Genomic DNA, 72,089 nt, shown 5'->3' with positions numbered 1-72,089 from the left:
TCTGCTACTCTGTGCTTTGCTGCTTTCTGTCCCAGAGGAAGAAGGAATGCCCGTACCCGCATCCAGGTACCTCTGTTGTTGGAGAGTATAGGTCACGGCTCAGAATGCACCAAAACAATTTGACTAATAGTAGTAATTTACTCCCAACTGCTTCAGCTACACTTGTTTGCTGCTACTTTCCACAACTGTTTACATTCCTCTGACATCAGGTTATTAATAATAGTTGCTTGTATTTTTTTTTACTGCATATGAGATTTGCCTGATGAAATGTTTATGAGTCATCAGGACAAGCAATTAGATTTTTTTGTGGTGAGATGGAGCTGGAGATGGATTAGACTCCTTCTGTCTTGCATCTCTTTAATTGATATGAATAAGATCATTTATTTGTATAGCAAAGTTAACACTATAAATTAAATATTATATATTACTACGTCTTTTAGTTATGCATTACTTTTTGTCTTGCATTGTCAGTATTTATTCATATTATTTCCTTGCAGGATTCAGGCCAACCGATTCCACTTGTTGTTGAGAGCTGTGTCAGGTACATCAATCTATACGGTAAGTCTCACATGATGTTGTTGCGGCTACTACTTCCGAACGAAGGGGTGGAAAAGAAAGAAAGTCCTTTGAAAACTCTTCCAGCCTTATAAGAAGTGACAGCAACCATTGGACAAGGCAATATATTCCCACAAATAACTGCAGGCACAGAGATTGACCTGCTCCACTCTCTACCTCAGTCTCTGAGGCGCTCAGCTGCATGGCGGTGATTTGACAGGCTCATAACAATAGATCACACACGGAGAGTTTTGAAAGTCCCATTGGTCTTTGTTTAGTCAATTCAGCCCCACCCCCCATCCTCCCTGCCTATAACTCCTCCCTGTATACCTTCACATCTGTCTTCAGCTCGTTGCTGTAGCCTGCAGGCCTTTCCCCTGGATCTGGACCTAATGAAACTCCAGAAAACTGATTAGGAGCCCTCTAACTGAAACCATATGCTACAGCCTCACTGAGGGGCCCTCTCCTGGAAAAATACGCATCTCCATTTATGACTAGATTACATTTCCTGCTCTGTGTTATGTGTTTCCAATAGACTTTCATGAGGCTGGCACTGGGGTTTGGAGATAATGATGGCTAGCATAAGTCTGACTCTATCTGCACACTCTGGGTTGTATTTCTTTCAGGGTTGCAGCAGCAAGGCATATTCCGTGTGCCAGGATCACAGGTGGAGGTCAATGATATTAAAAATTCATTTGAGAGAGGTAAATAACTGCTTGTATGGCACAACAAAATGACAAATGACATAATATCAGGTCATTAATACCATCACATAAAAAGGATAACGCCATTGAACACTTTTTAAAAAGCACTGAGAGCATACTTATTTCTGTTAATCAGGTGAAGATCCCTTGATTGATGACCAGAATGAGCACGATATCAACTCAGTGGCAGGGGTGCTAAAGCTATATTTCAGAGGACTGGAGAACCCAATCTTCCCAAAGGAGCGTTTCCTGGACTTCATCTCTACCATCAGTGAGTCACATGCAACAGAAAGTGTTCAAAGCCATAGCAGTTGTTAGTGAACATAAAAAGAAAAGAGAAAACACACCTTACAGTTTCTCAGAAACTCCTGTTTTACTGAAGAAGAGAAAGGCATGTGGTGCAGCACATGGAAGCAATCTAAACACCAGGGCTCTCTGTCCGATTTTTAACAGAAAGCCAGTAGGAAGAGGAGCATGAGGGCCACATCAGCCTGCAGTGTGCAACTTCACTGCAGAATAATTTCACCGCTGTTTCTAATAGTTTGATCACTCAGTGTGCCTCAAGGCTCTGACAAAAAGCAGCAGGGGGCTTCTATTAAAGTGTCAAATAGCAGCTTTCAGAACAGTTTTCTTCTTTGCCTTTTCGGCACTGTACTCTCACTTGATCAATTTCCACTTCTACAGTCAGGCTTATACTATACTTCAGTGGACAGTGCTGTTATAAGCTAAATGCCCATAGAAGTTTCAAAGCTATATTTGTTTATCACAATGTAAACCATCTATTCTGTATTCTATATTTCAGAGCTGGAATCTGGAGCGGAGAGGGCGCATCATATCCAGCAGATTATTGTGACTCTTCCTCGGACCATCATTATTGTGATGAGATACCTTTTTGCTTTTCTCAATCAGTGAGTTTGCACACATTTACATTACATACCAGGTAATAGGTGCTGGTGTATACAGGAGAGAAGTAGATATGATTATTCTTTTCTCTTTAATGTTAACTTTCATGTAAATCTATTTCTTTTGGGGAAAATCCATGTTGAACAATATATTGGGCAAAGACAGAAAAACAACAGTCATGTGGAAAGGCAAGATCCTGTGGACCCTAGGAAGAATAGGATATACACTATATTGCCAAAAGTATTCACTCACCCATCCAAATAATTGAAATCAAGTGTTCCAATCACTTCCATGGCCACAGGTGTATAAAATCAAGCACCAAGGCATGCAGACTGTTTCCACAAACATTTGTGAAAGAATGGGTCGCTCTCAGGAGCTCAGTGAATTCCAGCGTGGTACTGTGATAGGATGCCACCTGTGCAACAAGTCCAGTCGTGAAATTTCCTCGCTCCTAAATATTCCACAGTCAACTGTGGTAGGCCATGTAAAATGACTGAGCGGGGTCAGTGGATGCTGAGGCGCATAGTGCGCAGAGGTCGCCAACTTTCTGCAGAGTCAATCGCTACAGACCTCCAAACTCTATGTGGCCTTCAGACTAGCTCAAGAATAGTTCGTAGAGAGCCTCATGGAAAGGATTTCCATGGCTGAGCAGCTGCATCCAAGCCATACATCACCAAGTGCAATGCAAAGTGCTGGATGCAGTGGTGTAAAGCATGCCGTCACTGGACTCTAGAGCAGTGGAGACGCGTTCTCTGGAGTGACGAATCGCGATTCACCATCTGGCGATCTGATGGTCAAGTCTGGGTTTGGCGGTTGCGAGGAGAACGGTACTTGTCTGTGTGCATTGTGCCAACTTCAAGTGTAAAGTTTGGTGGAGGGGGGATTATGGTGTGGGGTTGTTTTTCAGGAGCTGGGCTTGGCCCCTTAGTTCCAGTGAAAGGAACTCTGAATGCTTCAGCATACCAAGAGATATTGGACAATTCCATGCTCCCAACTTTGTGGGAACAGTTTGGGGATGGCCTCTTCCTGTTCCAACATGACTGTGCACCAGTGCACAAAGCAAGGTCCATAAAGACATGGATGAGAGAGTTTGATGTGGATGAACTTGACTGGCCTGCACAGAGTCCTGACCTCAACCCGATAGAACACCTTTGGGATGAATTAGAGCGGAGACTGAGAGCCAGGCCTTCTCGTCCAACATCAGTGTGTGACCTCACAAATGCGCTTCTGGAAGAATGGTCAAAAATTCCCATAAACATACTCCTAAACCTTGTGGAAAGCCTTCTCAGAAGAGTTGAAGCTGTTATAGCTGCAAAAGGTGGACCGACGTCATATTAAACCCTATGGATTAAGAATGGGATGTCACTTAAGTTCATATGCGAGTCAAGGCAGGTGAACCAATACTTTTGGCAATATAGTGTACAAAAGCATACAGAAAAAACAACCACCTTCTTATTGCTACATCTATCTGCAGTGTTTTAGAAGTTATTTATGGGCTCGGAAACTCGTGGCTCACTAAAGTAGTATACCTGTCCTCTGATAATGGATGTGAATAATGCTCTGCTCCTTTTACTGGGTTAGCCAGCAGAACAAAGAGTTTGATTTCATGCCCCTCGTTTTACTCCTATACCCACTTCATTGTTGGAGCTGCTCTAGCTGTGGCTTTACTGCTCTGTCGCAGCTTGTTGATTATGTGCATGGACTGATTATGACTTCCTCTTGAAGCACTAGATGATTTGGTTTTCTTAAAGTGGGTTGTGGCATGTGCAGGCTAAGTTGATTTGTTGAAGGGGCTGGCTGATCGGAGTACTTTTCAAACAAATCTCTAACTAAGCTGTACAATTAAGCATGTAATACTGTAAGTCAAATCTGACTTAATTTGAAGCTGGTGACTTTTTAGACATGTCTCTGCTAAAAAACAGTTTGTTTTCAGCTTAGTATAGATTCATATTTCTTAACTTAAAGCAGCTTAAATCAGTTATTAATATATTTATATTAGCAACGGGCCACATGACTACTTGTGTGTAAATAGGGTCACTTATAATGATGTACATGTATCAACAAAATTATCACACAACTTTTTATCACAGTTCCTCTCAGCTCATTCTCAATCTCACCACTCTAATAGAGTGTAGGCAGCTGTTTTTATGTAAAAAAGCACTGATAAACTCACTGTTCACTCACCATCAGCAAATAGCTGACGGAGAGTTAGTGACTAGTTGGTGAACACAGTACAGCATTTAGCAACTGAAGAGGCAAATATTGCAGGACAGGAGTTGGTAGAAACCAAAAACAAGGTTAAAGTTGAGTGAATATTGGACCTAAACTTACCAGGTGACCAGAAATAGGACTCCAAATTAATCCTAATGTTGCTCTGTATCTATTGGATGGGTAAATAAGCACCATATCAACTTAGAAGGTGATAATATGTCAGTGTTCATAGCTTGCTTCTGCTCCCCCCAAGTGGCAAAAAATCAGCCATTGCAGGTTTAATATTTAACTCTTCTAACAGTCTGTGGAATCTTCCATGATGTAAATGTAGACAAAGAGGACCAAAATAGCAACAAAAGCACCATAATACAAAAAGGAATTGTAACATCACTTCAAAACACAAACACTATCTAACAACCTGTGTCCTGGCCCTCAGTCTCTCCCAGTACAGTGATGAGAATATGATGGATCCATACAATTTGGCTATCTGCTTTGGACCAACCCTGATGCCCATCCCAGACAGCCAGGATCCTGTATTATGCCAGGCACATGTTAACGAGGTCATCAAGACTATCATCATCCACAATGAAGTCATCTTTCCCAGTCAACGTGAGCTGGATGGCCCAGTGTATGAAAAGTGCATGACTGGCGGGGAGGAGTACTGGTGAGTATATCAACTCTGACGTACATACTTTAACAGGGAAATGACATTGTCATGCTCCACTATCCACATATCAGTAACAACTTGACAATATTTTATATAGGTTCTAAAAAATTTTAGAAATCACAGTGTTAACAAATTTGGCTACCGTTTCATTAATCCAGTTGATAATATTCAGTAACCATAATCCTTCTCTGTGGTTTCATGTAAATATGACAATACACCAGTATTCTTAACAAGGCAACATCTGATATTGCTTATACTATTAATTAACCCTTTTATTTCACTTCAATGTTGTCCTGCAGTGACAGCCCCCACAGTGAACCAGGAACCATTGATGAGGCTGACAATGGCACTGAACCACACACTAGTGATGAAGGTTAGTACATCATAGCAGTCGTTTCTCATCTCCACTCTATTAAGGGACTTAGTCGTTACCATGTGATATGTGTTTTTTTCAAACCACCAATAAATGCTTCCACCATTTTATCAATAATATATAGATATTACAATTATACTTCCAGTTCATGGTGTGGTAATTCACTTTTTATACACAATATTGACAGCAGTATCACAACATCTAGAGAACATTTTTTAGAGAAAAAAAAAAGAAATTATTATTATTTTTGTTTTATTATTTAAAAAAAAAAGATGCTACACCCTGGCCATTTGATCGTTCAAAGAGAAACCTATCAAGCCAGTTCACATCTTGTCAAATAGTGTTACATGGTTTTCACATGATAAAATGTGTGATGTGATTTTAGAAGTCTTTGTGGATGAAAAAGCTTTGAGTAAGGACTGACCTTTTTTATTAAGTGCTTTTGACTGATAGGTGAATGAGGTTTGTGCTGCAACAGCTTATGAGCGTAGAGGCTTATGTGATGTTTGAAGCTGAAGGCAAGTTGAGTAAACAGTGTTGGCATGCAGCACTGCCTCTTTGATCCGTCTTTCTCTGTGTGTGTGTGTGTGTGTGTGTGTGTGTGTGTGTGTGTGTGTGTGTGTGTGTGTGTGTGTGTGTGTGTGTCTCTTCTCCCTATTACTCCCTCCATCACCCCTCCTCCCCTACTTGCTCTTTGTTCAGCGTTAGTCAGCAATTCTCCTGGGACTTTCTCCTTTGTGCAGTATTTCCCAAATTCTCCTCTGAGCTCTGAATGCATAACTGGGCCAGGCACAAAAGCTAAAATGCAAGTAATGCACAGAATAGTATCTCCTGTGCTGTCAGTGAGAACCTAATGGATAGGTCTATGAAGTATGAAGCATGTTGTGTCAGACTGGGGTAACCCTATCTCTAAGTTTCATCTGTACTGTTGTCTGCATTTGTAATGAGTGATGACCCTTTACTCTTACTTCGAAAAGAGGAACAAAGGCTGTTTGCCTGCTATAGGTTCTGCCTTCATTACTGAGACACTTGTGTGACATTATTGGATCTTGTGTTGCACTGTTTCTGTAGCTGTTATGTGGTTGTTCTCTGACAATAATTAGTGTTCTTGGAGGGGAAAAAAATGATGTTGTTAAATTAAGAATTTATCAACCATGCAGTGATGACAATATCTTTACTCTTTTAAAAAAAAAAACTCAACCCCCTGTTGAGTTTCTAAAATTAAACTTAATAGACTTTGGTGTTCAGAAATTGGTGTTCAGTTAACTGTTACTGACCTCTGATGGCTGGTTTATGGAATTACACTGTCTTCTGAATTGGAAAGCCTAACCGCAACATACATACACACACGCGCACACTCACACGTGCGCAAACACACACACACACACACACACACACACACACACACACACACACACACACACACACACACACACACTCATAACCATGTTTATTTAATTCATTTCACGTTTGTAACTGTGGTCTAGCTGAGTGATTTACAACGTAAAGACATAATGAGTTTAACTTCATGGAAATAACATAATGTACCACAGCAGTGCTACAGATGCAGCAAAGATCGATGGACTAGAAGCACAGATTCCAATCTCTCATAATGTATTATTGTTTGTTTTGGCCACCATTTTACTTTAGATTTGCATTTAAGTTGTTAAACAAGTCAAGGAAAGAAATAGTTTAAACTAGCTTGTCTGTACCTTCAACTGAATTCTGTTAAATTATTAAGTTTTGTGTTGATGTTTCTTTGTCTGTTTGTTTTCAGAGGTTGAACAGATCGAGGCCATTGCTAAGTTTGACTATGTGGGACGTACTCCAAGAGAGCTTTCCTTCAAGAAGGGAGCCTCTCTGCTTCTGTATCACCGAGCATCTGAGGACTGGTGGGAAGGACGGCACAATGGTGTGGATGGTCTCATCCCACATCAATATATTGTAGTGCAAGACCTGTAAGTAACAGCAAAACGTGTTTTAACCATTGCTGTTGGTTACCTTGTATTACGCAATCTCTAAACCTCTAGTCATTTTACAAATGATTATCAGTGTAGCTAGCAACATTACAACATGAAATATTGTGTTGAATAAACGTAACTTAATTTGATGTTTGTAGTTATTACCTCCCAAAATGTGATAAATGACTGTAGGTGTTCACACATGTTGTGCATATCTTATACTCCCTACTATTGCTCTTTCAGGGATGATGCTTTCTCAGATAACCTGAGCCAGAAAGCAGATAGTGAAGCGAGCAGCGGACCATTGCTGGATGATAAAGGTTCATCCAAAAACGATGTCCCATCACCATGTGAACATTCACCTGATTACAACTTTGGAGGAGTCATGGGAAGGTAGATGCAATTAAGAATAAACGCCTTTCCTTTTTAAAAGTTTTGTACTATTAAGGAGTTTTCATGTTTTATTGTTGGTTTGTATGACTCCTCTCTATAGGGTCAGATTACGATCTGATGGAGCTGCAATCCCACGTCGTCGAAGTGGTACAGACACCCACAGCCCAACAGCTGACACTCCTCCCCGGGCTGCAGCCTGTCCCAGCAGCCCCCACAAGGTGTCCATCAGCAAGGGTCGTATAGAGAGCCCAGAAAAGAGGCGCCTTGGCACCTTTGGAAGTGCAGGCAGTATCAACTACCCAGACAGAAAGGCCTATCCTGAGGGTCACCCACTGAGACCAATGACGGGGGCTACTCGTCACAGCAGCCTCGGTGACCACAAATCAATGGAGACTGAAGCTCTGGCTGAGGTAAGACTTTCTTACCTGGATTTTACTCATGGCAGAGCATTTAATAACTTTTCACTGGACAATTTTCTGCTTCACTTTAGACCATGAAGTCCGTGTCATCATTTAAGTGCCATTCTGGAGTTTGAGTTGCTGATAATATAAAATCATTATTTATAATTATGAAATACATATATAATAGAAAATGGAATGTAACGACATTGTTAAAATGGTCCAATAGTTAGGTCTTCTATTATCTCAGTGATGTTTTATCAGCTTGAAATTGCTTATGGAGAAAAGGCTGATCAGAAAAAGTGATATCAAGAAAAATTATTTCTCTACTCTGATATCCTTTGTTTATATCTCTGTTTGGTGACTCTGTGTGGTCACACATGTATCAGATATAATATGAGCTGGGACAAATATAGCATGTAAGCGGATTGGGTAGGTTTGGTAGAACAGAACCAGGTCCCCTGCTGTAGCTCTCAATCTGAGAGCAGCAGCTGGGATTTGGGCTGAATGTCAGAGACAAACTGCAGCAAGGGGATAAGGCCTGGAATTGAATAACAAGCTAAAGAGCACCGAAGGTTCTGCACCAGAGTCTCCTCATCCGCTAATGGTAGAAGCCAATCGGTTTAACTTGACTAAAGCTGTGTGTAAAAAGTTTATTTTCATTTCTGTGTAGAATAATTGAAAGGACTGTAGCAGCGGTTTTGGAAGTGTTAGCCCATTTATACTTGTGGCTAAGCTTTTGGCAGACGTTGGTGCTTTGTTTTATAAATGTGGCTGTTATCCATTCATTTCCAGATACTTTAAAGTTGCCTGAGTGTTGTTGTTTTTTCAAAGCCATATCAAGGCATTTCAAATCAACCTGTGATTAAACTGCATCAACATGCAACAAAAATGTACCATTTACTGAAGTTATCACAGGCTTGATGTTCACTGGTTTACTGTCTGCTAATTGAGTTTAATACCACACAGTTGATTTTGATTGTTCTATACTCTTTACCTCTCCTATATCAGGACATAGAGAAGACTATGACAACAGCGCTCCATGAGCTACGTGAGCTGGAGCGACAGAACACCGTTAAGCAGGCTCCCGATGTGGTCTTAGACACCCTGGAGCCCATGAAGAACCCAGTTAGCTCTGAGCCTGGCAGTCCACTGCACACCATTATGATCCGTGACCCAGATGCAGCCATGCGCCGAAGCAGCAGCTCCACCTCTGAGATGATGACCACCTTCAAGCCTGCTCTCTCCGCCCGGCTGGCCGGGTCTCAGCTACGCCCCCCACCCATGAGGCCGGTGCGCCCTCCCCCAACCCAGCACCGCTCAAGCAGCTCAAGCTCCTCGGGTGTCGGCAGCCCTGCTGTGACTCCCACTGAGAAGATGTTTCCAAGTAACAATACGGCTGCTGGTTCTAATATAAATACATCTGGTGATGCTGGGGATAAATCTGGCACTATGTAGCAAAGGTGGAATCTGCAAAGTGAGAAGGTTATAAAGCTTTCCAAGTGAGTGGAAAGCTTATGGAAATGGGTGCCGATGTGTGACGACGAGATATGGATATTTTTCTCTGTGTTTTCTGCCTGACTTAATTCATATATTCAGGAAGCTCCTGAAGCGAGCCTACAGTATGTAACCATGGTGATAAAGCGGCAGAAGAAGCTGTATAGGTGTGATAGTGTAAAGTTCCACTCTCTTTGAAACTTGATTTGTCTACAGTAAATGTGTATAAGAATACATGTATTTCAGTTTTACCTCAAGTTCAACATAATCTGTGGCCATGTTCTCGTTCAAGAGATACATTGAATGCAAGTGAAGCAATACTTGTGTGAAATTTTGTTATTAGTCTCCACCCAGCGCATGTTGTCCAGCGGATGTGTATGAAACACCTCATCTGGACTGGTATAGACATTCAGGCTAAAATATCATGTCTGTTTACCATTTAGGTCAAAGGCCTCTTGGTTCTACATACATACTTACTTGAAGTTTCCATGCTTTTTGTTTGTACTATAATACAGTGGATGTTCAGCAGAGTAAAAACATAGTGACATTTTATACTTCTGCATGCAGGGTTTGGAGAAAATAAGGGAAACATTAATGACAATGAGGGCTTTTTTCATACAGTCAATGGACAAACTTGTTAAGCAGAGGAAGCATAAAATATTAGTTTTATTTATAATAATGAAAACATATATTATAATCAAGTTTCAGATGTCCATATACTGTATTTAATGTAATACATTGGGATCAAGTATTATATTTTAAATTTGCCATGTGTGTGACTAATGGTATTCTAAATGTCTTACCTTAGGTCCTCAACTCAAATGGTGAAGATAAAGCATCCTGGCATGAAAATGATCACAAGTTTTAGACAGAGCTTTACAAAGCCAGTCCTCCACCACTACAAATGGTTGGACAGTGAGAAGACTTAACATTGCTGTTTCCTTTTTTTCCCCTGATGCCCTGTTTATTACATGCAGAAAACTAATGCACCAACTAACTTGTAGGAATCCTGTGGTAAACTTGTACATAATATATAGCTAGTAATTTTTGTAAGTGTTAATCTTGTACAGGCTGATATAGAAAAGGCAAAGGGATGATGTGAACGGCACTTCAAAAGACAGAAAAACAACCACAAAACACATTTTTAATCTGAAGTGATCAAGCATATTCTTTGGCTGTGTAGAGTTCAAATCATTTACCTTGCCTACTGTGTGCTTTGAATGCATTTGGTAACCGTACAGTAGAAAACTGATTGCTATTGAACTGACTATAAGTGAAGTTGTTCATCTTGAAATAGTTTGCAGTTTCCTCTTCAAGTCTGATTAGAATGATTTCATTATTGCATAAGAAATATGCAAAAGTACTCAGTGACAGATGCTCTTTCAAATTTAGAGAGGAAGAGGAACTTGACAAGTAGATGTTGTGACATAATGTTATCACAGCAGTTTCCTTCCTTTCTGCTTTTTTCTTATCTTTGTTGATAAATACAACTAAGCAGAGAACATTTCAGTGTTTATACCTATATCTACTGTACCCTTTGTCATTCTGACAACTCTAATCCAGAACCTTATAATCTGCATCCCAAAGAGCCTGCTCTATTGTGCATGTTTTTGCGCTGTAATGTCCGACTCATATTATGTAAGAGGATCAATGGCTGTGTGTGGTGCCTTGCATTGATAAAACGCACAAATTACTTAAACATCGGACTTTTTAAAAAAAACTTTAACATTTACAGGGGTTGGGAATGATAAATTTACCGGTTGTGGCAGTTGTTGAAACAGAAGTGAAAGAGAAATAAAAAGTTTGATGGATTGATTGAGCATGTAAAACAGGCACTAATCCTACCGTCATTCTGTATATTCTACAGTGTTACGATATGAGGCTGTAAATTGAAAGTATTTGCTTGTTATCTGTGTTATATCCAGACAGACAGACATATACATGTGCATACAGTAGGTGGAAGGATTCTTAAGAGCAGAAAACTCATACAGCCAGAAAAAGACAATATAAAGATGGGTGACAAATAAAGGAAAAACCAACAAGAGGTATCTTAGTATGGAGTCAGGCCACCACGAGCCTCAAGAACAAACTCTATCAGGGATGGACACCATCCCTCCACAAGATATTCCCTCATTTATATTTAATCAGATCAAAATCTCTTTTAAATGCCTGAGATGCTTGAGTACAACAGATAAAAAAAAAAAAAAAAAAGATAGCCAGACCTAACAAAAGGAGATAATCACAAACATCACTAAATAGATGAAAGATAAAAGTTTATATTATATAATGTGGTGTTATGGACATAATGGGGGAGAGCATTGTCTTACACATTGGCCCAAAATCTTAGGTGTTCAACAGGGTTGAGATCTGGTGACTGTATAGGCATTTTATTCACATCGTTTTCATATTCACCAAACTATTCCGTGAGCCCTGGTAAACGGAAGCATTTGCATTTGATACGTTTTTCCACTCTATTATTTAAGTTTTTTCTTTAATTTGTCCCCGTCTGTACAGCAGTTAGGGTCATATGGTGCACTGGCATCCTCTGCTGGTTCCTGCTGGTATTGCTTCTTGTAACAACAGTGGATGCCATCACCTTATGTGGGCATTATGAGTATGAGCTGGAAATGCTTTTGGAGCTACTATTACAATTGTTAAGGTCATCCATATAAATAGTTATTTTTTGTCTGTTTTGGTTACACTTTTGCACCAAATCTATGAAGATAATGTTACAAAAAAGCGCATATGTTATGGAAATACGAAGAAAGCACACAATTTCAAAAGGTGAAATTATCATCATTGTATTTAACTAGACTGTTTTATTTATAGACACTTTGTGTAAGTGGAGCAGACAATTTGAGTGCCTTTTGTGCACAACATCAGTTTTTATTGGACTTTTATATTTACTTTTTTTAACTGTAATATTTTGTGTATTAGTTGTCATGTTTATTAAAAACTGAAGTTACTTTTTTAGTGTTACTTTCTATTGCTACTCAGTCATCCAACCAACATAAATACACAAATACTCCTAGGAGTATATTGTGTTGAAATATTCCTCTTGAATTGCAGAAGAATCATCATGAACTGCTCGTCTGTGCTTGGGTGATCCTTGAGGAATAGGAGTTATAAAAAAAACTACTGTACACACAATCTACTGATATGCCGTTCAGTAGAATCATCTCAGAATATTTCTTTCATATTTTTTGTTTTCCCCTGTGAACTGCCTGTGCTGTGGTTGAGCCGTAAACTCTTGTTGTTCATTTTCCTTTCCTTTCAATGCAAAAACATTGCAGTATTGTTGGCAACAGCAGGACTGATATGGACCCTCTTCTTTTAGAGGCTATGAGGCACTTGGTTCACTCTTATTTCCCCTACATGTGATGTACGTGGACATTTTATTTCCTGGAATGTATGTTGAAATGGGTAACACTGTTTGTTTATTGACATGAGAAGACATTACGTTAATATTAAAAAAAAAATAGTACATCACATTAAGAGAGTGGACTGAGCGCCTGTCATGTTGTGAGGACCAGAGTGTGAGCTGTTACACTGTCTACCTTCTCTTTAATTGTATGTCTAGTGATGCTGTTTGTTGATGAGTGTCTGGTTGGTTGAAACCCTGTGATGTAATGTACACCATACCACTGAATGGATGTTGAAACCCCCCTGCATCCAAATAAAACCATTATTGCTCTGTGATCTGGATATATTTAGTGTTTTTGTTTTGTTGTGATAAAATCACAAATCCCAAAGTTAATATTGAAGTTAAGGAGACATTTTTTGTTTTCACATTTTTTCCCTCAAATATGCCTGTTTTGAGGCAGTTTTTGCCTTGATTTAAAATAAATACATACACAAAGAATGAGGAGAGAGCAGTTTGACGTTCAACAAGCATACCCAGCCAAATTTGAACTGAGGACATAGCTATCATATGGCATCTTAATCACAAGGCCGCCAGGAAACCACAGTGTTTCCTCTGTGTTCATATAGCAATGGTGCACCACCACAGCAAGAACATTACCACTACTGCAAGAGAAAATGTCAAATTAAACATTGTAATTTAATTTCTCTATCATCTAAAACTAAAACAAGTGCAAACCAGATGGTTTATAAGAAATTACCATATTGTTTTGTTTTGTTTTGTTTTTTTTGCGGGAGATCCAAATCAACAAATCTGCAAATGGCAAGAAGTAAATATTAATAGTTTTGAAGAATATGTTTGAATCTGTTGAGACACAAAGAGGGACAAAAGAAACAAAAGTGTCATCATATATAAAAAGAAGTAAAATATTTTTTAAAAAACAAATTAAAGCTGCAAGCAGCGATGACCAGGCCCTCGCTACCCCACCACTTAACAACTAAATTCCACGTCCATCAGGTATAATAGACGCAAAAGACTTTGATAAGTTTTAATTTCCAATGTCTTAAAATGACACTGAGTACATTTGAAATTGGTCAGATTAAATCTTTTAAGCGCGGCATATGGTGGCAAAATCAAAAAGTCGAATCAAAATGGCTGGTCGTTAAAGTACGAGATGTGAAAATGGGAAAAATGGCAGCCAAATCCGGCTTTGTATCAAAATGGCAGACTTCCTGTTAGAGTTAGGTTGGATCTTCGGTTGGTCCCGGATAGCTTACAGAATAAATCCACGAGGCTTTTTTGCATCTGGACATGATACATATGCTTACTGATTTTCATTTGTCTACATCAATCTGAAAGGTGGGGCTTCAAATTTGAAATTTTCAAGGGGGCGCTATCGAGTCGTTTTGCCTCAAATACCTATACAGGATGTTAACTGGCTGCCCTCCAGATGTGTGTGTCAAGTTTCATGATTGTAGAAGCATCCTTTGCCTGTCAAAAACAGCATTGTATTTCAATGGTGCAGAATGTGTCACCATGGCAACAGCATTTGATTATGGTTCAAGAGCTTCAGCATGTAGCATCATCAAGGTCTTACATTTTAGCTGAGCCAATTTCAGGTTTATCTGCTCAACCGCCTGGGAGTAAGTAGTCAAAGAATTACGCTTGTTACTTCCTGTTGGCAGTCGGTGGCGCTATGACTGTCTCTAAATATGGGCCTGTACATGTCTTCAGACCTGGACTCTTAACAAGCATATGAAATTTGGAAAAGATCAGACAATGTGGAGTCAAGTTGTAAGGCTTTGAAATTTCGTGACGAAACATCGAAATGTGCTGCACTGCCAACCCCCCATGTATAATACAGGCAAAAGATTTTGATTAATTTTCATGTCCAAGGTCTGTAGATGATTCAGACCAAATTTGAAGTTGGTGGATTTAAATAGTTAAAGTACGAAGGTTGGAATTGGCAAAAATAGCGCCAAAATCCCAACTTTGAATCAAAATTGTGGCAGTGACGGTGACAGTGTGGTCCCCTACAACATTTTTGTGTGTCTGGACATGATACATTTGCAAACCGAATTTTGTTCTCCTACGTCAATCTGGACGGAAGAAATTCCCATTTTAAGGTGTCCTAGGGGGTGCCATAGAGCCACTTTTTTTCACACCCATTCCTGGGAGCCATAAAATATCACATTTTTCAGCAGGTCTGACACGTGTGCAAATTTTCATTAGTTTTCATGCATGTTTAGGCCGCCAAAAATGCGTTTGTATTGGAAGAAAAAAACGCAGAGCTTTTCCTACAGATACAATAGGGCCTTCGCACTGTGAGTCTGTAGTTCATTCTGTGGCCACATGATGGAGAAGCTGCAACAGTGAAAGTATTGATGAGCATGAGCTGCCCATGCAGAATGTTGTCAGCACACTGTTGATTGCTCTCTGAAGATTTGCATAAAGCATTCAGAGAATCGATGCCCAGAGTTTTGCATACATTTGATGATTACACCTCCCTTTTAAATTGGCTTTCTACTCCATTGGTCAGAGAGCGCTATAGCAGCATCTCACCCTGACAGAGAATAAACAGAATTTAATTTGTTCCACTTAAGAAACCCATGCTCAACAAGAACATATCAAACAAGAAACTGTGTTCACATTTTGTATAACTCTGGAAGATTTACCATTTACTAATAAGTAAATATCAGCAGGTGTGTTTATTGTAGTCGATTTAGTAGATCTCACGCATCTTATTGTAAAATCAATCTGGGATCTCCGTGTATGCATTTCCATCAGACTTGAGGAATAATTTCATGAGCAGTTCTGTTTTAATTTTTATCAAATGGGATTTTATGTTTTACGTACCACTAAAATGAATGGCATCTTATCTTTATTAATGGAATTAGAAAGGAAATGCATATTACTCAATAAAAAGGAAGCAATGGTCATTGGGATGACATTAGAAAAGACTTGTGTTATATTACACTTATTACAATAACAGAAAGAAATCTGATATTGATGACACTTCCTACTGTGAGTGACATGAATTAGAATCAACCAACAAGATGCATAATAATTAGGTCCTGAAGTACCACCCAGAATCTCCTTGATTGGTTATGGTCATATTGCATGATAACATTCTGGGTTTGTAACTTACTCTGTTCCCTTTTATCTCCTAAAATTAATAGCACAGTGGCATTGACGTGACATATTTTACTTATGAAGAAGTTTCTTTTGCACAAAAAAAAGCGTAAACCTTTCTTGTAAGTTACTTGTAAAGAAAAAAAGAAGAAGAAATAAAATTATCTATGAACAAAACACTCTGCAGTTGTCTTTGCCTCTGCTGGCAAACAAATTGTATGTCTCTCTAGAACAAGGTATGTATCATCAATGAACGACAGATGCTGCAGCTAGTTTGGAAAAACACAAGTTGCATAAGCCCCCTCCAGTGGCCTAATTTGGCTTTTTTCCCTCCATTATAATTAATAAGCAAATGAGAGCAAACTCTTTAATAACACATAATCTCTTAGCAGAACAGAACTATCATAACTTCCTGTTACAACCCTCACCTTTCCTGCCTTCAGCTTTGCCTCATCAAAAATAATTAATGATTAAGCAGTTACACTCTTCAATTAAAAGCCCCAGAGGAGCAGCAGTGAGCTGTAGATGATTCATTTTCATAACCAGAATGAAACAACTGGAAATCATTTCTTATTTATTTCATGTATTTCCATATGTGCACTTCTGTGTCTTAAAATAGCAGTTTTTACATTTTTACTTTAATCTGTGTCACAATGAGTAATACCAAGACACAATACTGTACGATGACAGAATAGGACAAAATGAATAATCAGGGCCAAAATAATAATTTGACCAAAGACAAATAATAATTTTCTGATTTTGCTGAGTTGTACTGAGGCAATAGTTTATCAGATCCTACACTGCAGCGAGTGCACAGTTAAAATGTATGTTTGATTTCATTATTTATGCTGGTATTCATCCCCAACAACTTAAAATGGGCATGGAGAGGTTTAGTGCTCTGCTCAAGGATACTTTGGTGAGATTCATGAATGTTGAAGGGATCAAACCAGGGACTTTTCAGCTGAGAGAGCCTTGACTAGATACAGATATTTCTGGCAGGAGGGAAACACAGGACTTTTCTATGAAAAGATGAGAACATGAGGTTTTTTATTTTTCATGGTTTGTCTCTGTGTATCAGGCGGATATCAGTGCTGCAGCGATCCTTCATATACTTAATACATACTTATGCTGTGGGACAATCGATAATTTTACTTTGATGCATTTTCATAAAGATTTCTGTCCTCAGTCAGAAATTTGAACATCTTATCAGCTTCTGTACATTTCATCAAGCATGAATGGAAAAAGGAACTTGAACGATCATCAGACTTTTAAGGTTAAAGCAGACGGCAACACCTCTGAATCCAGTGACATTTCCAGCTGTGCTTGTATCTTTGATGTGCAGGGTTGCAGCCTGGTACTGCATACTGTATATAAGCATGCATAATGAATTAACCCAAACACACAGAGAAAATCAGCCTGGTTTGTTTCCACTGTTCGTACACACCCTCACACAAATCACACCAAAGAATAGATGACATACTACACAAGATCAATGTACACAACTCTTGATAATACGCCTTGACAACAAACACAGGTACATAGATCGCACATTAAAGCCCCTTGTTTATATTTATGATGTCTTGCAGAAGCATGCTAAATGTGGCTTTGCAATGATGGTGGAACTTTGAAGTTAAGTTTTTGAAGAAGAGAGAAGGCCTGAGGCAGAGCTGAACCTGCATTACCAATTACCCTTTGATAGCATATGTGTTCATTTGATTCAAGTGAAAACAAAAGACCACGATAATGTGATTTGTAAGAGTTAGCTTTCATCTTACGTCTATTTGTGCGATAGGCGGTCTTATTTGTTGTTACACATAATGATTAAATATCTTATTGAATACTTTATTGATTCTCTTTTGTTGATGCAAATGTTCCTGGAAATCAGAGCATTAATTTAGGTGATAACCCAATGCAGCTACCTGAATTGTAGACAGTTTTTCTTTTCAACAAAACCACTGCAGGTCACATCGCTTTTACAGACTGCATAAATATTACTATATTATATTCATTCTTTGAAATTCAGATTCAGTGTCCTTGTGACTTACAAGGATAACATACCATGAACTAACAAACATTACAGTCTGCCTCACAACAGTCCTCCTCTCTCTGATCCTTGTCTCTCACCACTACACTGTCTACGCTGTCCTGGAAGAAATTCCACAATCCATCATAAAAATCCATTACACACTGTATATTTTTTGAATATAACTAATTAACTAACTTCAGAAAGATATTGTATATTTGATAAGTATATTGTTTCAAAAACTAGTTTTACAATTTAACCATGAATTACAGATTGGGACACTTATAAGGTGTGTTTAGTTAGCTGATTGTAGAGTAAATCCACAGTTGACAATTTGACATATAATTTGAACAATGTTTCAATTGAGTGCACATACAAAGGACATGACTACAGATAAGGACATCCACCAGCTAAACGGGTAAATAGATTTCAATGTAAAATATTCATGAAACCTGTATAATATGTTACGTAAATATATAATTTCCGATGAGAATATATTGTGTGATTAATTAATCATTTTGTTACAGATGAGTAATTCAATTCAGTTTAACTATTCCACTTCACATACTCAGAGTAATGTGAGCACAATGATAATCACAAAGAACGCTTTAAAATAAGATACAATTTATCCACAAAAGATGTTAAATGATAGGAAAAATGTGTTTTTCCTCATCTTTCCTCTATTACTTTGAAAATATATAGTAGTAAACATTAAAGGCTTTAAAAACAAAATGCTTCATGAAGAGAATAAAAAAAAATCTTCATATTTTTGAGATTGAGGTTCTTTTCAAATTATTTCCACTGCATCAGAGGGTACGATAAGCCAAAGAGGTTACTGTTGTCATTTGGCTCCTGTTAAATGAAACTGAAGCACCATTTTAACAATGTAGAAGCAATACACACACAGCACATGAAAAAATAATTAAGAATGAATCGCTAAAGCAGAGCTCTGTCATTGGCATCTTCAAGGACAAGGCTATCTGGCCTGTTAAAGTCCATTGTTTAACACCAGACGCAGCTCCAGCTTCATCTGTTTGCATTCATTTCCCACAGCTCCAGCTATTGTTAAGATCCCAGACTGATCCAGCCCTGTGCACCATCTAACACAGGGATGAATGACTCACTTGCTAAGAGCCTTATTAGGTAGAGATATACATGTGCAGAATAGATAACAGTCTAAGAATGATAAGGCAAAGCATAGTATGGTCCTCTGACAGAATGTATGTCATAGTGCAGATGTTTTAGACGAAGCCACTGTTAATGTAAACATATTAATCTCAGCCTTTGGACTGCAGTTTGACATCCCAGGATTTATGTTCACATTCAACTATTTTGAATTTGCAAAATACAGTTAGTGGTGCTGGCTTTTAGTTTCACGTGCAGGGGATTAAGAAATCTAATATGCTACAGTGATCAATGGAGTGTTTGTTGGAAGTAAAAAAGGCAATACACATTTTCTCCGTCTCTGCCACTACTTACTCTCATCATTTGAATCATATTTCAATCTCAGCAACAGGCCACTACAAAGCCGCATAAAATCATGAATCTGGAACCGCAGTAGCAGTTTTCCTAATATTTTTTTTAAAGTGTGATGTTCGTTTTAATCCACATCAAAGTGCTACACTTAATAAGATTTCCCCACAGCTGTCTTCCACGTGTGACATGTTAGTCAGGCGATAGTTCTGCAATACTTCCAAGTATAGTGGTCAATTGGAGAGGCTTTTTATTTTTTTTACCTAAACAAGCTTGAAGGTTGTCTGATGCCTTTAAAAACTAACTTCGCCTTATTTTGCTATCAAATTAACAAAGAATTTGCCTCTCGTGTTCTCAAAGAAGGAAGATGTGATGAAGAATAATCTATTTTTTATGGTTTCAGCATGAAAAAGTCTGGCATCCACTCTTTGGAAAAAGAGTGGCAGAAACCAAGTCATCCCTGGCTAAACATTTGTTTGATATTATCTGTATAATGATGTGAGGAGATAAAACTGAAATAAACCTTGAGTAAAATACTGGGTAATGGGTTTAATCTGTAACATAATACCTGAAAAGCTGAAATGTAGACTCACAGGCGTTCAGTACATCATGTCATCTTGCTAATATAAGCATGTAATTACTGCTTGGTTGAACACCCACTAAACAAACAAACCCATCAAAATATCTCAGCGGAGCTCTAGAAGAGAACAGTGTTTTGTTGAACTCCAGATTCCACTATCTAATACAAAGCTGCCTTGAGTCCATTCTATATGATTTATCTGTGTGTCAGTTCATGTGTCTTTACAGTATATGTGTTATATCAATTCTACCTGAGCATTTATTGTAATGTGGTTCATATTTCGTTTTGCTTTAAAACAGCTTGGTGTAGGCATTTACTTGTTCAATATAGGTCCACAGACTTCAAAGCATGAGCCATGCCTTTTGTGATTTAATAAGTAAGAATTAAGCAGCAGCATGTCTAATACACATACACACACACAAAATTGAAGATATTGCTTCAATAATAAAGACTTCAATTAGGAAAAGCGAAAGTAAAGCTGCATAATATTATCTTTGGCTATTTGAATAATTCTCATCCAAAGACAAAAAAGGAGATGATAACAGACAGCAACATATTACAAAGGCGTGTCATATTCCGTGACAATTATTGCGATAAATGCCTAACAGCTGTACAAATTAAAGGTCTCATCCTCCTCTGCAGGTAAAGCCCTGTTACCATATGGTTTGGCAATGCTATAAGGATTGCGTGGAAAGAGACATTAACACTTTAGTAACACTGTGAAATTATTTTAAATGACCAAATGCTCCAGGCAAAACCATTGGAAAAAATCTAATTACTGCACATACAGTACCAGTCAAAGGTTTGGACACACCTTCCCATTCCATTGAATGAGAAAGTGAGTCCAAACTTTTGACTGGTACTGTAGATTCCTCTGAATATTCATGTGACCAAAAATCACATCTGAGCACACAAATGACTTGCTCCAATATAAATACATCTGCATGCTAATGTCTTGTTGCGTGTTGTTGCCTGCTAGGCTACTTATTTTGATTTTATTAACATTTCTGTATATCAGTGACACAGTGTCTGTGCTGTTCCCCTGGGGCTGAATAATTAGTGAACAAGCAAGCTGGAAAGAGTACCTTGCTCTGTATATGCTGTTGGTGTGGAAAACATGCCCATGTTTGATAGAATTTTTATTTTTTAATTAATTGTGTGATCGAACTATGTTAAACGATGAATGTAGAATTTAAAATTGGACCCATCCATCTATCTCTGCAAACTTGATTGTACAGTTCCTCAATACAATGACAATCAATTTGATTTAAATGTATACAGACTTATAATGATCAGTTTTGATTCACACATGCTTTTTTCTGTACTGTAAGTCTGTTATTACTAATATATGTGTAACTCTATGCCTAAATTATGATTCTAATTCTACTGATTAGGCTTTAATTTATGGTCAAACCTTGACAGAAACTCATTCTGTATGTGCTGATTTCTTCCTTGTAGAATATGAATTTGTGTAACATGACTTTGACAGCATCAGCAGGCTTCAGATGTGACATGCAAGCATGACAACATTAAAATACAATGTTATTACATAAAAAAGGATAGTCTGAGATGTTTCTGATATTGGTTGGATTATCTAGGTTACCATTTCACCAAAAGAAATTGTCACATACCCATTGTAGATTTACACACATTTAACGCAGGGAACAATATAGCCTGGGGTGCAGAGATGTGGAGCACCTAGTGCCTTGTTGATGACTAAAATGGCAACAGGCCACAAGCTTTCAGCTAGAATACACCAGTTCTTTGTGCCACAGATCAAACCATAAATGACTCTTTACAGAGAGTGGCTTTACCTTAAAGGTCAGCATTTCATCTTAGGGCTCATTACTATCTGAATAATATTCATTTTGTGTACTCTGAGAGGTTCAATTTATATTATTTGAAGCTGAGGTTGTCTGAAAGGGGTCATTTTTGTGGGGTTTTCATGTTCCTCTGATGGTACAGTACAACCATTATAAGTAAATTAAAACAAAGTTAGGGAGTGAAATAGCAGGGCTGACGGAACACTTTTAAACTCAATTTAGACAGCATGTCATGAAAGGAGTAATGTAAAATGCAATAGCAGACACCAAGTTCTCTGTCAGTGATTGTAATTGCTAGGAGTTAGAAAATAGGATGTTAACACCAAGTGATCAAAGTGGGATATTTTATAGGACATAATGGGCCTCTAATAATAACTTACTGGTGTACAAGTTCCTTAAAATACTGAATGCTCACTGCCTATGAGGCCCCTTAAAAGCCTGCTAATCATTTCCAGTTCAAGGACAAGATGTTATGATAACTTCATGGTGCCTTACAAGTGAAGGGATTGTTTAGTTTAAGTTTTTTCCATCAGTAACTACACACATATGAAACCAAGTGTCAAAGATACACAAGGAAAATATTGAAAGTGGTTGAATATTTTTGTTATGTTGACACTTCTCATCCAGCACCATTTGTCTCCTCATAAACTGAAATGAAAACAGAAAGGCTGTCATTGTAGAGGTACCACAAGAAAGTCAGTTTTCATGTAATTATCATTTTCCATTGTCAGATTTCCTGGTTGCAATCTTGGTTTGATTGAACATCATTTAAATTTGAGGGGTTGCCTTGATAAAACGACACATACATCTGGTAAAGTCTTGTCTTATGTTTTCTTCATTCAACCTAGCTCTCTTCAGTGTGATGTAAAAACACAGTCTTTACAAAATCATTATGGCTTTTTTTGACCTCTCGGCTTCTTAACTGAAGCTTATCTATGCTTTTTCTACCGCCGTGCTGCAGAATCATAGATTGTTCCAAATGAGCCAACTCTCAGTATTTAATATTAAACGTCTTTAAATTATGATGGAGCTCACTATATTAAAACAATGGTGCTCACCCTTGTGATTTGATTTAATTAAGCTTTTTGCCTGCTATTAATACACTCAAATGTATTTAAAAGATTGACATTTAGAATCATAAAGCATCCTCCATACAGAGATTTAAAAAAACAAATGAAAATGGAAACAATTCAATGAAGGGCACAGATAGTAAAAAAAATGCAGTGCTGTTCCAAAACTTTTCAGCACAATACTTAATGGCACAAATGCTTTTGTTTTGCCATTTTGTTGCCATTTATTCCAGTTTATCATGTTATTTAATGTGTAAATTACATGATACACTGCATGACTAACTGATACACTACACACACGGCCCATATCACCCCCATCCTCTCCCAGCTGCACCAACGACCAGTTTTGTCCTGGACAAAATTCAAAATTCAAAATCCTACTTCTCAACTTCAAAACCCTCCATTACCTGGCTCCAAAACCCTCCATTACCTGGCTTCCGTATACCTCAGTGAACTTCTGAGTCCCTACTCCCTACTCCTTTTCCACATTCAAGTCTGAGTTAAACGCTTTTCTTTTCAATGAACATTTCTCTTCATCCTCCTCTGTGTAGTCTTGTTTTGATCTGTTTTTTTTCTCTGTAAAGTGTCCTTATCATTATATTATTATTATTTAAATATCTAGTCTATTAATTTGTACAGATTCATGAAAGACTCATTAAATAAATTATGTTTAGGGTTTCAGGTTCAATAGTGTAAAAAGTATTGTATGAGTAGTATGTAGTAGACAGCAGGAGCTGTAGAGATCTTCCAGGGAGGGGGGAAGGCACCCGATGGTCTTCTGGGCGGTAGTGACTACCCTATGGAGCGCCTTCCTCTCTGCTACTGTGCAGATAGCAAACCACACACATACAGAAGGTCAGAATGCTCTCTATGGAGCAGGACACAACCAGTTCCTGAGTGCGGTGGTTCTTCCTAAGGATCCTCAGGAAGTAGAGTCTGTGCTGTGCCTTCTTAATCAACGCTGTAGTGTTAGTGCTCCAGGTCAGGTCGTCCTCTATCTTGATGCCCAGAAAGCGGAAGTCTGAGACCCTCTCCACACAGACACCACTGATGTGTAAAGGCTGAATGTCTGTTTTTGTACTCCTATAGTCTATGATCAGCTCCTTGGTCTTGGTGGTGTTGAGGACCAGGTTGCTGTCCTTACACCACACAGAAAGCTGCTCCACCTCATCCCGGTATGCAGACTTATCCCCCTCAGAGATGAGCCCCACACCACTGTTGTGTCATCAGCAAACTTGACGATGGTGTTGCTGGAGTAATATGAGTAATATATAATGGGGACAGTGACAGCCTTGATGTAGGTTCATATACCTGGTGTAATGCATAGATCATGGATGAACAGCAGTGGTAAAAACACAAATCTGGACCTTTAAATTGTCTTATTAAAACAACAATGGAATACACATTCAGGCAAACATCCCATCACTCATACAGTCTATACAGTTCATATATGAGGAAATAAGGAATATGACATAATAAATTACATATAAAGAAAAACATAATTAAAATAAAAGCAAATAAATAAATAATTTTTTTTAAAAGTGAAGTCTATATTTTCATCTATATTTTAGTCAGAGGTTTCAGGGAACAGTGTTTCATAGTTTCATAGTTTTTTGCTTTAAAAAAAAAGATTTACTAGCTTGAGTGATTTTAATAAAGAATTTAATTATAGGAGGAAATGTGCAATTTAAGGTAATGATTCTGAGAATTTCTGTTTATGAATAAAACATTTGATAGATGATAAAACTAAGATATTCTGCAGTATTATTCTCTGAGTTATAGTAGCAGGGGACATCTTTGAGGTTAAAAGAATATGCAGAGTCGAGAGCTTCAGAGAGCTGAGACTCCGGATCAGTCCAAATTTTTTTGGATATTTCACATTGTAAGAACAGGTGTGAGGTCGTTTCTGTGTGATGTTTACCAAAGGTGCACAAATCTGAAAGTGGCACTCACCGGAAGTCGCCAAATGACGTAAGAAGCGTCTTCCACAACATCCCTCGAGCGGGACTTTGTTTGCTGCTGAACGCTGAAACAAAAACTTCTGTTACAGTCTCAAATAGCTGCTTTTTATTTAGCAGACATGGCCCTTTCAACTGAAACGGATCTACTACCTAGCCTTGCATGTTTGAAAGTAAGTTGTAGCCATATTTATTTTTTAGATGTGCTTTATTGCTAACATGCTGGCTACTAGCCGCTAGCTAAATCAAAACAAACCGAATGAAAACCCCAACAGCTACATTCACAGAATAACTTACTCTCCGACATTAACCAAACTGAGTAATGTTACGGTTTCTAAGCATGTGAATGTGTTCATCTTGTTCTATCATCTAGTACAATTGACTGGCGTGCTAACCTATTCAGTTGCTTGTGTAACATTAGCATAGTTATCTTACAGCCACAACCCACAACACAAACAGAGCTGTGTTTTTTTTAACCGAGTAAGTTACCACAGTTGACTAATGTTATTGATCCTAGCACATAAAGTCTCAGATGTTTACATCTCATTTATCATTTGACGTTAGAGAAACCAACCCAAAATGTTTATTGCGATCCTGCTAACACGATAAATTAAACCAAACACAACATAGCTAGCAGTTAATGGTCGTTATAAGGTAATTAGGCAGGGTGCAAAGTTACCTTTCTCGTTTACCCTCCAAATGGCTAGTAAACGTTTAAACTTTCACCAGCCAATGTATGGCTTGCCTTTACCATACCATCGTTGTCTTTTGACTGGTGAATGAAGCACACTTTCTAGCTACTTGCACATTTTTTCCAGCATTTGGGTGGTGCTAGTTTAAATTGTGCCATGTAATAAAGGTTAGATCCGCACTATTACCTTTTCATTTTAAAACAGCGTTTTTAAAACACGCGAGCGTTTAAACACCGTTTTATAATAAATCTCAGTCCATACCAACAGTGATATAATGCATATCATGTGACCATCACTGAGCATGCGTGTGCCGGTGTAAACATTCATTTGAAAAGCCGGAAAGTTAAAGAGGTCTATCTGTTTGTGAATGCGGGTGATTGTTACAGTATCTGCTATCCACAGCTGTTTGTACTGTACACTTACTGGTCACTTCATTAGGTACACCTGTGCAATCTAATTCAGTCCAATACAACAGCTCTGCTATAAATTCTGCGTTTTTGAAGTTTATACATTTTCAGAGGTGATAATTCTACTTTATGTTTATTATTGAGGTCGGACTGGTGGTGGTGTACTGGGGTGCATTATATTGAATGGTGTTCCTAATATTTTGCTCCCCTCATGTATGTTAATTGAATAGACAAACTATTATGAACACCATTCAATATATTGCACCCTAGTACAACAACAATGTTACAACAATGTATGAGGTGAGACTCATTAGAATTATTGCTGAAATAGCTTCAGTCCGATATAATATAAATGACTTCACCAAATCAATTTCTTTCATTTTTATTTCTAACTTTATTACAGTAACTAACCAATGGAAAAAAACTACTCCATCAGTCCTTGGCTGCAGATTTGTCGAGATGTGTGTTCATGTTGTGACGTTCTGAATAATCCAGATATTTCCTGAAGAAAAGCTTTTGTGCTATCATTATCATATTTAACTGTGATTGGCACAACTGTGTCAGAGTGATGACGAGAGCAGATATACAGGGTTTCCATAAAGTCTATTTACAATTTAACAAATTTATTACAAAAGCAAATGAATAGACAAATCTGTGGAAATTTAATCATTTAATACACCTCTATATGGGCACCATTAGTTGCACAAAGCCTGTATGACTGGCTCGAAGAGCATTTATTAATCCCCACAACCGCTGATCTATATTCACTTTCACTCAGCCTTTTTACGTGTTGCACTGTTACACACACACATGAACTAAAACAGTAGATGCACGTAGAGACCCACACAGTCTGGGTGCCTCTGGGCTTGGTATTCATTGTTCAGATTTCAAGTGAGGATGCAATGCATGCTTCTACGCACCCATACGACCTCAATAATAAACATAAAGTGGAATTATCACCTCTCTGACAATGTCAACAAAAACTGAAAATGTATACGCTTTGTAAAGAGTAGAATTTATGGCAGAGTTGTTGTGTTGGATTGCATTAGATTGCACAAGTGTACTTTAGTGGCCGTTAAGTGTATGTTGTATAAGCAAACCTAATGTATTTGAAGTGAGTATCCAGTTAAGTGAACCTATGACTCAACTGCTGTACAACTTCCAGTACAGTGTGTGGTGTATGGAATATATTTAGAAAATAGTCCCCCACTCAAGGAATGTTTGAATAAATTAACATTATATGATTAGAAATTGCACTTCTCTATTACAAATGTTTTATGCTAGTTTAGTTTCACCCCAAAATTGTCATTCACAGACCAATGTTTATGTTTTTAAAAAATGGATAATGTATTACCAGGCAATACAAAAAAAAAAGCTAATTACAAACCGCTAATTGAGTTGTTTCTGTTTTTGATGAGTGTTTTTCTCACCTACAGAATGTTGATGCCTTGCTTCGGTGTCCCATTTGCTTCGACTTCCTCAGTATTTCAATGATGACTAAATGTTCTCACAACTGTAAGTACCAAGCAGAGCAGCTTTAAGAGCAGTCATTGTACTAATTACTGTTCATGAAGTTTAGCAAAGCAGTAAGTATAAAGGCAACACCACAAAGTGACTTGCAGATGAGATTCTTTTGAAAAATAAATACTACTGTAATGGCTCCCAATGTTGTTAAAAGTAATTCCCTGATTAGTGGAGCGGAGGGAAAACGTTGCTTGTGGCGTTGATTCTGCGGGCTTTTGATAGAGAAAGAGTTGGACATTTTAATTATTAGAGATGTCTTTTAAAATGAGTGGAGTGTTTTTGTTGTGTGTGTTTGTTGGCCACTTATATAAACATGGCATATGTTCACTTTGATGTTGTTATCACTGTGAGAAATGTAGTCATAAAATAGTCATGACATTCTGTCCCTCTGGATCCAAGATCCTGCCGTTATCTCAGGCTTAATTTATTCAAGATCAGCCGAGTGAGTTTTAAGTTGACGCAAGTTTATCTTAGGTTGATGCATCTTTACATGTACTGATGTCCATAGATTTAGCATACCTTTTTGCATCACTTTGTGTTGTATATGAGTGCACCATTAGTCTGGTGGTACACAAATCAGCAGCTATGATTGAGCCATATTAAAGCTTCTTCATACATGGATTGAATACAGTTGTGTGCACTAAAGAGAAAAAAATATTCTTTTATATATTGTTCAATACAAATTAATTTTGTCTGATAGCTTTTGCTAACAGACCAAGTATAACATACATTTGGTTTGCATTTCATTTTGCAGTTTGCTCCTTGTGCATCAGAAAATTTTTTTCATATAAGTTGCTGTGTCCAGTTTGCAATGCAGTAAGTATGAATTTGACTTTATTTGAAATTAGACCCCCAAAGTTTCTTTTGCATAATCATCAGGGTCACTTTCTCAACAAGGATGACACATTTTCAGTTGATCTTTTGTTATTTATTGTATTAATCTGATAAAGGAAACAGGTTTTCTTTATATCTCACCTCTTCTTTTCTATCAGCAAGCAACGGAACAAGATCTAAGAAACAACCGTTTATTGGATGATTTGATCGTAAACTTTCAAACTGCAAGGTAACTATACAGCACATTACAAGTGACCTCTGAACTGTGTTATGTGTGAAAAGTATCTCTGCTAATGGACCTGAATGCACACTGCATCATCAGTAGCTGTTTTTAAAACAGCGTTACAATTATCTGCTGACTGAGATAAACTAAGAATTATAGAGAACTGCATTGCATGATTCAGTAGGAGTAAAATGATGGTTTGGTTTTGGTTTTGGTTTTGAATTCCGGGTACTTCTGTCAGTGCAGATTTCCAATGAATACAGTCCTAATCACCCATTTGTCAGCATAAACAAGTGAGCAAAGTGTTGACTGATTACCATAAAAATGCATAAGACGCACCCCACTTTTAAATGAAAAGAAAAATCATGTTTAAGGTGCGTCTTATACAACAGTAAAATGTAGAGAAAGATTGGCTCTGGATATGATTATAGGTCTGTATAAGGCCATCCACACTAACAACAATAACTATAACAATGAATATAACTATGAGCATCCACATGTATGACCTAAAAATGGTGTCAAGCATGCGCTGTGCGCTCCAGCTGTGTTGACAGCTAATAAAAATAGATGGGCTACTGATGAGCCATTACTGCTGTTTGTTGTACGGAAAAATAAAAAATAAAACCAGGCGGGTTCACTGGTCGGTGCTGCTGATCCAGTGTGTTGATCAGAAGTATTTTGGGACACTAGTTCAAGACAGCAGCAGATGTTGAAGCGCGATATGCAAAAGCGCACAGATGAGCAGGTTTTATTGAGCTGTGACAGTATGGGCACATTTCTGAAGCCTAAAAGATTCACTAACTTTGTTGTTTTTCCACTGGATGGAACAGAGGATGATGCTTTGTTTGATTCTGGGACTGACACAGAGTCATGGGACAGTGAGCTTGGTGAGCCTTACAGCGACAGCTCTGTTGAAGAGTTTTAGGAACTCAAGTGAGCATACAGCTTCACACTTTATCAAATTTTATTTTAACTCATAGCCTTACCGTAACACAGTCTGAGTTAATATACCGGTCCAGTTCAGTTGAGCAAATAATTACCAGACCATTAGCCATTAACCTGACACACTGTTTCAGATGTGATGTGTGTGTTTTCATTGCATTTCAAAAAAATGTAAATTGAAAATGTTTTGGAGTATAAACATATGTGTTTATAAACGAATGGCTATTGGCGCATTCAAATAAACCGGTCTTTAATAGAAGAGTGTTTTTCCCAGCATGACACCCCCCAAAATAGACTGCGACTTATCCACCGGTTTGACTTATACACCAGTTTTTACAGTAATAGAGCGTAATGTAAGTTCAGGCAGAGTGCTGAAGTCGTTAGCCTGTCAGCTAATTGACATCAACTGTCTCAATATCCAGCACCTGGGTTGTCCCATGATGTTTACTGCTCTGCTGAGTGTTTTTGGTGCATTACATTGAGTCGTCACCATCAGACTATGGCTGCATGTCAGGTTAATAACAAATCCCCAACGTCCCCATCGTGGACAAGGTGCACTCTGTTTTTCCAATCTGCTCTGAACAGCTCTTCAGTCCTCTCACATCCTTCTCCTCTGTCTGCCTTCCTGCTCCAGCTTGTCATTTTGCCTGCTGAGGGGTAAACAGGCAAGAGGGCTTTGTGTTGCAAATGGCGGTAAAAACCCCATTTGAGACACATATTCTTACTGTACTGGATACATGTGCAAAGAATGCTCCTGAATAATACTAATATCAGCATATCCCACATTTCTTAATCGGAAAATGCTACATTCACAATAAGGTCTAAATCAGGATAACCAAGCAGAATATGCTGTTTACATGACATGTATCAAATCTGAGTTATCATATAATAGTGGAATATTAGTGTGCGAGTAAACATAGTCACTGAAGCTTTGGTATTGTTATTTTGCTGTGGTCTATGCTGATGGTACTGTGTATATACACTTTGTGTCTAAAGCTGTATTCTTAATTGAAGATTAGTTCTCCAGGTAGAGTCCTCATTGCTGCGTTGATTCTTTGAAAGCTCCCATAAAGAGTAGAGCCTTTTCGCCAAACCTGTAACCATTTGCAATTAATGGTAAGTTTCTTGACGTGTATGTCTCTGACTAAACTGGCTTGTTGGTCCTTAATGAGCAATGGCACTTTTAAGTACTATCAAATCCAAGTATTTTGTATGGCTTTTTGCAGGCCAGCTGTGATTTAAGAACAATTTTAGCTGTTTACAATTGTTTTATTTTTAGGTTGATTATTTTTAGTTCTTTTGCCCTCAAACGTAGATTAATAATTTTTAGTAATAAAAACTGCATATCAGGCAATAGGATTTACTCCACAGCCATTTAAAACATCTTGAACAGAAGAAAAGAATTGAAGAGAAAAACTATTACTGTGGTGATTTCAGAGGATCCCGTTGTTATTGAGGAGGTTACAGTATATACACAAGGGAACCAATTTCCGTTTACTTCACAATGGTTTACTTCGTTTATCAGCATTTGGGAAACACTTGTAATGGCCTTTCAGTAATCTGTTTCTGAATTAAGGATTTTCTGCCAATCCAATGGGGATTTTGTTTTCATTAGCTGAGGTCATCCAAGGTTGTATTGTTTTGTTGCTTTAGGGCTGATATTTTTTCATTACAGCGGGATGTAGGCATAGGAGCAGTGTCCACAACCGGTATGAAGGAAATTTCCCAGTATGTAAAATTCAACTTTTCTCCACTGACACTTATCACAGTATAGGAAACATTTCCTCACATTTGAGTGTTTTGTTATTGGTAGCACTGGCCACATAGGTGCAGTTAAATGTTGAGCTGTTTTCTTGCAGTGGGTTTATGAAGAGAAATAAACTAATGTGTACAATATCAACGTAATTAGAATATACAAGAACAACAGAACAGAAAACAATTGATGAGTTTTATGGGTGATCCATGTTTTAGGGTTCCTTAAAACATATATCCAGGAAGAAAAGATGATTAAAGCATGGTCACTTTCCTGTTCATTTGTTGGCTTTGTCCCCAACAAATAAATTCATAAACTAACACTAAAGTCACCGGAATTGTTTTTTTAATGTCGGGGCTGATGTTGATACAATGTCTGAGTGCTCTTATCGTTCAGTAAACCATGATGCTGCTCCCTTTCCATCGATCACCTCAATGTTATCAACACTCAGAAAGGTCTCCCCTCAAACTGTAGACCTTCTGATTGTCATCACTGTTGGGAATGAGTGGCTTACGCAGCTGCTCTTTGCCCTGTTTTTTAATTTCCTGTTGTCTAGCACTGAGCGTCTGAAAAATATGATTCTGTCATAAAGTATTGTTGTTATGTAACAATAGACTTGTCTCAAACAATTTCATTTTGGATAAGTTCCTTTGGTCCAAAATAAATGTCCTAAACTTAATAGTATTTTTGCTATAGTTTACAAGTTTTGGTCCAAGTAAAAAACTTTGTACAGGGAAGAATATTTGAATTACAATAGCGGTCTATGCTTCCTAGGTTTTCTGCATTAGCAAGTAGGCTATTTGTGGATTGCTTCCTTTCATGTTTTTCATTGTGAAACTTTGTGGAAAAATAGCTATCTGCAGATTGCACTCATACACTGCCATTAAACTAGAGGCCTGTTTCTTTGGCAAACCATTAGCTTTTATCGCAAGGACACAGGTTTATATTGTCACACACCGACCAGTCGTCTCTCATCTCACTCAGTACACACATTTACCTAAGTGGAAGTGGAGCTTATACATTCAGACATAGATGCACTGCTATTACATTTGTTTTAACAATGCCTCTTTCTGTTGTGGATACAGTACATTTTGTTTTCTTGTTTTATAATGGGCAAGTACAGTCCTTTCATCCTTCTGAATAGTTGTATATTGTTTTTTTTTTTTAAAGTAGGTATAGGAATAATACAATGTATAACCTAATAGCCTTTTTCATAAAACAAGTGAAAAAACATGTTTTCCAATACATTGTCATTGAAGTACTGTTTGTTTTAATTCTACTTTAGGGTTGAATAATAATTGAGGTATTGATTATTATGAAAAATGTCAACAAAATAATCCTTTTAAAATGTTTATGTGTGTAGGTCAACATATGGAGTGTGTTTGTGTTTAAGGTCATTAACACAGCTAAAAGGTGCTATTTAAAGACCACTTTCTAATAGTAAAAGGTTATTACTCCCCTTGTAGGGGGAATCAATATGACGGGACAATTTAAATTGAATTAGTAAGCAATTTAAGAAGATGGTATTGACTGGCTTTTGGCTCTTTTGGTTACTTCAAGTCTAGACCTGGAGGATCAAAGAGCTTTCAAACAGGGCCTAAACTGCAGTGTTCGTTCAGTTATGCAGTATTTTACACAACCGACAACTACTGCATCTCTCTCAACTAAACTTTTTGTGTTCTGCGTCAATTAGTGTTTATTGTAAATGTTTAAAAACACTGGATATCTCAACTATTACAAAGCACCTGGTCCATTAATTATGAAAGGCCTGAGTCTCCTTCCTGCTGCTTAATAATGAATTGTAGATACAATGAGGTTGAACTGTTATATATACTCATATCAGCTCCAAGTCATCCTTTTCTTCTTAAATGGAATTTAGCCATGCTTAATCACACCTTGAATGTTATATTTGAGGAGGAGCTGTGAAATGGGTTTTATAATGCAATGACAATGCAAGAATGAAATTATTAACTGTTATAAGAATAGTGATTCACTGGCCACAGAAAGTATTTGTGCAATCAAGCCACATTTAAATGCCTGCATTTCACTGCATTTAACATAATGTCAAAGCAAATGGCAATTTAATGATAGCATGCACACTTGTCAAGCAAAATATTACACAAAAGGAGTTTGTTAGGTTTTAAATGATAAAACAATAGATATACAATTCAAAATTAAGACAAAAAATGATGGTCTCTTCACTCCAGTTTCAGTGTTTTTAGTATTTAGTTTGCCATCCTTTAGTTTGCAGATCAGTTTCACAGCATCTGTACAGCCTGTTTCTGTAAAAACTGGTGAAAGTTTCCTCCAAGTTTCATGTAGCAAAGCTTTCAGTTCATCCACACTAGAGCATAGACAGCTGATATTTTTCTCTTTAGAGAATCTCATACGTGCTCTATGGGATTTAGTTTCAGGGCTCTGGGAGGGCAATTCTAAGACTTTGGTCTTCTCTTGGGCAAAGTATTCTTTCAAGATCATTATCTGCTGAACGATCCACTTCTGGCGCTTGAATAATTTTTTGGTTGGTTTTCTTTATGATTGTATATAAAAGTTCACCTGCACCATTAAAAGAAAAACTGCCTCAGACTTTGACGTTCCAACCTCCTGTTCTACTGTACCTTTATGCAATCGGGTTGAAATTCTTCTCCTGGCTTCTCCATACAAACTTTCTAACATCAGATCCATGTAGGTTGAATTTGGATTAGTCCAAAAATAACACACTTCCCCAAAAAGCCACTGGCCTTTCCGGGGTCTGCCATCTGGGTCAGTCACAAGTCCTCCACTTTTGAACTTTTTGACTTTACCCAACCATGGAGTACAGAAAATTGATTATTTTTTGAGCTGACGAATAAAGTCTCAGTAACCACAGGTTTAATTTATCACATCACCAGTGGACACGTTCCACTAAGTTTAAGAATAAGAATTTGTCCAAAAACATTTTTGTTGGCATTTAGGGGGTTTGTCCGCGCTTTCTCAACTGATAACCTGATTTATTTACTTTAGGGGAAAAAAGTTTACAATTTTGCAAAATATGTTCTTCTATGGATCAAATACCAGTTTGTAACATTTTATGAAATATCAATACGATCCTCATGGAAATGAGGTCCAAATACTTTTTGGGGCCACTGTATTTCCATTACAGTATCTGCCCAGTCTTTATGGTAGACCGCAGAAAGCAATAATTCCTATACAGAAGACGTGTCCAACTGTCACGTAATAGTCTGAGTCGTGGCATTGGAAGAAGTGCAACTGTGTTGTAATGTTGGGTATTCATTTTAAACATGTTGCAAGTGTTCCTAATATACACTTTAAATATACCCATATACTCTGATTTGTGCTTTGTGGCTGGTGTCCACTCCATGGCAACAGCCAGTAAATTGCTTGGGTGCAGCTGTATTGAGAGCCATTTGACACACTAAACCGACAGGAAAAAAAACATATTTACTCAAATGAGGTAAAACACCTACAACTAATGGCTATCAAAGTTCAACCTTAAGAATTTAAATGGATTTAACGGTAACAGGCACACCTGGCTTTATGCAGCATTGTTAGATGAATGATAGTGGTTGGACATATTTCTTCCAGGTCTTTGTGGGGGGAGGGGGTGTTTCCACATCACATTTGTGAAAAGAGGCAAATGTGTGTGTGCATGTATGCGTGCATGTATGCGTGTGAACCTGCTCTAATGGGGACAGTAAGCACAAATAAAAAGTTTTAAATATGGAAAGCAGAACATCACACACCTCATTTGTTCCATTTTATTGCCAAGTAATGGCCATGTTGCAATTTGTTTGTTTTCACATTTCCAAGCCTGTAGCCAAAGTGTCTGCTTTTTCTTGCTCAGTTGAAAAGGAGTGAGATAATTGAGCATGTGCAGCTTATAGTCAAAGGGCTCAGTTTACTGTAAGTGTATTTAATGGCACATACTACTCTTTACTTTTTAATGGGCTCAATATGTTTTTTTAAGAAGACCTTGAGTCTGTTATCCTACATAAAATACTTGATGTAATAAAACTTTTGCATTGGTGGACAGTGTTTTTTAGATGAGTAAATGATTGTCTTGTGACAGAAGCAGAGCATTTTACTGTATGCATCAAATTTAATTTAAACATTAGAGGGGTGGGGCTGTCTGGGTGTGAAAATGATATACTGCACATGTTGCCTTCACATAAACGTTGCTTTTCTTCTTTTTTCAGGCAGCAGTTTTCAAAAGCCAATTTGAACTCTCCTCCAATATCGCCAAAGTCCCCTGCCTCAGCTGTCAAATGCAAAACTCCCAGAGTGAGGGTCCAGAAGTGTAGCAATTCTGTTTTGAGTAACTTTTTCCAGAAGAGGCCCAAAACATCTCCCACTAAAGAAACACAGCAAGATGGTTCAGTTTCTCATTGTGTTAAACAAGGAAAAATACAGAATGCACACACCAACAATGGAAATGATGCTGACCTTAATTCAGTAACTGGTCAACTTCCAGTGAATGTGAAGGAGGAGCCGATGGATGTTGGTGAGACCTCTTTCCAGGGGTTGATGTCAATCAAACAAGAGGACACAGGCTCGACCAGTATTGGGACTTGGGATGAGACTGCACATTCCTCTTCACCATCAAAAGACGTAAAGCCTGTACCCAAAGGTGACTCCAAAAGTGAACATCCCTGGAGGTCACGTAGTGAAACTGAAAGCAGTGCAGCCTCTGTTCTGTAAAATATTTTAAAAAACTAAAGTAGCTGTGTCTTTAACGTTCCATGATACTACATGATATTAAACTAGCCACCTTTAGTTTTCTGTCACAATTTTCATTTATTGCCTATATACAACAAGTTAATATTGCTGTTTTTAGATACTGTGTGTCATGTTTAGGATATCCTCATTTGTTTAATTTAAACCATCAATGAAAGAGGGGAGTGTGACTCATTGCACCAAAAATGGGTTTATTGTTTGTTAAGCTGCTATTAATATCCTCTTGTGTATCTCTTTGCAGTGGACTGCCCTGTGTGTTCTGTAAGTGTGTCTAAGAAATTTATCAATCATCATCTAGACACATGTCTTACCAGAGGAGAAAAGAAGGAAAGCTTAAGGAGGTAAAATAGCCACTTACTGATCACTCCAAGGGAAGCACTGTAGTGGTGTTTGCTCAAGCTGTAATGCTCTATAGGGAGGTGGGATATTAGTAAAAGAGGCTTAATAGATTTTTGCATATAGATGATTTTGCAATAGATGATTGCATGCATCACCTGAAAAGCCCTGTTTACATACCAGGGTCACCTTATCCAGAGTGTTTGTTGGAAATTTGTGAAACATGCTGAAAATCATAAGATGAAATGTCTATCCATGACTGTTTTGGATGGTCTCAGTTACATAGTGAAGTGAGGTTTTATTTCAATCTCTTCTTTCTACTATGTAACTTTCCACTACAAGTACCAATGTATTATGTTATAGAAAAAGTGAGGAGAGCATGTTGATTTATCTTTGAAACCTGAAGACCTACACACTCAAGCCTTTCACTTAGTATAATTGGCTTTTTTGGTCTAAAATGTCACAGTTTCTACAATTATTGGAATTATTACTAGAAGTGTGCAATTACCGTCAATGGATTACGTGTTTTATTGAAGACAGGGTCTTTGACATAATATGAGAGGCTGATGCTTGTGAGTGACCCTTTAAACCTGCTATTCCAGGGTGATTAATAACATGTGCAGCTATTTGAACTATTGGTTATATTTGTGCAGCAGCGAGAAGCACTTAATCTGGAGTAGACCTTGACGTCATAATGATGAATCGCTGAGGTTTTAATATTCTGACCTTATTGTATGCAGCCTGCATAGGGAGGGTAATTCTTGCTACCAACCGCAATAACTCAAACATACATGATATAACTAAAAAAGCCACATTTGACAGCCTTGTCGAATTATAACATGAGTATGAATCATCAGAGGTGTGTGCCTTTTTTTGTTAACAAATAGTATCTCTCATTGCCCTTATTTTATTTTGTTATGAGCTGAGCTGATATTTCCATTGTATGATATATTTGAGTTTATTTAAGTTAATCTTTCCATCATTCTTATCCCGCTGATGCTGATGTCCAAGACATTAAGGGGAGTCATAGCGGTACAAAACTACAATATCAAGTAATATCTGGTGATTACTGAAAAAAAACTAGTCTGCTTGTCTGTTGCAGCTCACTTGGAAAGGCGAGGCGCCCAATGGGGAAGGTGGTGTACAATCTGCTTTCCATGCAGGAATTGAAGAGAAGGCTCAAGGAATGCCATCTGTCAATGCAGGGCTCCCGAGACCAGCTGATCAAAAGACACCAGGATTTTGTCCATGTTTACAATGCCCAGTGTGACTCCATAAACCCCAAAGCAGGTGAGGGCACTGGATACAGTGAACAGTAAGCATGATACTGTATTTAATACACATATTCATGTTTTTAATCACAAGTGAGTGAGTTCATTAATGTAGGCTCTACTGGTTTTTGTCTTAATGGAGTGTATGTTACATTGCAGTGAATGAATAAAATTTGAACTCCGCCAAAGTTTCATGCTGTGTGTGTAAGAACTATGTAAACACATGCTGACTTACTGTCCTTTAAATGTGCACTTTTTTTCGTTATATGGGGCTCTGAGTTCTGCACCAAAGCAATGTGCTTTGCTTAAAGCTCTGTATAGAATTTGAATAGTGACCTCATGGGCTAAAACCTTATGTGTGCTCAATTTATATAAACAGGAAATATCTGTGATCTGAAGAGTAATAAAAATTCTCTTTACTCTGTCAACAGCTGAAGATATTGCCAAAGAGGTGGAGGCAAATGAGAAGATCAGGAATCAGCTAAAGAAGAAAACCAAACATGTAAGTACTAAATACTTAATGGGATATCTTAACAGCTTGAATTGTGTATTTTCTTGTATTTCTCAGTGGATTTCTTGTGCTACAGTAGCAGTACTGATGAGCAGGTTCTCTGTGTTTGTAGAGTTAAGCATTAAGTGTGTATTTTATTAAGAAGCATGAATGAAAGGGGAAAAAAATGCTTATGAAAACTATAACGTAAGAGTGGAAATCAAATTTGGTTGGCTGGCTTGAATCAAGCTTACAAAGAGCAATTGCTTTGTTTTTGTTTTTTGATATTGATGAGGTTAATTTATGTAATTTTATTCATTTGAATCTGTTGCAGGTTATGATTTTCTCAAAGAATCAGTCGGAGAAGGAGATTGATGAGTTGCATTCAGATTATAGTAAGCGATCTTTGTAATTTCCATTATCGATGTGTTGACACCGTAGAGCTGTGACTCACCAAGCTGACCTCTAGAATCAGAGCTGACAAACGTCAACTAAAAATTAAACTTCTTTGCATCACCTCATGTCCTCTGTTAAATGTTTCATTATTTATGCACAAGAGGAAACAATGAATCAAATTCTGTATTTGCAGATAAAAACAAGTAATTTTCAGCCACTGTGAATTGGTTTAAAATTTGCCATTAACTGCTCCTAATAAGAACTTTGAAAATGTTGCAAATGGCAACTCCACTGACTATGGATAAGGACCTCATACAACCGAAAGAAATCCAAACTATCCCTATAATGACTACTATGACTGATGGTCTGCTTGGTGTGCCAGGGTGCTTGCTTTTGGACTGGTTTTGTTAGATCCAGAAAAGGGTCAATATAATATCACAATAAAACATGAAGTTCCAAAGATATTCTATACTATATCTCTACTACTAAATTGAAAAAAAAATCATCCAAATGCTGTTAGTTGAAATTAAACATCAGGTCTCATTTTCCTCGTGATGCAGAACTAGGATACTGACCGATCAAAGAATGCATGATTGCCTTGGGAAAAATTGATTCTAAATCTAGAAGGTCATTAATTAGACATAAAGGACACATTTCATGAATGTCAACTTTGCCTTTGTAAAAAATTAAATCTGTGGTATGGTATATCACACATTTGCCTCATCACTTTGGTGATGCTGTAGGTGCAGATGACATTTTGGCCCTCTGTGGCTAATAGCTGAATGGCCAAACTGCAAACAAAACTGGTTCTGTTTAATAAAATTGCATGAATGCTGTGTTATACAAAAAAGGACATAGTATAGTGTACGAAATGAAAACAAGTCAGACCGAAAGAAATGAAAAATGTTGTTACCCCAGAGAGATGGACCACTTCCCTCCAAAAATGAATATGTTTTTGAAGTCCAGCTGAATTGATCAATTCTGTGTTCACTGAAATGATTTTTAATGTTGCTTTCTCCTTTTTACTGTGACCATATATTTTGTGGCACTTAAAATATAATATTGGATGGTGATTTTTTCCATTCCACCAGAACGGTACATGCTACAGCTCTCGTAAGAGTTGAAGAGTGCTTCTCTTTAAAATCCTCCTGTTGGAGTGCGTGTGTAGATGTGTATCATATTGGGTTCACCACATCCAAAGAGACGGCTAGTCAGGATAAGCAGGTAGTTCAACAAGTCTCTGTCTCAATTAGGACCAGGCAACATAGCTAGAAAATAACATTAAGCTTTTTACTTCTGTTATATTATTTGTTATAAATCTCAGTCAAAGGTATTTTGTGTGAACAATGTTAGCAGAAGGATATTACAAACAAAATATTAATTGTGAAGAAATAAAGCTTGTATTAAATATTTAAAATGTACTACAGTACAACTCCATCCACTTGCTTTGACCTTTCTGAAACTACCTATAACTCATTTTTGTTCTACTTCATTTCGTTTTTCATTGCATTCACTTATTAATGTTTTATATAGTTTTCTGTGAACTGTCTGTCTGAAAGTTGTCATACAAAGAACTTATTTATTATTATTATAACTTATAACTTATTTCCTTACTCAAACTCATGAGACAAGGACGAGAATTGAAGGCATAACCTTAAATTTAATCCTGGTTTCCTTTTAGAGCACTTCTTAGCCAAGATGATAAGCAAACTCTGTTCTGTTTTCCCCTCAAGATTTATGTTTTATTTGATTATAAGAGTATCTTCTGACAATAGAGCAGGCTTTTATTTCAGGTGAGGCGACCCACATCTGCTTTGAGATATCATAAGATGATCCGTTTGATGATTGGAGTCTGTCGGATGGCCATTTTTAATCTCCCTGAATCATTGCCCACAGAACAATTCAGGATAGAAGTTTGGCCTACAAAAGTTTGAGAAATCTCGCCTTATCTTATGCCTTATATATCTTATCTTATTAAATAGATGTCTAAAAATTGTCTAATAATTAGATACACTTAGGGCATTTTAATGACAGCATGTGATGACAAGTTTCCAAATCAGGCGTTTAGACTGATCAATACATTTATTTTTTCCACCTTCTAATACAGCAGGAAATCCACTACAAAAGACCTGAATCTTGATTAAGAGGTAATCCATCACAGAAACAGCACAGCGTTATTTCTGTCACAATTTAGAATTTGTTGGATGATAACAGAGTGGAGACTGATCTTCTGTAAATTGAATACACAATATTCACATTATTGCAGACTTTAACATCTCCAGCAAAATAATTGCTAATTTGAATTTTCAGTGTATCATCTAGCTGTAATCTCAATTTTTACTTCATTCAGTCTAGAAGCTTTCTATTAGGAGTCAGCCTCATACCTTCCACAACACATTACCAGGAACAGAAACAAGCAGAGTGGCTGTCTTCAGTGAGTAATTTAGTAGCAAGGGGTGGAATGAAAATGTAAAACTTTGTGTGTCGGAGCATTAAAAATGTATCTGCCTGAGCTTTTTTTGTTCAATATGACACACATGATACATAATTGCTCACGGACATACAGATACATAGGACTATAAATCAGGTCTGTGTTTTTGTCTTCAGGGCAGAGGTCAAACCAGAACAGAGAGCATTATTAGAAGTCATGTTGGCATGGTTGAAGGAGATGAAATAACTCGGTAGGGCTAACTTTAAAAAATGGTGGAGAAATGAATGTGACTCACAGGAGGTGTGTTCTAAAAATAGCTGCACTGCTGTGATAACCGCTTGATTTATCAGTGGAGGATGTGGATGACTCACTCCGCCAGCATGGGGAATGGTGAATGAGCAGGCAGGAAGGTGAAAGCAGCACACCGAATCTACCAGGAGCTTGCAGCCTTTTCTTAATGTGACATGTTTTTTTAGTGCTAATACAATCAGTTTCTTGTTATTCCGAAAACATTCTCACAAACCGAAAAAACTGCTGGAAATCCTACTTTGCAAGACAAGCCCCAGAGAAGTTTGATCTATCGGAAAGAAATTGTGTTGTGACTGTAGTAACACTCTGGTGCAACACTCAATAAACTCTGTTAAAGGTTCTAAACCCCTTTTTGGGTAGAAAAAACTAATGTAAATGTCTTTTTTTTGGGCCCAATTATAAGCGGCAACCACCATGGTTAAGTGGGGAATTCTGACATGAATTTAAATATATTTTTTTCACCCCAAGGAATTAAGCTCCTAGTAGAGAACTGATCTCCCTGAATCATTGCCCACAGAATCACAGAACAATGCAGGATAGAAGTTTGTGCTACAGAAGTTTCTGAAATCTAGCCTTATCTTGTATCTCATTTATGTCTTCTTGTTATCTTGATTTATCTTATTGATTTATGAAGATTAATGTGTGCTTGACTGACAAGTGTCCCAGCCTATCACAGTCAGAAATGTCACAGAACTGCGTGGGGGTTAATTACATTTTTCAAAACAATCTTTCAGACCGCAATGATGCCTGAGATTGTCTGACATTCTTTTTGTTTAGACTTTTGATAACAAAGTGATGCAAAATCATAATGGACTTTTTTAGTTTTTTAACCTTTAACCTGTTGAGTCTGTTGTACTGCTGTATTCCAGTGTGCGTATAATAAAGCTGGTGAGATTTCATCATAATTTGTAACCGAGACATGTACAAGTGTAATCAGTCTAGTCCTCAATCGGCAAAGTGCAATGCATATTTCATCAGATGGTATTAGGAGTGACTCTTACTTCAGTAAATGAACAGGCACTGTTAGGTAAAGATTTGCAACTGCATTGGCTAAAAAAAATACTTTTTTGCTCATTAATTCATCAGTCTGGGGCTTCATAGTTGCTTCATGGTTATGAAGTTTTCTTTTTTTTTTTTTGTTTCCTACTAAGAGAGTGACGCCCATTCTCCATTACGAGTTTGAGTCACTCACTGTCTCTCACATGCGTGTTTATTCCTACAGTGGTAAAGGGAAAATATAATTTTGTTGGCAATTTTTGTTAAAGTTAGATCACAGATTTGTCAGCTCAATTTAAAAAAAAAAAAAGGCTTTATTAATTAATTTGGTTTTCCATGCATGCATGCTAAAGCCACAGGAGTTGTTTTTCTTGAATGCTTTTAAAAGTTCTTGTTAATTTGTCCATAGTTGCCTATAGCCGCTTTAACGGAAACATTTAATTTAAACATATATGGACATAAGATTAGCTATTGCCAAAGAAACAACCAATTGTGAAACAATAAAACACCTCTTTTTTTCTTCATATGTTCAAATTCTGCTGTTGTTAATCATGGTAACCAGAATTAACAAAACCTGTGGCCCTAGAGTTTATTGACTTTGTTTGGGTTGGGATGTTTTTGGGTGTGTCTATGTTAATATGAGATGTAATTTCCAGAGACTTTTCCTCCAAATTTAAATGTATCAACCTCAGATTGACCAAAAACAGGCAACCATGACCTTCTTTCATATTTAGTTCACAGTGTAGAACTAACATTAATTAGAGTGATAAGGTAAAATAAATAAACATCTTTTAAATCTCTCACTTCTGTCATCCTAATCCCCTAGTCTGTGTTTACAAGAAATGAATCCCTTATTTATATTTGGATCATTTCCGACTAACTAGTATCATTTTTACTGCCTCCGTTCAGATTTGTCTTTTCGGTTTGTTCCACATGCGTCATCTCATCTTGATGCTTGTATCTGTGGTATTTCAATTCCAATATAGCACTGTAGCTCATGAATAAAACCTTTTCTTCCTTTCAAGGTCGGAACTTGTCATTTCCAAGTCAAAATGCTAATCTGATCAGCTGACGTGTTACAGATACTGTTGGCTCACAAAGAAAAATCAGTCTGCATTCACAATAAATGTTAATCCAAGTTACGGTAGCGTGTATCCTATTTGTGGGTTAGGTTCCATCTATTTCTTTATATTATTTGCCTTGATGCACCCCTGGGTCGGCTATGTCTGTCACATGTTTTCCAACCACTACACAAGATATCCAGTCAAAACCTTACTGTATCTACCCTTATGATCTTAAATGGCAATGTAGTTTTGCATTAAGTAGTGCATACCCTGTAAAAAAGTTGGATTGGTTATGGCATCCATTCCATTAAAAATCATGTCCTTTATTTATGCTACTTTATATATTATTTTCCTACAGGGAAGCAGCACAGCAATGACTTCTCTCGCCTGGTTGCCCAGGTCAGGAGTCGCCTTGACACCACCAGGCAGACGCAAATCAAACAGGAAGTCATCGAGGAGGAAAAGGATGCACAAAAAACACACTCTGCAGGTATTGTAACACTCATTACCTTTTTGAAAGAATGAAATAAACTCTATTCACAGGAGTCTTTTAAGGCTTTTGGGTGTCCTACAAAATGATTCACCTGATCTCACTAGGGACCTGCTGTGGCAAGTTCACCTTGTTCTAATGTATTTTTTCACACCTATAGTAAAACAATTGCAAAGTTCGTTTTTTCGAATTATATGCAAAATAAGCCATGTGATGCAGTTTAACAGGGTTATTGTGACTTCCTCCTTGTTGAATGTGTGAGGGTTTTGTGGATAAAGTGCACTCAGTTTATTGTCTCAATCTCAGATTTGTAACATGACTATGCACTCGATTGTGGTGCTCAACAGCCAAGGGCAGATTAAGATATTTCAATAACTAATTAATGTGATTTCGTGTGTGAGTGAAAATGATAGATAGATAGATAGATAGATAGATAGATAGATAGATAGATAGATAGATAGATAGATAGATAGATAGATAGATAGATAGCCTTTTATTGTCCCCATAGGGAAATTCGTTTTCACAAACTGTCAACTGTTGATGCAAAGCAAAGCAAAGAGAAGCCAAGAATCGGGTGTCCCAATGAGACTAGTTTATTAGGGGAATTCATTTTGCGGTTACACCTTTAGATAGGCCATGTCTGTCATGATGATATATATTTTTTCCTCTTTCAGATCAAGTTGCGGAATCAAATAATTATTTAGAGATCAAGGTAGAAGATGAAGAGGTTGATGAGGAGCCATCTGCGAGAGGGATTGAATTGCCACCCAGCCCCGCTAATAGTGATGTGTCCATCAGCAGGTGAGTCCTAGATAAGTTACAATCCTGATACTTACTGAAGGTATCACCCTCAAACTCTGTTGTTATTAAGTGTTGGTTGACTGCTTCTATACACTTTGAATATGACGAATTTCATGGTGATGATGATCAGAGATTACTTTGAACTCTGTCTGTTTTGAAAAAGCAGAATGTAGCTGCTATAATACATGAATTCTTGAATCCTTGAGGGTTCTGATTATTCAAAAAATACGACAAACACATAAAAATATTAACATATGCTTCAAACGCACAGCATTTTCACTCATGGATACAAGCGAACCATAAATTACAACAATGCAGCGTCACATGGTAAATAAAGAGTCACATCACGTACTGAATCTGCACATTTGATAAAATATTGTATCAAGAAGATTCTGCCAATTCCTGTTTCGAAATATCCAAACATCTCTCATTTATCTGGTAACAAAAGTCACTGTCTTACCTTTGGGGTTAACAAGAAATAATAGTGTTCATACTCATTGCAGTGCAATGCATAGACAGATTGAGTTCCCTTGTATGTCGTCTTTACAGGAATGCGACTTAATCAATAAGATATTGGTTTGGTTGGAGTTGTTATTCTTTCAAATCGTATAGGTCCGGGACTTCTTTCAGCCTTTATATTCCCCTTCAATTAACTTGTAACACAGCAGACTGTATGAAGTGAAAATGCTAAAATGATTATTATACATTTTTTATTGGAATCATTTCATTAAAACTCTAAGATTGTTTTGTTTCCTCTTTCTAATTTGACTGCAAACGGTAGATTCTTTATGAAATGTATGAGTTGCAGCAGAACATGAGAAACATCAGTCGGTATTAACAGCCATTTTTCCTTTCCAGTAGTTTTTAATTTTGCAGGAGGCCCAAATTTACTGACTGAAATGCTCATTTAGTTTTCTGATCTTCTTTTCCTCTTAATCAAGCATGAAGAGCATTAATAATAAATCTCAGCTCATTCAAGACTTGGGGTATAATTAAACACAGCAGAATATCACTTAGTTTCTCTAAATAAAGTCTAGCTGCTTGACATCAAGGACTTAAGAACCAGACAAGCTCCTAAACCACACCATTAAAACTGTCAACAGAGTATCGTGGGAATCAGACACTCTAAAATTTGCCAGAAGTGAGCTACTTGGCAAAGTTTTTTTTTTCCAAATGTTTGAGCCATACATAGAAATAAACCTGACAGAAATGAGACAATGTGACAGTCTGATAATATATCTTATATGCCTTGCTGCCTTCATGGTAGTTTGCCTGGGCTCTTAGATTGCACTTGCAACTGAATTTTGTTTGTGTATATGTGGGCCGTGTTATGAGTAGTTCAAAAAACTTAACCTGTGTAAAAAAAAATTCTGGTAGTATTGTAGAATCATACATGTCAGCATTGTTGTAGCCTGCATTTCTAAGCCCTTTGTTGGTCATGAGAATTTACATTTGCATCAGAAATGGGAATAGTAAAAAGTAAATGTGGCAGCTGGATTTTTACAACCGATGCAAGTTTCTGCAAAGTTGGTCTCTAATGAAAACATTTTACGTATTTCTATTTCAATATCACTCCAACATTTTTGACTGCGCTTTTGCTATGGATGCTGGCTTTTAGAGAAGGACTGAAAGTATGATTGTAATCTCTAAGTCCAGCCATGAAGAACTGCATGCACCAAGTATCCACTGTATGATATTGTAGGACTAGTTCCTGATCCATTTTCCAATCCAATTTTTTTGCAATCTCCTCTGGGTCAGGTTCAGTCATTTTGAAACATGTCTGTTATTTCCCATGCAACAGCTTGCTAATTGTGTCACTCTGACTGATGCCATTTTACCCACAATAAAACACCAGTTTTGAGAGCACTTTGGTGGCTTTGCTGCTGCACTTGCTGCTGTGTCACACTAAATAAATACTTTTGTTTTTGTAAAACAAAACTAGAAATTGCTCTTTTTTTTTAGCAGACCCAGCATACTTATTTTCTGTCATATTTATAGGTGTGGAAAGATACATTCATCTACATCGATTCAGTGATCAACGAGCCAACAGCGGTGATGCAAAATGAAAACATCGATCAGACATTGATCATCATCTTTAAGACGCATGTTTATTTTGAAATTCCCCAGGCACGTCAGCACGCACACAAAATGCAAACAGTGTCTCGGCAAACGTCCAGAAAAAAAGTCTGTGAAGATATCCTGACCAGTGTTTTTTCCACAAAAATGAAAGAACTAAACCACAACTCTAAAGAGCAATGAGTATCACGATTGTGATTTCACATTTCAGCAGCCCAGCAACATGTCTGTAGCTGGATTAGAGGCAAGTCTATCATCAACTGCTTAAGACATACTATAAACTTGGCCACACAGAAAGGCCTGAAATGTGCTGCTGCACATCTTTACATGATTTTTACTTGAAATAATAATGATGTCCTTCAAACTTTGCTTTCATCAAAGAATCCTACATTTGCAGCAGTTACAGCTTTATAGACCCTTGACACTCTAGCTGTCAATTTGTTGAGGTAATCTGAAGAAATTTCACCCGGTGCTTCTTGAAGCAGCTGCCACAAGTTGTATTGGCTTGATGGGCACTTCTTATGTACCATATGGTCAAGCTGCTCCCACTACAAGATCCAAGATCTGTTTGCTGCACTGGTCACTCCATTATAGACAGAATACCAGTTGACTGTTTCTTTCCCAAAAAGTTCTTGCATAGTTTGGAGCTGTGCTTTGGGTATTTGTCCTGTTGTAGGAGAAAATTGGCTCTGATCAGGTGCCATTCACTGGGCATGGCATGGCATTTCAAAATGAAGTGATTATCATTATTATTATTATTAAAGATCCTTTTTACACTGTACAAATCTCCCACTTTGTCAGCACCAAAGCACCCCCAAGCCATCACATTCCATCCACCATGCTTGACAGATGGCATCACGCACTCGTCCAGCATCTTTTCATTTGCTCTGCGTCTCACAAATGTTCTCCTTTGTGATCCAAACACCTCAAACCTAGATTCATCTGTCCATAAAACTTTTTTCCAACCTTCCCCTGTCCAATGTCTGTTTTCTTTTGCCCATCTTAATCTTTTCCTTTTATTGGCTTTTTCTTGGCTGCCTAGAAGACCAACATCCTGGAGTGTCTTTCCACTGTTGACATTGAGACTGGTGCTTTGTGAGTACCATTTAATAACTCTACCAGTCGAGGTAGCTGTGAGGTGTCTGTTTCACAAACTAGAGACTGTGATGTACTTGTCCTCTTGCTCAGTTGTGCACCGGGGACTCCCTCTTCTCTTTCTATTTTGGTTAGAGCCAGTTTTTGCTGTTCTGTGAAGGGAGTTGTACACACCGTTGTATAAGAGCTTCAGGTTCTTGGCAATTTCTCAAATGGAATGACCTTTGTTTCTCAGAACAAGAATAGACTGACGAGTTTCAGAAAAAAGTTATTTTGAGACTATAATTGAAAGGCCAATTATATTGCTTCTTTAATCAGCACAAGGGTTTTCTAATGATCAGTTAGCCTTTTTACACAATTAACTTGGATTAGCTAACACTATGTGCCATTGGAACACAGGAGTGATGGATGCTGAAGAAGGGCCTCTGTACTTCTATGTAGATATTCCATTAAAGACCAGCCATTTCCAGCTTTAATAGTTATTTACCACATTAGCAATGTCTATACTGTAATTTTTATCAATTTAATGTTGTTTTAATTAAAACATCTGTGCTTTTATAATAAAGATTTTTCTAAGTGACCCCATGTTTGACTAGTGAAGGGATCCAGAGGCTCTGTTATGCTGTAGGGTGCATCTTACTGGCATGTATTTGGTCACCTTTATTCTTTGGTGAAACACTTTTATCATGATGGTCTCCTTCAGGATAATAATGTCCCAGTCCATAGAGCACAAAGCCATTTTTTCATACACCATGCAGTGCTTATTTTCCAAGTCTTAGTTTTAAGGGCTACATTGTGGAAGGTAATACCCTCCATAGATGCAGATTTCTTACGCCGAAAAATACAAAAACAGATCTCTGCTACTCTTAACACAAAACAATAACATGCACCCAATTACAGAGACTTCCCAGAGCTTGGATTGTTGTCCTGACCTCAGATAGCTTCTGGTGTTTTTAGCATTGTAAACTCTTCCCTAAGCACTTTCCATAAATCTCCCATAAGCTCAGAAATAGCTGTGTGTGTGTGTGTATATATTTTTTTGTGGAATTCTTTAAAATATATGTCATATTAGAGAGCAAGTTGTCTCCAGGCTCTGTAACTTGTCTGCTAACAAGATGCCAGTTGGTCTTTGTTTTCTTTTTTCTTTTTCTTTTTTTGGTTAACTGTTCAGTTACCTGCTTTTTTGACCTCTTCTGGCCTCTCTGTGATTTCTCCCAATCATTTCTCTCTCCTCAAAGGTTTGCGAGTTGAAGATTTCAAGTAGGGGCTTGTCTCTAAGACTGATTGAGACCATAGACTGTATATAAAATTGAGACAGAGAAAATAACTGTCTGTCCTGAGCATGGTTTCAGCAGAGGTAAAAGTACAGATACTAAAAAAAATGTATAATGATGTCAATTTTATCTGAACTTATCTAATAACTAGTAAGCCCACCAGGCTTACTAGTTATTAGACTCTTGGAGAAATGTTATTCCCAAATCTCTCTTTATCTCTCTACCGTTTAAAATCAGTTCATAGACTAAGATAGTAGGAGTATTTCTTTCATATGCAAATAAAATCAAATTAGTCCACCTCAGCAAGTCAGGCAACCTGAATACATCACAAAGAATTGAATACACTTGGTGTAAGGTAACTTGACAACAGTAACTTTTTAACCATGATTTACAAGAGATGCAGAGTGAAACAGAAAAACCAATGAAAAAGAAACTGCTTAACACCCTCATCACGTTTAAGTAAAAACGGAATGGGCATTTTGTTATCTGTAGTGTGAAAGCCTTTTTATTTTGAGTGACGATTGCACATGAGAGATTTGACCAATTATATAGTACATGCCCCACATTGACATCCCACAGCAATATGTTATGTGTATGCGTGTGCTTGAGGCACAGAGAGAAAATTGGGCAGCTTTTTAATGCCTTTTTAATCTCCATGCAAGGCTGGACATAGTGGTTTTTCATCAGCAACAAATGCAGTGTTGCTGCTAATTCACAATTGTTTTGGAAAAATTCCCCTGTAACTCAGTTTCTGAATCTGTTATCAATGGAACTCCTTGTTGCATAAAAATATTGACGCGTCGAAGAACATCACCCTAATCTAAGGTTATAGTTCACTTGTCCCTACAAGTATGATCTTGCCATTTTTACAAATATTTTATGGGTGATGAGCCTTGTGTTCTTATGGTGACCTCCTGCTAGCCAATCCACTGTGGCTACTCTACTTCCAAAGTCACTAGCGAATATACAAACCTGGCAGTACCTCATTAAATCCTCCGTTTGTGAGTAATAAGGCTGTCTCTGGAGAGAGTTTCTGCAAACCAAACATGCCTGATATTTGTGACGCAGTCGCAGGCTCTTCCTGTGAACTGTGACATTTCAGCATTTCACAGATTATGAAATCCACAGTGTGGCCACTTTCGAGTATTACTGAGAATTTTATCAGTATATATATAAAACAACCCTATATATTCAATTTAGGAACGAACCACAAAGAAGTAGAGACAATTTAAAGTTGTTTCAGTTTTAATTTAGTTTCTCTAATATACAGTGCATCTAGAAAAGTATTCACACCCCTTCACTTCCCCCACATTTTTTTATGTTACAGCCTTATTCCAAAATTGATTAAATTCCTTTTTTTCCTCATCAATCTACACACAATACCCCATAATGACAACAGGGGAGAAGGGCCTTGGTCAGGGAGGTGACCAAGAACCCGATGGTCACTCTGACAGAGTTTCAGCGTTCCTCTGTGGAGATGGGAGAATTTTCCAGAAGGACAACCATCTCTGCGACACTCCACCAATCAGGCCTTTATGGTAGAGTGGCCAGACGGAAGCCTCAGACTCTCAGACCATGAGAAGCCATGGACTCTCAGACCATGAGAAACAAGATTCTCTGGTCTGATGAAACCAAAATTGAACTCTTTGGCCTGAATGCCAAGCGTCACGTCTGGAGGAAACCAGGCACCTTTCATCACCTGGCTAATTCCATCTCTACGGTGAAGCATGGTGGTGGCAGCATCATGCTGTGGGGATGTTTTTCAGCGGCAGGAACTGAGAGACTAGTCAGGATCGAGGGAAAGATGAACAGAGCAAAGTACAGAGAGATCCTTGATAAAAACCGGCTCCAGAGCGCCCAGTACCTCAGACTGGAGCAAAGGCTAACCTTCCAACAGGACAACAACCCTAAGCACACAGCCAAGACAATGAAGGAGTGGCAATGAATTTGATCCATTTTGGAATAAGGCTGTAACATAACAAAATGTGTGGAAAGTGAAGGGGTGTGAGTACTTTCCGGATGGACTGTACTTGCCCTTCTATCGTTCCCTCGTTATTTTCTCTTACTTGTTTTCTAATGAGCTAGTGAGGCTTTTAATTCTACTTTGGGATGAGAAATAGAGAGCGAGATCACACCTGAATCTACGGACTGTATTTTGCAACAGTGAATCCCCCTGTCTTACTACTTACTTACCTTTCCAGAGGGTGCACTGATGGGATTTGAAAAGGGCAATTTAGGCTATTAGGTGTGCCATAATTTCAGAGGAGTCTGACATTAGTCTTTCAAATGCAGATGTAGTTGTACATGGTGGTGTTAGTGCTGCATTGCCTGGTTTCATATTAGCTGTAAACGGCAAAGGTGGAAAAATTTCACAATGTAAGAAGCGTGGGAGACATGCACAGCTGGTGAGCTCTATAGGCAGGCTTTAATAGTTAATTTACATACCTCTTTGACTGACAGCATGAAGGGGAGATATGAGAGTTCTGCTCCTTATATAGGATGTTATTTGGCCTTTTATGAAGCCTCAGGCAGCCTTGCGTATCTATAGCCTCTAGCTTAAAGTCAGGCAAAAAATGAGGATTGGTTTTGGCAGTGGGTGATGTGAAGAATCCAACATATAGATTTGTTCTCCTTTAGTGGTATCATTCAGGGCCATAACATTTTTCAGGCATTTCATTGATCTTGTCAAGGTACGGCTTTGACAATGACATTTGGTCTGTAGGGTGTGTAATAGATACACCCGTTCATACGAGTATTAAAGGATAGGTATCATTTACAGGTTGCAGAACTCTGTCAATAGGGCAGGTACTCAGGTGAATACCGGTGCAGTAATTTTGCTTTATAGAAATAAATGTGCTGCTACAGTAAATCCCCTGTATCAGTAAAACTTGTTATATTACATTGTGTCTTTTCTGTCTCTCCTCTTTCTCTTTCTCCCCTTGCAGTTCTGTTTCAGACATTTTTGGTCCAGAGCCAGGCAGAAACCACGAGTAAGTGATTTTTCTGTCATCGCTTCTATCCCAGAAAACTAATGTAATATTAGTTTTTTGTTGTGCCAGTTGAGAAAACAAAAGATAGAATTTCTTGTTATTGATTATTTGAAAAACATTCGCACATGGGTCATAATACATGTGTACATACAAGTGAAAGCTCAAAGAAAACAAAACGCAATATATATATCAGTATTGATTTGAATTTAATTAAAAGGTTGTGTGCATGTGAAGGAATTTAGTAGTGTTTCTCAAGCACTATTGTTGATTGTGTGTTTATAAGGATTATGATCACATACAATATCTACAGATACATCTATACATACATACACTACTGGTGTTGGTGTTTGCTTTGGCCTGGTCTATGTGTTCAGGGGGGAGGGGCAGTTTGCTTGAATATGGTGGGAAAAGAACTGCCATGGTCAGTTTTTACTTATATAGACTCAAGTCATGCCCTTACAAATGAATAGGCATGTCTAATGTAGCAATTTCCAGAGTCCTAAAATGTCTTGGGTTCGGTTGAACATCGAGCATCAATACACAATCTCCATCTGATTTGCCATTTCTGGTCCAGAGTTGCTACGGTTTACTAGAAAAACATAGTCCTCCTACACAGGGGAGGTGAATGATACGGGATGGATTTCAAGATCTGGCCTCTCATTTATGTTCGATCACTGCCACATGATAATGCTACCTGCAGGCTAGCATGTGCGGGAACAGAAAACAAATAGCACATTTCCAAAGCCTTCAAGGTGAAGTTCATTTTTTAAAATGTGTCACACAGTCCAAAACATTGAATGTAAATACACTTTTATTCTGGTAATAACACTGTAGTTATTTGTTGCATAGGCCAAACTGAAACAAAACAATTTGTTTACTGAAGTGAGCATCCTGTAACAAATACTTTAGGGCATACATATGTTCTGTCTAAATGCCTCTGCTATGTCTACACCCTATATCTGTAGTTACACTTTGTTTTCCATGGCTATGTTATGAGGAGGGGTTGAGTGTGTAGGTGGGTCCTTGGATGTCTGAGTCATTTTTCTGTCACCATTTTTAATAATAGTCTGCCACTGATGTACATGAGGATCCCACTTAAAAAGACTCCTTATTGTAATTCTCTGCTTTGTTAAAGCAGAGAATTAGTTCCAGCACAGGTGTGATCCATACTATGAATATGTCTGTCTGGGTTTTCTGTGACTTGTATAGTTGCATCAGGTGAAATGAAGGCCCTGGTTTAAATAGATAAGATATTTTTGATTAATTTTGAGTTTTTAGAATGTGGTGAAGTTTCTAAAATTTGGATCTCATAAAACAATGTCTCAATATTCTTCCCATGCAATTGCTTTAAACCAAGATTACCAGAATTTTGTTGAGATGCACTTATTTCTAGCTTAGAAACCACCGTAAAACAAGACAAAACTGTTGTACTTTTGAAATAATGCACTATTTTTCCTTTGAACATTTGTGACATTTTTTATCAGAGGCAGCCAGATAGGCAGCAGTTATACTGTCAAGAAATTGTTGGCAAAATCTGTCTTTCATGTAGCTGGTTTCGGCTGTGCTCCTGTTGGTTGTTTTTGACAACTTAACCTTCCTGGATAGATTATTTTATCTAATTAAACTGTCAGAAACAGAGTTATGTCCGCAATAAATCGAACTGTCCAGGGTTAGTGGTTGTCATATTTTGAACAAATTATAGCTATGACAAGTGGACTGAATATTCAGACATAATATATGTTTGGCACTCTCTACATTCTATTTTTATTCTGCTTTTCAGGACCATTTGTTACTCTGCTGTTTTTGTTGTCATCTCTGTTAAATGATTCAGACAGCGTGTTAAGACAGTCACACACTGCTCTTCCCCTCAGAGTACTCACATAAACAACTGACTGAGAGCTCATTCTGTCTTGTGGCACTAAATTAACTCATTGGAAGGACAAGTGCAAATAACAATCTGAAGTATTTGTGTTTTTAGCATTCTAAACAGATTCAGATAATACCAGCCTCTCTTCTGCTTCATCCTCTGCCTGCTTATTTTTACCCATGCAGATACAAATAACTGGTAGTTGAACAATTAACACAAAAAGTTCAAAGACAGATATCTTGTATGTAGTGTGTGCAATAAATATGGTAGAAATAGGCATGATCATGATCCTTTTTCATGTTGGTTCTTTAGACTATTTCGTAAGATACTAAACAGTACTGAGTACTACTTTATCACATAATGATAGAAATGTATCTTAGATTAGTGGCTCACAAACAACATTAAAACATATACGCTTGACAGACTCGCATAAAACTACATTAAAACACAAACTATTCAATCAATTCAATAAGGGTGGGTGTGCAAAGCTGCATTCAAAAAGTAGTGACAGTCTATTTGGCCTTGTTTAAACTGGATATTGTTGTGGAAAAACGAAACTAACTACAACCAAACTAATTTCACAGCTTAAAACAAACAGTTGATGTTGCATTTGTTGTCATTTCGGATAACTACAGCACACCTAAGCTGACATTACACCAGCTTGCAGTATGAAGGAAGTTAGTGCTACTAGTTAACAGGCAAGCTAACCGCTAAATTGTGCTGTTAATGTGCAGCCCAGCTGTCAGTTTAACATGCTCATGCAGCAGGTGAGCTTCCTAGCAGGGCATTAAATTGCTGTAGATTTCACCAGCAGATGGGAGATGTAGTATGAGATGCTCACCATGTCAGTGCTGTTACCTGTTACCGTCCTGCTAGCAGACTGCACTCTGTCACAGAACTGATCTGATACAATGTGCACTGTAGTATGATACTACACAATCTCTCTCTAAAGGCAGATCATGGAGATATGACATATTGTAGTCCATGGTCATTTTTCATTTTTCAAATGATATTGCTCATAAAGTGCTTCTATTATTCTTTGGTGCATTGCATTTTAAAGAAAATGTTATCAACATACTGCGCTCTTTTGTCTCCCATACACAGGTAAGTCTGTTTCAAGGATATTTTGCATACAGATTACTTTACTATCGCACTGCTGACAAAACAACAGAAGCACATATGTGCATCTGAATGTCATTTCACCTTGTGTTTGTCATGGATAATCAAGGCTCAGTTCTGTATCTCTCTCTCTCAATGATCTTGAGGCAAAGTCCAAACCTGCCAGTTTCACTTATAATGTCATCACTCCACACACCATTTTTCTGCGTATCATCATAATACACCAGAAGTATTGAGCCTCTGAAATCTTCATCAACTCAACAGGAGGAAGCTGAGTCTATGCTTGTAACAAGTGTGATAGGAAATTTTCTTTTCATCTGGGAAGGCTTTATCTCCATCCTCCAGCCTGTACCAGACTCTGGCAGAGATGACAATTTAACTAATGATTGTTTTAGTCCTGATTTACCCTTGTGTAGTGGCCAAACGCATGCTTACCAGAAATCCACTATACTCAGACACTTACACATCCATCCACTACCCACATATGGTCTTCTTACCCAAATTCCAGTACTGGAATGTTGTTTTTCCAGTCAAGAAAAAGACCTTATAAGTCATGACATAAGACCTTATAAGTCATGACATAAGACCTTGTCACTGGCTGGAGGGTGATTCATCTGTTGTATAATCAGCTGAAGAGAGCCCTTCATGTGAAGCTTTTAAGGGGTTCCACATGTAAGACACAGTGGTTTTAGGGCTCTTCTTTGGTTTCCTAGGCTTGTTATCTGACTATTTCCCATGGAGGAGATCTCAGTGTGTCTACCAGTTCAGGTCAGATGATTCATTCACCCAACACAGCATCCTGAGCTGCAGAGCAAAACATAGTGATGTGGCAATAGGTAATTTATAAGACGGAGAAACAAGGAGTACTCAGTCCAGCTGTGTTCCTCTGACAACAGTGAAGTTTCTTTTAGAAAAAAGGCGAGAAATTGTGTATGTATATGTCATCTTAACTAAATGAAACTAAAAATCAAACATTAATAAATGGTGTCAGAAAAATGAATTAAAATACTGTGATACTGTCACTATGAATAAAATGCATAAACGCTTATTTATTTTAAATGGAACATATTCAGTGTGTCATGAATGAATTAGTGACAGTACACAAATCACGTTTACCACTCATACATTTGAAGGAATACAAGATTTTGACAAGATCTTTGGAAATTCTATTAACTGTAATATTAAGGAGTTGAGGAAAGGGATATAATTTGTTTTAAGATATCTTAATATCAATATGTGACAATATTCACTGAAATATTAAAAAGCAACTTCGTAGCCCTCTGCACCCCAAGTTGCGTTTGTCTTCATAGAAATACACACAGTAGTGCTGCTTTATCTTTATCATCAATACTTTTTTAAGGACGTCAACTTTATTAGACTTTACAATGGGCAAAATCAGCCATGGGCTCTATGTTTACATCCAGTGTGATCCACATTGTGGGGGACTGAGTAATCTGTACAGAGTGAGCGCAGAATTTATGCTTTTTACCTGCACTGAAAGACAAATCAAAATGTGCAGTTAACTCAATGTTTAAGATAAATAAAAACATGCGGTCTGCCCAGTTATAGTTAAGTTGAACTACTTTTTGAAAACAATTCACTTTTCAATACCAGAAAGCAAAATAAAGTGTCAATTTTCTGGTAAGAAATCATTTATTTCAGCCACCCAAGTGTCAAAATGGGAAATGTATTTTCTGTCACTTTGCTGGATGGACAGTCACTAGTGCAGGAGCTATGTTAGCAAAAACATTAATTTTCCTTATAATTGGATGGCACACGCATATATTATATCTTAGTGAGTTTTACTGGTCTTAGCAACCACTTGGTCTATTATAATGTATTTGCTGGAGGGGTGTCAAGCAGCCTGCTCCTCAAGATAGTGAAATAATTTCTATCACTCTCAACAGCATGGCAATCAAGTATGAACGCACTCCTGAATGCACTCAGGAAATGCAGTGACAGAATTTCCATCCATTACCATCTCCACTGCATTAGTTGGACAAAGTAAAGGGGCTCTTGGTTTTAATTGACTGCATGAACTGCTGGTTAGGCAACTGAAGGCAAATAGGCTGTTAGAATTCTCATTTGCCACATATGCTGGGTTTATTTTTGGAGCCTTGGTAGGTTTAATCAGTAGAAATGGTAACAGTTGAAGTGATCATTTGGTTGATTCATCACCAGAAAATAACTCAATTGTAGAACTGATGAAATATGGTTGAGTATGGTTTGTCACTTCCTCTCAAATTTTTCTTGCATGTTTTCCCAGGTCTGCTGGTGGATGGCAGAGGAGGAGAAAGCAAGATTTAGGTGCCTGGGGGAATATGTTGGAAGACTGGGCAGCCAAGGACTGGAGTGAGGATGTAAGCATGAGTTGACACATTGCTGATAAAGTCCGTTAGTCACAACTAAATGTTTTGATGTGTTTTAAAATGGATGTTGTACCTTTGGCTCCTTTTGTGCTCCTGCAGCCCTCAGACACCAAAGTGTCCACCTCATCATCTGCATCTTCTGCTGAAAACCGCATCACACCCGGGCAAAGGTAACTTACTGGTTCATTTACAGTTTGATACATCTCTTATTATAGTGTACCACAATTTTATAACAATTACTAACTGTATTCTACAATAAAATGCTTGGTAGTTTCAGTGTGTTTCATAAATGTAAGAAGACTGTTTCCACCCATTATACTGTAGACTGATTAGAGTTATGCAAGTCTTAATAGCTTTAAGATAATCCTCTGAGGCTTATTTTGCTCTTCAGGACTTGAAATTAAAGATACATCATTACTAATTTTAAAAGAAATTTTACATATTTCTATTCTCCTCTATTCAATTGCTAAAAGGGTTTCTTTGAAATTGTTATTTCATAGACTCACTGAGAAAACTGCCGCCCAAAAGCGAACATCCAGCTCCAGAGAAACCGATCAAGCTTCATCAACTATTCTGGGAAAACGCTGCCGTAAAACATAAGGAGAGACAGAAGACTGGTGAAGGAGAGAGAAAAGAAACCTCTCTCGCTTACTAAATCAATACCAGTAAACCTTTGACTGACTATGAAGCACATCACGCAGTGATTTTCATGCACATTCCTGTCTGGCATTTCTTTGTGATTTTCTGAGGTTGCACTGCTTACTCAATGTTTCTTTATTAATTGGTTAATCAGTTCAAATAATGATTAGCATAATTGTTTAGCATGATGAACCGTGACCTTCAGTATTTCATTATATTATGGAGATCTTCTACCTCAGGAGTGAAAGGACTATAATATCAGTACTTGAATTTATTTCAGCACAACTTTCAACCACAGCGTTTTAAAGATTTGATTTGGGTTTGTTTTTGTTTTGTTTGTTTTTTGTTTAAAAGTAGACATAAGCAAGCATTTGTACAACTTGTAGCAAGCCAATTAATATCCCCTTTTCTTTTGCTGCTGATAGTTGTAAAACCACATTGTATCATTTTTTAATGTTATTTTACTGTATTCCAGTTTGTATGTTACATGCTTTATGTTTGTGAAATCCAGTTTAAAGTGAATTAAATCTGTATTCATTCATTCCGTTTGCATAAGATTACTTCAGATGATCATATGTGATTTATGTGTCAACATCAACTGCCCGTGCAGTCACAAATAGATGTTTACATTTTTGTACAAAGTGTGCAGAACTAAACTTTCTGACTTTGTTTGCTGTAGTGTATTTATTGAATTAGCACCCCAAAAAATGCATAAAACTGCACTTTTTCACGAAGTTGCTAGATGTACATGTCTTTGCTTGCACATCAGGACTTTCCCTCATATTTGGGTTGTTTGGCCAACTCAGATTCAGAGTTAAATCACCTGGGATTATTCTGTCATTTCCAATTTCAAAGCATGCAAAAAATCTGTAGCTTTCAAATGGATTGTTTTCTTTGAAAGAAAAGTAACCGGGGTCAGTTTAATTTAATAAACCGAATGCTTATGGAAACCCTGGGTCAAAGCAAGCGAACGTGTAAACACTTCAGGAAGGGAGGTGGTGTTTATGTATATGTGCATGGGAGAGTGAGCAGGAACACATTTGGGACCCAACCTTGATTGGAAACAGAACTTGCCCGGAGCCTGGACAGAAACATGGTGCTTCTGACTCTGTTGTCTCTCCCCTCAGACAACGCAGGGTCACACTGACAGACATCACTGGACTCATTTCAATTCTCCTCATTACACCCCACACCTCGGATCCCACTGCGTCCTGGCGTCTTTCCTTTATAATGATGCTGTTTGTTTCTGACTTAATTAGCAGGGATGTTACTCTCGCTTGAAACCACAGAAGAGTACCGATTGGCTAATGATCCCTGCCTCAATTTGGAAAGCAGGAAGCAGGCGGTGATATCATTGATTCCATACACATGTTGTCTCTGGGAAAGTTCCACAGAGACTGTAGCCTTTCAGTAGGAATAACCATCACTTGATGTGCCTGTCTGGGTGGCAATGTTAAAAGATATTTCATTGGCCCAAAACAAGATGCAACAGATATTAAACCTCATAAATCTGTAGTAATTATACCCCTCCCTGGTCCTAATCTACATTTGCTCATATTCTAAATGGCCTGTGTAGCCGTGACAGCCTTTTGTGACTAGCAAAAACCCCCCTAAGAAGTGATGACCAATCTGAATATCATGGTGAGAGAACAGACAGATTGTTTTGAGAGGCCAGAGTAGCAGAACAACACGGCCAAATTAACCCTCAGGACTGACTGTTCTGCTTGGACTTCTCTGCCCCTGACTGCAGCTCTCATTAAGCTCAGCCTCGAGGATGAAATGGCTGCAGTGTTAACAAGCCTTTAAGGCTTAAAAACCCTTTCTTTTTCTTTTTTTAACAAAACAAATGAAATTACTAATTTCACTTGATTGAGGAATTACCCAGAGGCAAGTATGGTTGCCTCAGAGAAATGCCAGTTATTTTCTGGAGGAAGAAATGTGTCCAACTATAAAGATCAAAAACTTGGGGGGTGTTTATACAATCTTAAATGTAAAACAAATGAGAATTCCTGTGATATTTAAGGATTACATACTTTTTGATTTGATGGTCATATTTATTTAGTTGCACTAAAAGAACAACAAATCTATAGTACAATTGTGCAGAATGTAAATGTAACCCTAGGGGGCTTATAAAGGTCTCTTCATCTAAAATATTAAACAATCCTTGTGTGGTAAATAAAGCAAAACACAAAACCTCCAGACAGTCAAACATGTTTAAAGATGTAATTAAAATACTATTAATATTAATATTAATTTATCTAATATGGATTTTCCAGAAAATAACAGTTTTTAAAGATTCCCTCTAGATATAGGACATAAAAATCCTCTGTTTGGAATAAAAAATTGTGTCAGACATGTTTTCCGCCTCATTAAGAGTCCAAAATCTATGAATATGCAAACATGTTTCATTTAAAGTTTGACTGATGGATACAACATGTCTCTTATTTCAGGATTTGTGCACTGTAAGTTTCAAGTGTAAGTGTGATGTGGAAACATCACACTTCTGTGAGTTGAATACTGCATCAGAGGCCTGTACTATGAAGCAGGATATGTGGTTAGCATGGTAACTTCTGGTTTAACTGGGGTTTTTTGGGTTACGACAGTGGTTTACTTCTTACTGGGATACTGGGGTAACTTCAGAGGGTCAGATCACAACCCGGATCACTGACCAATCAGATCACTGGAAATAAAGAGTCATTATTCTTACATGATCCTGACATGGACAAAAGTCCTGAGTTTACAATAAAGTAAAAAAACAAAAAACAGCAATATATATTTTTATAGGTCAGTGGAAACATTTTGTTCCAGGCTTTCAGTTTCCAGTTTTAAAACCGAGCTTCTAACTAACAAGATAATTTTACAACACTAAACATATAATGATGATTTAGCTGCATTTTAATTGTGCAAAGTTTACTTTATCCCTGGAGTGATAGTTGACAGTGTGATTTTACACTCTGATTACATCACTGTGGCTTCTAACATGAGAAAACTGTGTGATGATAATTGGGAATAAAGCTGAAAGATTTGTTTTTATTAGAAAAATAATCCACACTCTTAATTGGCTCCCATGATTATTTTAAATGCAACATTTGGGTCAGATAGACCACAACAACCATTAACTGCTTTTCCACTCTTTGCTTTAGTAGCAGAAAGGGTATTACTGGCATTACTTTTTATGTGGCATACTCAATGATTTCTTCATCATCCAACTAAATAGCAAAGAATACTCTATACTTAAGTCATATAAAATAATTCTTACATGCATTGTAAGCCTTAGCCTACTATTACTATTTTGAAATGATTTCTAGTGTTTCTGCCTTTTCATTTTTTCTTCATCTCTACATATTCTATTGTATAATTGCAGGCTATCCTTTACACTTCACTTCGTTGAATATAACTTTTTGATGTCCCTAATACAGAAGTCTTCAGCAGGTACTTGGTATCATATGAAGTACTTCATTCATGATTCTGATGGCGTTGATCATAATTAACAACTGCCTCTTTCACATGAACATGCTCGTAGCTGGATATAAAAAGCCAGAGTTGACTGAGCTCATTGATAGCCAGTTGTAAATAGGTTTCCTGGACAGACAATGTTAGGCCCCAGTGAAGCCAACTAACGAAAAGATATCCTGGCTATGTTGAACTTGCTTTGTAGTACAGTCCCCGGGATTGGCTTCCAAACTAGTTGAGATGTCACAGACAGGTACAGATGTAGGTACACATTTTAAACTCAGAGAAACTTTCTTTCTTCAGCAGATTCATGCAAAAACAACCTTCTAATGTCAAACTCTGCACATACATCATTCACACTGAAGTTCAAACATCCAAGTGAAATAAGAATAACACTTTTTTAAAAACAGTTTAGTTGGTGTCTGTAGTGTGGCGGGGAAGGTGGTTAGAGCGGTTGTCTCAGGATCACGTCCAGGGTTTGTTGGGGGGTCGCTGTTTTATGCAGTTGCTCTCCACGGCCACTGGGTTACAGTGAATAAATACCTGCCACCGGTACCTGTCCGAAGACTAGGGATGAGTTTTAGTTAGATAGAGGATTTTACTAGTCAGTTTAGTATGGGGAGACACCAGTTCTTGTTTGCCATTTGTTGTGTCGCATGTTCTGTTTGCGTTTACCTCATTTTGATTGTCTAGGTTTCTAGATCTGGTTGGTTATGGCTAACATTGTGGAGGAGTTTCTTCAGTATCCCTCTGAGGAATTGCTGGAGCAGTGTACCAAGGAGCAGCTGATTAAGGTTGCCCAGCATTTCTCTGTTGCAGTGGAGCCCAAACGCACAAAGGACAACCTGAAGAATATCATCAAGGCTAACTTGCAGGAAGGTGGTGTGCTGATGGACGGAGGGGGTGAGACTGATATAAGTATGTCTAAACGTGGCTTAACATTTGAACAGCAGAAAGAATTGCTGCTTTTGAAATTGGATCATGAAAAAGAACTGGAAAAAAAGAAATACAAAAAGGAACAGATGAAATTGGATTTGGAACTACAAAAATTGGCATTAGTTAGGGAAGGAATGGGCAAACTACTGGTTCGCATTTTGATGTTGCCAGTAATTTGAGATTGATGCCAAAATTTAATGAGAATGACGTAGACACCTTCTTCTGTCTGTTTGAACGTGTTGCCGATTCCAGATCTTGGCCTGATGAGGAACGAACCTTAATGTTGCAGTGTGTCTTTACAGGTAACGCTTAAGAAGCCTATTCTGCGCTATCTTCAGAGGACTGTAAAGATTACAGTGTAGTAAAGTCATCTGTTTTGAAGGCTTATGAGTTGGTTCCTGAGGCCTATCGTCAGCGCTTCAGGAGCTAGCGAAAGACTGGTAAACAAACACATGTGGAGTTTGCACGGGATTTGGTCACGCATTTCAATCGCTGGTGCTCTTCATCTGGGGTAAACACATTTGAGAAATTGTCTGATTTAGTAGTTTTAGAACAAGTTAAACAATCTGTGCCTGATTACATTGCCACCTATATTAATGAGCACAAAGTCACCTGTCCTAAAGAGGCTGCAGTGCTGGCCGATGAATACGCGTTAATACACAAGCGTATCTTTGGTGAGCGAGGTAGCAAGGAAAAATATCAGAAAACAGATTATTTTTCCCCAAAATTGGATCAACCACCTAGTGGGAAAAGTGATCCAAATGTGTGTAATTATTGCCACCAAAAAGGTCATTGGAAAAATGAATGTCCTTTGTTAAAAGAGAGAATGAATGCAGCACATGTGAAGTCTGCTGGTTTGGCTACGACTATCCATACTCCCAATTTTGGAGGTGACCAAAAACTGGTAGCTCCATTTCAAATGGAGGTTAAACAGATAGAATCTTCTGAAATTGATGCGGGTTATGCCCCATTCATGTCTGATGGGTTTGTCATGCTAATTGGAGGTGATCTAAAGGTTCCAGTCAAAATACTGAGGGATTCAGGAGCTTTACGCACATTTGTGAGGGAAGCAATATTGCCCTTTTCTCCACGTACAGATACAGGGGGCTGTATTCTGGTCAGAGGGATGGGCTTGACTTTTTTTGTGCCTGTACATAAAATGTTCTTGTGATCTGGTACAGGGGGAGGCTGAGGTTGGTGTTCGCCCTGAGTTGCCAGTGGAAGGTGTTGACATCATTCTGGGAAATGACCTGGCAGGAAGTAGGGTATGGCCAGACGATGTAGAATTTGATAGTCTACAGCTACCCGATGTGTCAATCCCACTGAATACCATAGGGGTTGCATCCTTGTCATTTCCAGAAGTCCATGAAACTGAGCAAGCAGTTTCAGCAGCTTGTACTGTGGAAACAAAGGGATTTAGTGAATCGGAGCCAGCAGTTATTTCGGTCTGTGCTGTGACTCGTTTAATGACTGCTGCGCTGACTGATAGGAGAGAAAAACCTTGTGATGTAAAGAAATTTGCATTGTCATTGCCACCTGATCTTTGTGTTTTTCATTCAGAGCTTGTGAAAAGACAAAAAGCAGACCAGTCTTTGAAGGGTGTGTATGATCTGGTTTTGCCTACAATGCAGTTAGGAAAGGTGAAGCAGGGATATTTCCTTTTGGAGGATGTCTTAGTTAGAATGTGGGCTCCTCATGGTGAGACATTCAGTGGTGATCCTATTGTGCAAATCGTGTTGCCTTTAAAATTTAGGAACACCATAATTCAGACAGCTCATGATAATGTTGCAGGACATGGGTGTAAAGAAAACGTATGATCGGGTGCTTAAGCATTTTTTCTGGCCATTAATGAAGCGTGATGTTTCTGCATATGTAAAGACATGCCATACTTGTCAACTTACAGGCAAACCTAACCAAATGATCAAACCTGCTCCTTTGTGTCCTATTCCTGCAGTGAGTCAGCCTTTTGAGCACCTGATTGTTGACTGTGTGGGTCCTCTTCCCAGGTCTAAGTCAGGTTGTTCTTATTTGTTAACTGTAATGTGTCAGTCAACTATATATCCAGCTGCTTATCCTCTACGTTCGATCTCTGCAAAGTCTGTTGTTAAGGCCTTGACTCAGTTCATATCTGTGTTTGGCATTCCCAAAATAGTACAGAGTGATCAGGGGTCAAACTCTACATCTCGGCTGTTTGCGCAAATCCTTGAACAACTTCACATAAAACACAACAAGGCTACAGCATACCACCCTCAGAGCCAAGGTGCACTTGAGCGCTTTCACCAACATTTGAAATCTTTGCTGCGCGCTTACTGCACTGAGCTAAAAGCAGATTGGGAGGAGGGTTTGCCATGGCTCTTATTGGCAGCGAGAGAGGTTGTCCAAGAGAGTACAGGATTTAGTCCTAATGAGCTTGTTTTTGCTCATACTGTCCGTGGTCCCTTGTCTGTGGTGTATGATCAGTGGAAGTCGACTGATCCTTCGCAGAATTTGATTACCTATGTTAACGGGTTTAGGCAGAGACTATATGAGGCTGGGGAACTAGCTAAACAGAAATTACAGGTTTCTCAGAAAAAAATGAAAAGACTGTTTGACCGCAAGGTAGAGCAACGAAAATTTAGCCCAGGTGACCAGGTTCTTGTTCTTTTGCCACTGGTAGAGTCACCTTTTCAGGCAACATTTTTTGGTCCATGTCATGTAGTCCGTCAGGTATCAGAGCAAAATTACCTGATTAATATGCCAAATAAAAGAAAATCCTCTAAAATATGCCATGTTAATCTGCTCAAACCTTACCATATGCGGGCTCTTTTGGGTGAGGATGCCCAAAGTTATCCAGCTCTGATGGTAAATGATTGCATGTCAGTGCTTGAGGAGGATTTAGCAGGTGATGGAGTTTTGCGACCTAGACTAAGAAATTCAGAAACTCTTGCAAAGTTAGATGTAATACTTGGCCATTTGGATGAAAGTAAATGTAGACAGCTGGTTGAGCTTATCCAAAGTTACCATGGTCTGTTCTCTGATACTCCTACTCACACTCATTTAATTGAGCATGATGTTGATGTGGGAGATGCTATGCCTATCACTCAGCGGTTCTATCGGGTTTCTCTGGAGAAGCGCAAGATCTTGGACTCAGAAGTGTCTTACATGTTGGATAATGGCATTGCCGAACCTTCTTCATCTAGCTGGGCCTCACCTTGTCTTTTGGTTAGCAAGCCTGATTGCACCCATAGACCCTGCACTGATTATAGGAAGGTTAATGCTGTAACAAAACCTGATTCCTTCCCTCTTCCCCGGATGGAAGATTGTGTTGATCAGGTGGGCGCTGCCAAATATGTTAGTAAGTTTGATCTTCTTAAGGGTTATTGGCGGGTTCCACTCTCTGAAAGAGCCAGAGAAATTTGTGCTTTTGTGACACCATCTGGTCTGTACTCTTACACAGTCATGCCATTTGGACTGCGTAATGCTCCAGCCACATTTCAGAGGTTAATGAACAGAGTTGTGTGTGGGCTGGAGGGTTGTGCAGTGTACTTGGATGACGTGGTGGTCTATAGTGAGACATGGGAAGAACACATTCGCAGAGTAAAAGCTCTATTTGAAAGGCTACTCTGGGCTCACTTAACTATCAATCTGGCCAAATGTGAATTTGCAAAGGCTACAGTAACCTATTTGGGTAAGGTTGTGGGACAAGGAGAAGTACGTCCCATTCACGCAAAAGTCTTGGCGATACAAGCGTTTCCTGTTCCATCCACTAAGCGGGAGTTGTTGCGTTTCTTGGGGATGGCAGGTTATTATCGTGGGTTTTGTGCCAATTTTGCCTCTGCAGTAGCCCCGTTGACTGAGTTGTTGAAAGCTGATGTTAAGTATGTTTGGTCTCCCCTTTATCAGCAGGCATTTGACCAAGTGAAGAGTCTGTTATCATCTGCTCCTGTGCTCGCAGCTCCTCGGCTGGACCAGCCTTTCCAGTTGCAAGTAGATGCTAGTGATGTTGGGATTGGGGCAGTTTTGTTACAGACAGATGAAAGTGGGGAGGAAAGGTCCATATGTTACTTTTCGAAGAAGTTTAAAGTGTATCAGAAGCATTATTCTGTGATCGAAAAAGAGGCACTTTCTCTTATTTTGGCCCTTCAACATTTTGATGTTTATGTTGGGTCAGGTTCTTCTTTGGTGGTTTATACTGTCCATAACCCATTGACCTTTTTGCGTTCGCTCCAAAACCCAAATCAGAGATTGATGCGATGGGCCCTATTTTTGCAGCCTTATCATCTGGACATGCATCATATTTAAGGCAAAGAAAATGTGGTTGCAGATACACTGTCACGTGCCCCTTTGATTTAGGATGCATGAAGAAAAAAGAAAGAGATTAGCCCATTTATCTGTTTATGTCTTATGCCCCGATTTTTATGTACTCTTAAAAGTGCTTCCTTTAGTTTCAAGGTTGCTGGGTCATGAGACTTGGGGTGGGGGACGTATTGGGAGGTGATGGGACAGTTTCATTAGTTGTTGGTAAAATACTGGATTAGATAGGTGTTTGGTATATGAAATTTAATTTTTTTTAATTTTTCGTAGCAGTGTGGGAGGTGGGGTGTGGTTCTTGTGGAGGGGGATGTGACGGCCTCATGGCCTCTAACCTATGTTGATTGGTTGTCTGGGATTTGGGGAGTGGCTCATCAGGAGAGATGGTTAGCACCTGGATTTGTGTGGATGCCCCTTTTATAAATAGAGCTCTGGGCATTTACTCTCTCTCTCCTGTTTGAGTTGCTGGGTTTGTTTTGAGCTTTGGTTATTTATATTCATAAATATATGTTTCATTTCACATTTATACACATTCACACACACCCATACATTACAAACATTACTGATGAACTGACATACATAGTTATTTTAGTTTAATTCAATAAATGTACAGTATGTTTTCTAGTTTAAAGTCATGTGTGGTCTCCATCTTTTGTCCTACCTCTGAGCCAGGTTGTGACACTAAGCAAAATGCATTGTTGAGTGGAGGGAGACATTTTCTGAATGTTTTTATAGATCAGTGTTGCTTTAAACTAGCAGCACACAGCTCTGGTATAATGAAAAGGACTTCTGAAAGGTTATTAAAATAGGTTTGACTTTTTTCAAAAAATAAATTAAGGGTCAGGTTTATCGCGCCTCCAATTTTATAGTAAAGATAAGCATTTTCTTCCAGTGTACAACATTGCAGCTTACATTTGTACACAACATTTTCTTTCAAATCTACCACTTAGTCTTGTTTCTCTCTTTCAAAAACAATTTATTTTTGCTGAAAATTACAAAAATGAGAAAATTTGAATTTGGCAGCATGCCAGTCTTTTTTGACAAGTCTGTTGCACACTTCAGTTTTACACCATACTATGATATACTACTTTTGTACCTCTTGACTTTCCTTTTTTAAAATGCAGCATCAAAACTATGTAGTATGTGTAAAGTAAATGCACATTTTAAAAGATTTGTCTTGTGCTATACCAACTGGGAAAAAAGCAAAAGATCAAAAATGTTTTTGGTAGGATTGTTTGTTTATAGTTTAGAAAGGAATTTAAACACTGAGAACCAAAATTTGTTGAAATATGGCCAGCAGTTGTTGAAGCTGAATGTTACCAGTCATGTTTATTATATCTATTATAGTCTCATCAGGCCTTATAATACCCAGAAAAGCGCCCCCCCCCCCCAAATATAGGCTCTAGTAATGATAAGAAAATATTTAATCGTATAGGACTTCTTTGTTTGCAGTACAGTGATGGTGCACAGTTCAGGCTGCAAGAAACTGGCAAAGTTTAAGAATTCATAACAAAATGGAACAAGCTAAATATATTTTTTAAATGAACACAACAATAATGTTGAGCTTGAAGGTTTATTGTTAATCTTGGAAATGTCAGCTTGCTTGACTATAACATACTTGTATAAAATACACAATGTTCACTTTCTTTGTGTTTCTGAATCTCATTAATTAAATCTCATTGCCATATTTTGTGGTTGCATTTCTTCATTTGACTAAAACATAAACTAAACCATCTCCATGACAACTCACTCATGCGCCACTTCAAGATAGCTCTTGAAATGATCTTGCATGAGAATGTCTTGCATGGGGAGTGGGGGTGGGGGGTGTTGTGATAGTCAGAAGGAGACAACAGACTGTCTGCACTGTTGGATCATACTGTTATAGCACCTGTGAAGAAATATTTCAGATGGACCAGTGGAATTTTGTAAATGGATAACAAGTCCCGAGCTGAGCCTGGGAAATTGAACAAATGTCCTGAAGATATGCAATATTTACTGCTACAGCATGCTTTGCAGGACAGGTTGATAAGGCAAAACACACAGTATGTGGAAATTGGGGTTGTCAAGTTCACAAAAAAGAATGATCATTGAGATTTGGTCAAAGTCTGTCTTCTTCACATCTATATTTTAGTCAACTATTGTTAAGTTGTGGCCACTGGTACAGTCGTGTCGCAGACCTCAGTGACCAAAATTTCAACAAAACTAATAAGAACAATTTCCTAAAGTATAAAATAAAAAGCAAGATGCAGTCTGTAAAATTAAAGGAATGCTCTATTATGAGATTAGCTTTCAGGTTTCTGATCACATCAGCACTACATTATTACTTCTAAACTTGTGGAGCATCCAAGCCTTAGTAAAAGATCTAATCTGTACAAGATAAGAGGCTTTTTGTGACTGTGGGTCTCTTTTTCCTTCAAACTAACTGAACTTTAGCTGCATAATAATTATTCAGTTTAGTGTGACATATAATTTAACTTGAACTGTCATTCAACTTAAAGTAGTAGTTTCCATTCTTCAGGATGCAGACATGTGACTGTTTTCATCCTTGCAATCAAAAAGGAAATGATGACGACCTCTGCCAAATGAATGCAAATAACGGTTGGATGAAACACCAGCAGCACCGTCAGGTTCATGTACTTTAACAGACTTTACAATGCAGTAGGAGACAGATGAAGGAGAGTTCGCAGAAATCAGCCAAAATCTATAATTAACTGAATCTTGCCAGACAGGCTGTGTCCATAATAAACATCAGCAGACATGTTATTTCAAAGAGTGAATTGATCTGTTTACATTCCTTTTTCATCCTGTATTTTCTTTGACATCTTACTATTTTGGATGGACCCACTGTACAGTCCTTATGCTGATTTTGGCCATTGTTGAGCTATTTGCTTCCAGCATCCTTATGGAGTTTTTGAACAGGTTAGGGATAGATTCAGATTAATATTCAAGGCACTGTCATGCGTAAGTCAAGTATATACCTGCTTAATTTTTTGCCAGTGGTAACTTTATTGAATGTCATTGATCAAAGGCAAAGTATGCAAAATAATGAAAGACTTTAAGAGCACTTTGTTGTTGTCTTTCAAAGGGTGAGTACTTTGATAGAGAGATGCAAATCCTCTTCAATCCCTCATTGGAATAGAATAACAATGGCAAAATGATTCAAGTTTAGGATTTCACACATTGCTATTGGAAGGATAAAAATGCAACTAAACGGTGCTGACGGACTGAATTCCAAGATGACAATGCCAGGATTCATTGGGCTCAAATTGTGAAAGAGCGGTTCAGGGAGCATGAGACATCATTTTCACACATGGATTGGCCACCACAGAGTCCAGACCTTAACCACATTGAGAATCTTTGGGATGTGCTGGAGAAGGCTTTGTGCCGTGGTCCGACTCTCCCATCATCAATACAAGATCTTGGTGAAAAATTAATGCAACACTGGACGGAAATAAATCTTGTGACATTGAAGAAGCTTATCGAAACAATGCCACAGCGAATGTGTGCCGTAATCAAAGCTGCTTTTCAGGACTGATGTCCTTCGATTCAAAAAAATTCTCCCTGCAGAGTCCAAGCGCCAAAGACCTTGACGCCTAATCATTAATATCATCTGTATAATAAACATTATTTTTACTGCATTCTCTGGTCTCTCCTGATTGAAATATATTTCTTAAGAACTGCTCATACAAAGGACTTGAGGAGCCACAATCACACCACAGCCCTTTTTGAAATGTATGAGAGTAAGCTGAGAAGAGAGCTTTGCAGAGATCATGATGTGCTCTAGCTGGAAAATGCAGAAATATGACTGCACAGAGGAAGGAAAAAATGGCCCTGAGTCAAGAAATTGAGCAACTGAAGACAAAGCTTCAGAAAGTGAACTCCATGGATGCAGGCAATGTCACCATTGTTAAGAAGGTCTCCACCTCAAAAATGGAGGAACCTGATCTAAACCTGGAGGAAAAGTATTCAGTTGAATACCGAAAGCTTGCCAATGACCTCAAAAGTGAGGATGCTCTCTCCACAAATCCTGGAGCTCAACCATCAGGTCAGGATGGAGAAAGATCTGAAGGCCAAAGTAGAGGCCGAACCAAGCATGGCTGTTGAGATAGCAGATAAACTTGTCCAAAAACTGGATGAGCCCTCAGTTACAACCCAGGTGCTTGATGATGAGCTCAAAAAAAAGTGGAAGGCCTCCACCAAGAAATTGCAGAACTGAACCAAGTCCTTGAGAAGGAAAAAGAACTGAGGGCCCAGGCAGAGGCTGACAAACACAAGGCAGTCAATATTGCAGATGCACTTTGCAAAGAATTAGAGGCTATGCAATGTGTTTTCAAAGTCTCAAAGAGGTTCTCTGACAGTGCCTCGCAGAAGCTCAACACATTGGAGAAGAGCATTGAGAATATGGCCAACAAGTCCCTGGCAGAGAGGAAAGAAACCTATAGTCTCCAACAGGAAATGGAGGAGCTTCTGCAGAGAGAAAGGGACTTGAAAGACCAGTCTGATAGCGTCAGGGATTTTGAGTCCATGGAAGCTCTTTGCCAAGAACTGATGGAACTAAAAGTGTCTCAGAAGACCATTTCACTCAAAGGCAAGCTCTTTCAACCAGACTGAACATGGACAAAAAAAAAATGTCATGTACAAAAAAAAAGTCATGGCAGACAGGCCATGACATACTGTGGCTCATCCAAATGCTCGAGTTGAGAGCCCGGGCAGAAAAAGCTAAATGTTAGGCAATCAAGGTTATGAAAGCACTCTGCCAAAAAAATAGACAGATGCAAGGTGTTCTCAAGGTCCAGGGAAAGTAAAAAACGTCCCCGTCCAAGACAGAAGTGAAGTGCAACTGAGCACTGATGAACCCCTCTATTCTGTCTGTATTTGTAAACTTAAAATGCACTTTTGACTTTGTTTTTCTTCAATAAAAGTATGACAACTCTGGAACAATATAGATTTTTGTTTCGAGGTATAATAAAAAGAACAACATAGAAATTTGGATGCTTTTATTAAAACAAGTCTATGGCCTCCTCTAGAGTTGCCTCCTCTAGTGTCATGGTGGTATGTGCTAATTAAGAATTGCGCTATAGAATTATAATTGTTCTGTACAATGTATAATAATATTTCTATGCACATTGCACACCGTATAATAACAATTCTACTCTTTTAAATTGTTTTAAAATCATATTTCATTGTAATCATTGCACAATTGACA

General features: G+C 38.0%; 2 protein-coding genes across 2 annotated transcripts in view; both read left to right on the top strand.

Moving 5' to 3' along the window:
• srgap3 (SLIT-ROBO Rho GTPase activating protein 3) overlaps nucleotides 1–9,920 on the top strand; it is a 57,136-nt gene extending 47,216 nt beyond the window's left edge. The window contains exons 13-22 of the mRNA XM_062444244.1: nucleotides 498–558; nucleotides 1,182–1,259; nucleotides 1,396–1,530; nucleotides 2,062–2,167; nucleotides 4,810–5,037; nucleotides 5,340–5,413; nucleotides 7,191–7,371; nucleotides 7,618–7,767; nucleotides 7,868–8,177; nucleotides 9,177–9,920. Of these exons, the coding sequence (XP_062300228.1) occupies nucleotides 498–558; nucleotides 1,182–1,259; nucleotides 1,396–1,530; nucleotides 2,062–2,167; nucleotides 4,810–5,037; nucleotides 5,340–5,413; nucleotides 7,191–7,371; nucleotides 7,618–7,767; nucleotides 7,868–8,177; nucleotides 9,177–9,623 (1,770 nt within the window). The 3' untranslated portion in view covers nucleotides 9,624–9,920. The remainder of the gene's footprint in view (nucleotides 1–497; nucleotides 559–1,181; nucleotides 1,260–1,395; nucleotides 1,531–2,061; nucleotides 2,168–4,809; nucleotides 5,038–5,339; nucleotides 5,414–7,190; nucleotides 7,372–7,617; nucleotides 7,768–7,867; nucleotides 8,178–9,176) is intronic.
• Nucleotides 9,921–25,123: 15,203 nt separating this feature from the next.
• rad18 (RAD18 E3 ubiquitin protein ligase) lies at nucleotides 25,124–58,728 on the top strand. The gene is made up of 15 exons (XM_062415595.1): nucleotides 25,124–25,255; nucleotides 27,618–27,696; nucleotides 28,460–28,521; nucleotides 28,698–28,768; nucleotides 35,654–36,084; nucleotides 36,433–36,532; nucleotides 37,630–37,817; nucleotides 38,230–38,300; nucleotides 38,623–38,683; nucleotides 43,843–43,974; nucleotides 44,649–44,775; nucleotides 52,166–52,210; nucleotides 57,463–57,556; nucleotides 57,665–57,735; nucleotides 58,066–58,728. Exons 1-15 carry the CDS (start codon nucleotides 25,205–25,207, stop codon nucleotides 58,163–58,165), a joined length of 1,683 nt encoding a protein of 560 aa, XP_062271579.1. The 5' UTR covers nucleotides 25,124–25,204; the 3' UTR covers nucleotides 58,166–58,728.
• Nucleotides 58,729–72,089: the final 13,361 nt, after the last annotated feature.

Source organism: Scomber scombrus, chromosome 3 (assembly GCF_963691925.1).
Source record: "Scomber scombrus chromosome 3, fScoSco1.1, whole genome shotgun sequence".
Taxonomy (NCBI): domain Eukaryota; kingdom Metazoa; phylum Chordata; class Actinopteri; order Scombriformes; family Scombridae; genus Scomber; species Scomber scombrus.
Note: the sequence above shows the minus strand (reverse complement) of the source record. Positions and strands in the feature narration are given on the sequence as shown.

What these genes read in the sequence shown, in the direction of transcription:
- rad18 (XM_062415595.1), top strand. Translation starts at nt 25,205, where the DNA reads ATGGCCCTTTCAACTGAAACGGATCTACTACCTAGCCTTGCATGTTTG. An exon ending in GTAAACTTTCAAACTGCAAG is followed by an intron (nt 28,769 to 35,653) that starts GTAACTATACAG and finishes TTCTTTTTTCAG; the next exon opens with GCAGCAGTTTTCAAAAGCCA. An exon ending in AAGAAGGAAAGCTTAAGGAG is followed by an intron (nt 36,533 to 37,629) that starts GTAAAATAGCCA and finishes TGTCTGTTGCAG; the next exon opens with CTCACTTGGAAAGGCGAGGC.